General features: G+C 35.1%; 7 protein-coding genes across 7 annotated transcripts; 1 reads left to right on the forward strand and 6 right to left on the reverse strand.

The window, feature by feature from the left end:
- Positions 1–1,079: 1,079 nt before the first annotated feature.
- On the reverse strand, positions 1,080–2,328 carry LOC131607724 (polygalacturonase inhibitor 2-like). The gene has a single exon (XM_058879693.1). It carries the CDS (start codon positions 2,293–2,295, stop codon positions 1,261–1,263), a length of 1,035 nt encoding a protein of 344 aa, XP_058735676.1. The 5' UTR covers positions 2,296–2,328; the 3' UTR covers positions 1,080–1,260.
- Positions 2,329–8,712: 6,384 nt separating this feature from the next.
- On the reverse strand, positions 8,713–9,949 carry LOC131607725 (polygalacturonase inhibitor 2-like). The gene has a single exon (XM_058879694.1). The coding sequence runs from the start codon at positions 9,920–9,922 to the stop codon at positions 8,888–8,890; it is 1,035 nt and encodes a 344-aa protein (XP_058735677.1). The 5' UTR covers positions 9,923–9,949; the 3' UTR covers positions 8,713–8,887.
- A 13,134-nt stretch (positions 9,950–23,083) lies between these two features.
- Positions 23,084–24,561, reverse strand: LOC131607726 (polygalacturonase inhibitor 2-like). The gene has a single exon (XM_058879695.1). It carries the CDS (start codon positions 24,534–24,536, stop codon positions 23,508–23,510), a length of 1,029 nt encoding a protein of 342 aa, XP_058735678.1. The 5' UTR covers positions 24,537–24,561; the 3' UTR covers positions 23,084–23,507.
- A 2,086-nt stretch (positions 24,562–26,647) lies between these two features.
- On the reverse strand, positions 26,648–27,811 carry LOC131607727 (polygalacturonase inhibitor 2-like). The gene has a single exon (XM_058879696.1). It carries the CDS (start codon positions 27,793–27,795, stop codon positions 26,788–26,790), a length of 1,008 nt encoding a protein of 335 aa, XP_058735679.1. The 5' UTR covers positions 27,796–27,811; the 3' UTR covers positions 26,648–26,787.
- A 3,913-nt stretch (positions 27,812–31,724) lies between these two features.
- Positions 31,725–33,057, reverse strand: LOC131607728 (polygalacturonase inhibitor 2-like). Its single transcript, XM_058879697.1, has one exon. The coding sequence runs from the start codon at positions 32,917–32,919 to the stop codon at positions 31,912–31,914; it is 1,008 nt and encodes a 335-aa protein (XP_058735680.1). The 5' UTR covers positions 32,920–33,057; the 3' UTR covers positions 31,725–31,911.
- An 11,512-nt stretch (positions 33,058–44,569) lies between these two features.
- LOC131603102 (cell division control protein 2 homolog 2) lies at positions 44,570–51,676 on the forward strand. The gene is made up of 9 exons (XM_058875358.1): positions 44,570–44,703; positions 44,803–44,848; positions 44,939–45,123; positions 45,861–45,981; positions 47,100–47,273; positions 49,437–49,600; positions 50,255–50,342; positions 50,423–50,476; positions 51,149–51,676. The coding sequence occupies exons 2-9, from the start codon at positions 44,840–44,842 to the stop codon at positions 51,236–51,238; spliced, it is 885 nt and encodes a 294-aa protein (XP_058731341.1). The 5' UTR covers positions 44,570–44,703; positions 44,803–44,839; the 3' UTR covers positions 51,239–51,676.
- A 954-nt stretch (positions 51,677–52,630) lies between these two features.
- Positions 52,631–54,012, reverse strand: LOC131603103 (protein LIGHT-DEPENDENT SHORT HYPOCOTYLS 4-like). Its single transcript, XM_058875359.1, has one exon. It carries the CDS (start codon positions 53,566–53,568, stop codon positions 52,876–52,878), a length of 693 nt encoding a protein of 230 aa, XP_058731342.1. The 5' UTR covers positions 53,569–54,012; the 3' UTR covers positions 52,631–52,875.
- Between the last annotated feature and the right edge of the window lie 18,077 nt (positions 54,013–72,089).

Below are 72,089 nucleotides of genomic sequence, written 5' to 3' on the forward strand. Positions count from 1 at the left end.
CAGTCCCATTAGGAGTACAATTTCCAGCATTATTTGGGATGTTGCAGCATAGCAGGTCTTTAATTTCGGATATGGGATGCTGGTTCAACGGTGTGTGGATTTGGAACATGAATCGTGAGAATAGGTTACTGTCGGTGCAGGCTGAATCGGATTTACAGGATTTGCAAAACTGTTTGCTGTCTTGTACACCCACTCCCCAGCGGCGGGATTCTTTTATATGGTGGAGAGACGCAGGCAGTTTTTCTGTGAAAGCAGCCGCGGATAGGCTTTATGTCCTTTCATCTGTTGGTTCGATTTCTTTTCCTCATGTGGAGTCTGTTTTTAGTTTGTTATGGAAGTGTCATGTCCCTAGTAAAATCAAAGTTTTTGCCTAGAGACTGTTTCACAATAGGTTGCAAACTCGGGATCAATTAGCGGAAAGAGGAATCATATTGGGTTTGCAAAATTTGGCGTGCCCTTTTTGCGTAGGTTCGGAAGAAAATCTCGTTCATCTTTTTTTTTCAATTGCTCGGTAGCGGTTCAGGTGTGGCAGCTGGTTTCGAGGTGGATTGGGCTTGGTTTTGTTGCGCCCTTTGTGTCGGTTTCGAATCATTTTGAGGAAATGATGCATCTTCTCAGTACCAAGGTGAGCAAATTCTTCGGTGCTATCTTTTGGTTTGCCGTGGTGTGGGCGATTTGGCTTGTGCGAAATGATTCTCTCTTCGAGGGTGGTACCAAAGGGGTCCGGGAAATTGTGGAGATGACTAAATCATTAGCTTGGGATTGGTTTTGTGCTAGGATTGAGGGGGGTGCTGGTTGTAATAGTTTGCTTTGGTTCCTAGATCCGTTGGCTTGCATTCGTGCGGCTTCGTTGTAACTTTGCTTGACTCGCTTCTTGTTGACGGGTTGAGTACCCCTTGTACTCCATATATTCATATTTGCTTATCAAAAAAAAAAAAAAGTAACTTCAAATTAAATGAGATGTCTAATAATAATTAATGCAAAAGGATTAAATTGTAAATATAGAAATTATATGACTAATATTAAAAATTATAATTTTTAATAACAATAATTAATGAAGTACAGTTGGACCAATCAACTTTTAAGAATTCACCCATTTTTATTTATTGTAGATAGCTTACGAAGCTGACATATTCTAGAAGAGGTGCAATTTCAAACATCCAAGTTGCACGACTCAATACATTTATTCTTAAGAATTGAAATTTAAACTTACAACCATCTTTATTTAGGTATATAATTCTGTGGGATCCATTATTTAATTCAAGTCTTGCATGCGGGAAGAGGAGAACCACACAAACACTTGTTATGAGCATAACAATATTCATCAAACCTTCTCAAGTTATCACCTTGTGGAATTTGACCACACAAATTGTTGTAGCTCACGTTGAAATTATGCAGAAACTTCAGTCCCGTCAGTGCCTCCGGCAGTGTACCGTAGATTTTATTGTTCCTCAAATCCAGAGAATTCAAGTTCGCTGACAACCCAACTTTCCCAATATCAAAAGCCAGCGAGTTCCTTGCCAGCACTATCTTCTGAGTGTTTTTGTTTGAACCAAACAACACCGAAGCATCACCCGCCAATGAGTTCCGTGACAAGTCCACAAATGAAAGGTTCAGTTTCGCAAGGGATGCTGGAATGTTGCCGGAGAGACTGTTTCTCGAAAGAGTTAGGACTGTAAATGTATCTGGAAACAAGCCGTAGGATTCTGGTATAGAGCCGGAGAGTTGGTTTCCGTCGAAGGTGATTCCGCCGAGGTTAGGGAGAGAGGAGAGAGTGTCAGGGAGGGGACCGCTGAGTTTGTTGTAAGAGAAGTCCAGAGTTAAGAGGCTTTTGATTTGTGAGAGGGTGTTGGGTATCACGCCGGTGAGGTTGTTGTGGCTGAGGTAGAGGTACCGGAGTTTGGTGAGGCTGGAGATTGACGACGGGATAGTACCGACGAGGTTTGGTATGCGGGAGAGAGATAGATAGAAGAGGAAAGGGAGGTTTGTGATCGAGGGTGGAATGGAGACGGGTTGAGGTAGGTCGAGGTCGGAGAGATCGAGGTCGTTCACTCGGTAGGTTTGTGTGTCGGTGTCGCATGAAACACCGGACCATGTGCCGTTACAGCAGTCGGTGGTTGGATCCCATGAAGAGAGTTTGGTTGGGTTGCCAAATTCTTTCTTGATTTGGAGAAGGGCTTTTTTGTCATCTGGGTTGCATCTTTCTGAGAGTGATGGAAGGAAGAGATTTGCGGTTAAGGTTAGAAGGAGAAGTAGTATGCATGAGGGAAAGTTGTGCATGGTTGAAGATATCATCTTGTTATGTTTCTTCCTTTCTGTTGCTTGTTGATGGGGTATATATATATAGGTTTATATGTGTCATATGAATATAAGATGTTGCATTATTAAATTAAATATAATAGTTTTTGTAATTTTAAGAGGCATGAATATTGTCTTTGTGACTGCTCGTTTGAAAAGCATTTCATTTTATGGTCAAATATTGTTGGCTAGCTTGCATTTAACTTTATTGTCAAAAATTGTTGCTCTCAAAAATTGTTGCTCGGCTAGCTTGCAATCAACTCAATATGAGAAATCTATGAAATTGAAACACTTTTGTGCGGTATGATATTCGTTTGGAAACATGGACAAGGATAGCTTCAGGGAGATACGGGATATTGATATCCTCGGCGGCCAAAACATTAGCAGTCATGTATGCAGCCAAATACCCTTGGACTGATTAATTAAAATGAATTGAAAATTATATTTTTAAAAAAGAAATCTATTACAATAATTATTTTTACATTCAAATATCATATTTTCAACAATTTATTTCACATTGTCTATTTAATTTACTCTTTAATAATTAATTATGTTGTAACTTTTATTTGCGTTCCTAAATTATTTTTGATATTTTAATTTTATATTTTGGATTATATGTGTTTTTTTTCTTTTAAATAGACTAATTATGATTTTAATGTATCAAAAATTTATTAAAAATTTGGCCTCTCTAAATCTTTACTAATAATTTTAATTTTTATCTTTTTACCAAGTTTTATATTATATGTTTCAAATGTTAATATTAAAGATTAAATTGTAACATATAATATAAAATTTATGTTAATTATTTAATTTTAATTTCGTAAACAATTTATTTATTTAGTTATATTATTTATCCAATTTTTTAATTTATAATTTATAATTTTATATACAGTATTATAAATAATCTTATAATTTTAATTCTTGAATTTTATGTTATATGTTCCAATTAAAATAATCTTTTAAACATTATATATTCCATTTTATAGTTTAATTATACATAAATTTAAAATTTTATATGTTCCAATGTAATTATTTTAATTTTATAATTGGAACATATATAATTAAAATTAAAATTATATAATTAAAATACATGTTATATTACATCTTTCAATTTAATTTAACAATTTAATCTCTAATTTTTAGAACATATAATATAAAATTTTGCTAAACGATAAAAACTAAAATTAGTAACAAAAATTTAGAGAGGTCGAATTTTTTATATAAAGATACATACTAAAAATAAAAATCAATCTATTTAAAAGAACAATCAATATTTAATCCAAAATATAAATTAATAGCAAAAATTTCAAAAGGATGAAATTTTTAAATAAATTAGATGTACTAAAAATAAAAATTAGTCTATTTAAAAGAACAAAGTAATATTTAATTCAAAATATAAAATTAAAATATAAAAAATGTCTATAAATTGTGACTTGTAAGTAAAAGTTACGACATAATTAATTACTAAAGGGTAAAATAAAAACAATAGACAATGTAAAATAAATTATTGAGAATACAAAATTTGGATTTAAGAATATTATTGTAATTATTTTCTTTTTAAAAATAGAATTTTAAATTCATTTCATTTAATCAATCAAGGGTCACTATTTTGGCTGCATACATGGCTGCTATTGTATTTTCTACTGAGGGTCTGTATTCATATTTGATCTTAACCCTTTCAAACATTTTTTTCAGTCAAATATGATCGGACCTTGCATCGCATGCCAAATGAGACATACTTGGATGTTGATGTGTTAATCTTGTAGTTTCATTCCGCTCTATCGCATCAGAAGCTCTCACCGTCGCATTAGAGAACTCATTCCCTCTTCACACATATTTATGTTCGAACTCAAATCATGGTGTTATATGTGGGTATCGAACTCATGATTTTCACAAAATTCTACATCAGATTCATCTCGTTTGAATGTCGCATTTCACCGGCAACGATCTCACACACTTTGCGATATCATAGTCACCTCCTGAGCACCTACTTTGATGTCACAAAAAAAACTCTTTGTTTACCCCGTTAGTGGAGGATTGTTTTGTAAGGAAGAGTCGAACAAGAAACATTCAGTAGAGAGTTCCTCGAATCCTTGGACACTAGAAGGAAAATTGAAGAAAGAGAAGTTTATCCTAGGGTTTTGAGACAATGTGAAGTTTGAAGGGATCTCTAACACGAAGGTTCCGTTAGTGGTGACCGCTGGCATGGACCACTACACATTATCAAGTATCGTTACAGATAACAAAAGTTTTTGCAACATCATGTATGCTTGCTTATTTGTAAGATTGGGGTTGGGCACAAAAGTCCTCTTACCATATGGAGGAAGGAGTCTTGAGGCGTTCAATGACTTCGTTACTCATACTTGTAGTACTAAAGAGTTGCCAGTTTCCATTGGAGAAGGAAGAAACAATAGAACAATGAAGGTGTGTTTCTTAGTGGTACGTTGTGAAAGTGTTTACAATTGTATCTTGGAAGAATTTTCCTTGTAGTGTTGGACACGGTAGCCTCCAACGTCTGAAAAGGGGCAGGGCGGGACCTTTATATTAGAGGGTGTAGGCCTAAACCATTCGCCCGCTCCACACTAAAGTGCAGGAAAAACTGGCATGCCAAATGGGTTGAGCCCGTTTTACCACCCTTATTGGTGATGACACATGTGTCTTCTTTATCAAGACACTGATATGCTTCTTTCGGGTTCGACGTATTACTCTTTCCTAGACCCACATCTTTTTCCGATGCGGAAGCACCTCCGGTCAAATCAGAGGGATGAGTAGGCTTAATCTTGGCTAATGCCTTCTTCATTTTGATTATATCTTGGATGACACCCACGATATTAGTAAAACATAATGAAAAAACAATTAAGCCATATAATAAGACGACAACTGGATACAATAATAAATTAACTCCAACTCCTTACCAAAAATCTCTCTTCTTTCTTGACTACTGACCGCCTCTACTAGCAATTGCACTTCAATATATCGTCTCTTTTGTCAGGACACCGATACATCTGAAGGTTTAACCACCTCTCTCCCATAAAGCAACAAGGTCGACCTTCAAGCCTTCTTCTTTCAACGTCAACTCCTGTGGTGGAATCACATAGTTTTTTGGAGTCTCTAAGAATGATTATAATTCAAATACTTGGGAAATTTGTCCTCACATATGGGAAACTTGATCCAGAGGGCATGAAAGTAGCATTTAAGGAGAACAAACAAACTTGAGTATGCATCACGACTCTAAGGAATGACTAAAATATATCGGTATTTGAAATTCTCCAAGCTATAAAAAAAGTCAAAATTTGTCTTTGCTTGACAAAATGAAAGCACTACTTTCCCTCGCTCTTCTTGGGAAAAATGTGTTGCACGTGGAAGAAGTGAAATAATAACTTTAGAGTCAGAAGTCATCCCATGTCCTCGTAGTAGTATTGAAATACCATTATATATGGCCAAGTTACCAGATGCAGTTGAGATGGGGAAACTTGAGATGATTCAGAACCCCCACTTTAAAGTTGTTAAAGGGAAGTCTGAACCCCATCCAGGAAGCACTCGAGAAGAGGCAATGAACATCCATCAAAGGAGCTGCATAACCTCTTATTAGGATTCATATGAGAAATGGATCAGTCATAAGATAGACCCACATCTCGTTAAGCATTTTCCAACCTACGCGCCTCCTTAAAAATGGTGGTCGTGCTCAATACCTCTCCTCCTACACAGGGATATTGATCAACATCGACGAGAAGTTAGAGATTTTGTTTGCTTCTCCATACCATCTCCTAATCATTGACAACACAAAAAATCACGACCATGAGTTCTAGAGTAGGCACGATATTCAAGATACCTCTTGATCTCGTCGTCACTGGGATCTTGATATGTGCCGAAATATCGTTATTTTGAGTATATAATTGTGGCACTTATCGATTCTATTCTTATAGTTTTTGTAATAAAATCCCAACTTTTGTGTAATATTCGTATACTTGAGTTTTCATTTGTTGTAGGATAAAATAATAGTGTATTTGGCTAATGATGTTCTCAATTCAGGGAATTCCATATAATATTGAACATGGGTTGGTTGACTGGAAAGAGTTGTGAGATGGCTCTCTTAGGATTGAGCAACACTCTGTTACTGACAAATTAAGCCAGTGCACTTGGTGATAGGAGCTGAGTTGCTAGACAAGGAATTTGCAAATATTTTGCACGCGCTTCAGGTAGTTTAAGGAATTCTAAGTTACATTTTCTGTAATATTTAGAGATCAAGTGTTTCGTATTCAATATGTACATCAAAAGCTTATGAGAAGTGACCGTGACTTTTTTCTTCTTTCTCGCCATCTACAAAAATAGGCCTAGGAATGCAACTGGCTGGGATTGTAGTTTTCCCAATGCAGACAATCCCTTTCTCATCGTAAGCTTAATTTTTTTCCAGGATTGATAGAAGAGTAAATTCATTAAGATCAATGCAAAAAGTAGTAGATTTAATTACTAAAAGGCATAGATGCGTAGAACAATCTGGTCATCCCTCCATATATTTGAGAATTCTTTAAATTTAATGTATGGACTATGGAACATGCTTTACATTGGGGATATTCATAATTCAATCACATTCAAACCATAAATTGAACAAACAGAAAAAACTTAATCTTTTCACTGGATTGGATTAGTTTTTGGCTCAAATGTTCAAAGATCTCTGCTATTTCTCTGATTTCTATTTTCCGGTTGCAGGTTGTCCAATTTTTCCGTTGGAAAGGATATGCCTTGCAGACCAACATGTCAGATATAGATTACAAGGTCGTAAAACTGTCATATACGCAAAGAGAGAAAATCAATGGTCTTAATTATGTACTTCTGAATGATGTTGATCTCGCATCCAGAATTTTCTGTTGAAGGCTTTCCAATTTGGAAGAAAATGGATCCATTTACTCTAATTAGACAGGAATTATGGCTGCTATTGCTGCTTGGGAAGATTATGTGTTGAAGTTAAACAAGAAAGTTCATTTTCAGCTGTCTTACTGGAGAACACAAGAATCATTATATAATATACAATTGGATGTGTAGTATTTTTATCAACAAGCAACTTCATTTTTGAAGGTTTGCTCCGATAAACATTATTCAAGTCAAGGCCCATTTGGGTGAGTTTTAGGATCATGCTGCTTCACGGGGAAAATGGGGAGTGCAACTCAAGGTTTTTCCAAGATTTATCATAAATTTAGGGGTTATGCATTAAAGATGATATAACAAATACTATAAAATACCACATGCCTTTGTTTCACTTCCACTGGACCGATATAGTAAAGAAACTGGTTAGAAATTGTAAATTTTCATGTATAAACTTCAACAATAATAAGAATGTTAGTGTATTTTAAATTTATGATTTTAATTCTCTCACTCAATTTTAGTTATATTTTCTTCCATAGATTAATCATCACAAAATAATATTAAGTGGTATGTTAGAATCATCTTCCTCTTTAAACTTATAGTTTTTCTTTTTCTTTCAATCTTTAGTTTTGTTTTTTAAATTTTTGGCTATATTTTTGTGTTTCTAATTTTATTGTTTTCTAATTCTTAAGTATGTTTTTTTAGGTGTATACTTTATAACCATTACAGATTAATATTGAAGAATTTGAGTTGTAGAAGAGGATGGTTTAAAAGAAATATTTTCATTTTTAAATATATAAATTTTAATTACTTTTTTTGGGTTAAAAAAATGTTGAAGAACTTGAATAGTATAAGATAGGAGTTTAAAAGATGAATTAAAGTATTTGTCCCCTCCACTCTCTAATTTATATAGTTTGATAATTAAATTTATTTATCTTCTACCATTTATAAAATTTATGATTTATCTATTTTAATTTCACATTTATACTTATTTTTTACTTTAATTATTAATGATGTTATAAATAAATAAATAATATTTTGGTATTTATTATTTTTATTTAAATTTATTTTAAACAGTTAAATAATATTATAAAAGATCAAAATAATTAACTTATATTTTAAATTACAAATGCAACTTATATCAAAATCATTTATATCAATATATTTTTAATTATTTTTTTAAAATTATAATATGATTTACCGTGTGTAATTTTTATATGAATAAATTATTAATAAATTAAATAATTTTATATGTTTTTGTGGTATTTTTTATTTAATAATGACATTTTATATCTATTCAATAGTAATCTTACTATAAGTAAAATTTTTAAATTATAAGTGTTTATAAAATATTTTTTTACTTAAAAAATATTTAATCCGTGCCTCGCACGGGTCTAAGTACTAGTATAACAATGTTATCATTTAAGTCATCTAAATTAATAATTACTTTAAAAGTGAACAAATTTCAAAAATTAAATATTAAATGTGACAGAAAATACTAGTTATGAAATTTTGTTCAAACACGCTATCTAAAACATAATACAACATATCTTTTCAATACATTTTTATTTTATTGTAGATAGCTTACAGAAGCTTACATTCTAGAAGTGGTGCAATTTCAAACATCTAAGTTGCACGTCTCAATACATTTATTCTTAAGAATTGAAATTTAAACTTTCAACCATCTTTATTTATGTATATAGTTATGTGAGATCCATTATTCAATTCAAGTCTTGCAAGCTGGAAGAGGAGAACCACACAAACACTTGTTATGAGCATAACAATACTCATCAAACCTTCTCAAGTTATCACCTTGTGGAATTTGACCACACAAATTATTGTAGCTCACGTTGAAATTATGCAGAAACTTCAGTCCCGTCAGTGCCTCCGGCAGTGTACCATAGATTTTATTGTTCCTCAAATCCAGAGAATTCAAGTTCGCTGACAACCCAACTTTCCCAATATCAAAAGCCAGCGAGTTCCTTGCCAGCACTATCTTCTGAGTGTTTTTGTTTGAACCAAACAACACCGAAGCATCACCCGCCAATGAGTTCCGTGACAAGTCCACAAATGAAAGGTTCAGTTTCGCAAGGGATGCTGGAATGTTGCCGGAGAGACTGTTTCTCGAAAGAGTTAGGACTGTAAATGTATCTGGAAACGAGCCGTAGGATTCCGGTATAGAGCCGGAGAGTTGGTTTCCGTCGAAGGTGATTCCGACGAGGTTAGGGAGAGAGGAGAGAGTGTCAGGGAGGGGACCGCTGAGTTTGTTGTAAGAGAAGTCCAGAGTTAAGAGGCTTTTGATTTGTGAGAGGGTGTTGGGTATCACGCCGGTGAGGTTGTTGTGGCTGAGGTAGAGGTACCGGAGTTTGGTAAGGCTGGAGATTGACGACGGGATAGTACCGACGAGGTTTGGTATGCGGGAGAGAGATAGTAAGAAGAGGAAAGGGAGATTTGTGATGGAGGGTGGAATGGAGACGGGTTGAGGGAGGTCGAGGTCGGAGAGATCGAGGTCGTTAACGCGGTAGGTTTGTGTGTCGGTGTCGCATGAAACACCGGACCATGTGCCGTTACAGCAGTCGGTGGTTGGATCCCATGAAGAGAGTTTGGTTGGGTTGCCGAATTCTTTCTTGATTTGGAGAAGGGCTTTTTTGTCATCTGGATTGCATCTTTCTGAGAGTGATGGAAGGAAGAGATTTGCGGTTAGGGTTAGAAGTAGAAGTAGTATGCATGAGGGGAAGTTCTGCATGGTTGAAGATATCATCTTGTTATGTTTCTTCCTTTCTGTTGCTTGTTGATGGGGTATATATATAGGTTTATATGTGTCATATGAAGATAAGATGTTGCATTATTAAATTAAATATAATAGTTTTTATATTTTTAAGAGGCATGAATATTGTCTTTGTGACTGCTCGTTTGAAAGCATTTCATTTTATGGTCAAATACTGTTGGCTAGCTTGCATTTAACTTTATTGTCAAATATTGTTGCTCGGCTAGCTTGCAATCAACTCAAGATGAGAAATCTATGAAATTGAAACACTTTTGTGCGGTATGATATTCGTTTGGAAACATGGACAAGGATAGCTTCAGGGAGATACGGGATATTGATACCCTCGGCGGCCAAAACATTAGCAGTCATGTGTGCAGCCAAAAAGTGGCCCTTGGACTGATTAATTAAAATGAATTGAAAATTCTATTTAAAAAAAAATCTATTACAATAATTATATTTTCATTCAAATATGATATTTTCAACAATTTATTTCACATTGTCTATTTAATTTACTCTTTAATAATTAATTATGTTGTAACTTTTATTTGCATTCGTAAATTATTTTTGATATTTTAATTTTATATTTTGGATTATATGTGTTTTTTTCTTTTAAATAAACTAATTATGATTTTAGTGTATCAAAATTTTATTAAAAATTTGGCCTCTCTAAATCTTTACTAATAATTTTAATTTTTATCTTTTTACCAAGTTTTATATTATATGTTTCAAATGTTAATATTTAAGATTAAATTGTAACATATAATATAAAATTTATGTTAATTATTTAATTTTAATCACGTAAACAATTTATTTATTTAATTTTATTTATCCATTTTTTTAATTTTAAATTTATAATTTTATATACACTATTATAAATAATCTCATAATTTTAATTATTAAATTTTATGTTATATGTTCCAATTATAATAATATTTTAAACATTATATATTCCAAATTATAATTTAATTATACATAAATTTAAAATTTTATATGTTCCATTGTAATTATTTTAATTTTATAATTGGAACATATATAATTAAAATTAAAATTATATAATTAAAATACATGTTATATTACATCTTTCAATTTAATCTCTAATTTTTCGAACATATAATATAAAATTTTGCTAAATGATAAAAACTAAAATTAGTAACAAAAATTTAGAGAGGTCAAATTTTTTAAATTAAGATACATACTAAAAATAAAAATCAATCTATTTAAAAGAACAATCAATATTTAATCCAAAATATAAATTAATAGCAAAAATTTCGAAAGGCTAAAATTTTTAAATAAATTAGATGTACTAAAAATAAAAATTAGTCTATTTAAAAGAACAAAGTAATATTTAATTCAAAATATAAAATTAAAATATCAAAAATATAATGTCTATAAATTGTGACTTGTAAGTAAAAGTTACGACATAATCAATTACTAAAGGCTAAAATAAATAGAATAGACAATGTACAATAAATTATTGAGAATAGGATTTAAGAATAATTATCGTAATTATTTCCTTTTTAAAAATAGAATTTTAAATTCATTTCAATTAATCAATCAAGGGTCACTCTGCATACATGGCTGCTATTGTATTTTCTGCTGAGGGTCTATATTCATATTTGATCTTAACCCTTTTAAATATTTTTTCAGTCAAATATGATCAGACCGTGCATCGCATGCCGAATGAGACATACTTGGATGTTGATGTGTTAATCTTGTAGTTTCATTCCGCTCTATCGCATCAGAAGCTCTCACTGTCGCATTAGAGAACTCAATCCCTCGTCACACATATTTATTTTCTACCTCAGATCATGGTGTTATATGTGGGTATCGAACTCATGATTTTCACAAAATTCTACATCAGATTCATCTCGTTTGAATGTCGCATTTCACCAGCAACGATCTCACACACTTTGCGATATCATAGTCACCTCCTGAGCACCTACCTTGATGTCATCAAAAAACCTCTTTGTTTCCCCCGTTAGTGGAGGATTGTTTGGTAAGGAAGAGTCGAACAAGAAACATTTAGTAGAGAGTTCCTCGAATCCTCGGACACTAGAAGTAAAATTGAAGAAAGAAAAGTTTATCCTAGGGTTTTGAGATAATGTGAAGTTTGAAGGGATCTCTAAACGAAGGTTCCGTTAGTGGTGACCGCTGGCATGGACCATTACACATTATCAAGTATCGTTACAAATAACAGAAGTTTTTGCAACATCATGTATGCCAGCTTATTTTTAAGATTAGGGTTGGGCACAAAAGTCCTCTTACCATATGGAGGAAGGAGTCTTGAGGCGTTCAATGACTTCATTACTCATACTTGTAGTACTAAAGAGTTGTCTGTTTCCATTAGAGAAGGAAGAAACAATAGGACAGTGAAGGTTTGTTTCTTAGTGGTACGTTGTGAAAGTGTTTACAATTGCATCTTGGAAGAATTTTCCTTGTAGTGTTGGACACGGTAGCCTCCAGCGTCTGAAAAGGGGCAGGGTGGGACATATATATTAGAGGGTGTGGGCCTAAACCCTTGGCCCGCTCCACACTAAAATGCAGGAAAAACTGGCATGCCAAATGGGTTGGACCCGTTTTACCACCCTTATTGGTGATGACACTTGTGCCTTCTTTATCAAGACACGGATATGCTTCTTTCGGGTTCGACGTATTACTCTTTCCTAGACCCACATCTTTTTCCGGTGCGGAAGCACCTTCGGTCAAATCAGAGGGATGAGTAGGCTTAATCTTGGCTAATGCCTTCTTCATTTTGATTATATCTTGGATGACACCCATGATATCAGTAAAACATAATGTAAAAACAATTAATCCATATACTAAGACGACAACGGAATACAATAATAAATTAACTCCAACTCCTTACCAAAAATCTCTCTTCTTTCTTGACTACTGACCGCCTCTACTAGCAATTGCACTTCCACATATCGTCTCTTTTGTCAGGACACAGATACATCTAAAGGTTTGACCACTTCTCTCCCATAAAGCAACAAGGTCGACCTTCAAGCCTTCTTCTTTCGACTTCAACTCCTATGGTGGAATCACATAATTGTTTGGAGTCTCTAAGAATGATTATAATTTAAATACTTGAGAAATTTGTCCTCACATATGGGAAACTTGATCCAGAGGGCAGGAAAGTAGCATTTAAGGAGAACAAACAAACTTGAGTATGCATCACGACTCTAAGGGATGACTAAAATATACCGGTATTTGAAGTTCTCCAAGCTATAAAAAAGTCAAAATTTGTCTTTGCTTGACAAAATGAAAGCACTACTTTCCCTCGCTCTTCCTGGGAAAAAGTGTGTTGCACGTGGAACAAGTGAAATAATAACTTCAGAGTCAGAAGTCATCCCATGTCCTCGTAGTAGTATTGAAATACCATTATATATGGCCAAGTTACCAGATTTAGTTGAGATGGGGAAATTTGAGATGATTCAGAACCCCCACTTTAAAGTTGTTAAAGGGAAGTTTGAAACCCATCCAGGAAGCACTCGAGAAGAGGCAATGAACATCCATCAAAGGAGCTGCATAACCTCTTATTGGGATTCATATGAGAAACGGACCAGTCATAAGATAGACCCACATCTCGTTAAGCATTTTCCAACCTACACGCCTCATTAAAGATGGTGGTCGTGCTCAATACCTCTCCTCCCATACAGGGATATTGATCAACATCGACGAGAAGTTAGAGATTTTGTTTCCTTCTCCGAATCATTGACAACACAAAAAATCACGACCATGAGTTCTAGACTGGCCACGATATTCAAGATACTTCTTGATCTCGTCGTCACTGGGATCTTGATATATACCGAAATATCGTTATTTTGAGTATATAATTGTGACACTTATCGATTCTATTCTTATAGTTTTTGTAATAAAATCCCAACTTTTGTGTAAATATTCGTATACTTGAGTTTTCATTCGTTTTATGTATTGTTTAGTAGTTTTTCCTTTGTTTTATAGGTATTTATGCATATCGGAGTCTCGAGGAATAAAGTTTCGAAGGCACGACTTTGATTATGCAATTTTGGAGCAATAAAATGGAAATTCTGGAGAAACTCGCTAAGCAGACTCCCAACGCGCTTCCACGGGCAAGAATCAGAGATGCAGAGTTTTCCTGAGCTTGCTTAGCGAAGTCAGCTCGCTAAGCGAGATTACTGTTACTGTACTAGATATTTAGGAGTAAAGTGTAGCTCGCTTAGCCAACTGAGCTTGCTAAGTGAACCTGCGCATAATTTTGTTTATATTCTTTCATTTGAGACATTTCTAGGTTATGGTTTTTGGGTTTTTTTGTCCTAAACTCCATCAACTTCATTCTTTGGTAGATTTAGGTTAGAAAATAAATATGGAGCTTGCATTTGGATGATTAGAGGTGGATTGAGCGTCGAACGGAGCTGATAAATCGGGAGATTTTCGGTTCATTTCTCTTCCTCTTTGTGTTTTCTCTTATAGTTGGGTTTTATGTATGTATTTACTTTAAACTCATGTATATTTGTCGCCCATGGCGTTATATAAAACTTGCTTTACAAATCTGTGTTGATTGTTGTCCTGGATTTTTTCTCTGTGCTCGGGATTTGGGTTACTTTAGAGATAAACTTCTTGAATCCTTATCTAAGATGATTATCTGTTAGTTTCTGAACTCTGAAGATAGATTTAGAGCTAACATTCACTGTGGGTATCTATCCTTAATGCTTTCGTGTTTGAGTGGGACGCGAGAGATCACTGATGCGAGAATACAGATGTTCTCGCAACTTTGCGTTAAAGATAACCTTGGTTGTGAGTTGATCTCGTAGGTGCTCTAGAGATGGACAGTGATGTGAGAGATACGTGATGACATAGACGAGTATCGTAGGTTGAGTATAACTGTTCGATAAGTTTAAGTTTGTGAGAAGTAGATCATATGCAATGCTTGATAAATCTTATCTTTCCGAAGAATGAATTATTTGTATGTTCATATTTAATTTTCTATTTTTATACTTTTATTCATTCAAACCCAAGCTCGAAACTATATAAACTGTTGAATGGCATTCCACCATCTCTGTGGACACGATAAATCCCAGAGTAATATTTCCAAATATTTTATTGCTTGTGGCTATGCCTGCTTCAACAGATCTCAGTAGTTAACTTCTCTAAAAGACTTAAAATAACGCAAACCCTTAAGTCACTTTGGTAATCCTATGAGTTCACCACAGGCACTTCGGGGAAAGATAAATCGTGTCCAACCTCCCTAATGTAAAGTCTAAATAGGTTATCCTACCTGGGATCCTCTAGATCTTTGTCTCCCTGAGGACCAAAGGATTCATCATTACCATAATAACTCCTTCTAGAATCTTAACCATCATTATTCAGTATAATGTTGGCAGATGGTGTAATCGTCAGAGGAACTGTGTCTAGTACCATTGGGTGAATCACTACGGTTCCCGAAGAGACATCACTTATTTCATCCTTGTTAGACAAGTCCACAGAATTCATGTTTAGGATTCTTGGGTTGGACATGACTAAAGAGATAATAAGAGCAACAAGAGTGAGATAAATAGAGAATGAAATATTACCTTAGACAGGCTTTGAGGGAAGAAGCAAATAAGATGATAAGAAACCACTTAGAGACTCAAGAATGGTGAAGGAAACTGAAAGAGAGAGAGAGAGAGAGAGAGAGAGAGAGAGAGAGAGATGAACCGATCAAACAAGTATAACTTGAATCCAAAGAAGAAAAAATTGAAATTTCCTAGATTTGAGCAAGAAGGTGAAAAAATCATTCGCAATAATGGGCTACCTTATATAAGAAGGAGAGAGAGAGAGAGAGAGAGAGAGAGAGAGAGAGAGAGAGAGAGAGAGAGAGAGAGAGAGAGAGAGAGAGAGAGAGAGAGAGAGAGAGAGAGAGAGAGAGAGAGAGAGAGAGAGAGGGAGGGGGGAGACAAATCTACGACCCATAATGAAAAAATTCTTAGAAGATATGGAAAACCAACCTTGAGATCACAACGACACTCAAAGGCACTCTAATGCACTCTAAGCATTATCACCACTCCCTAGCCTAGTGACCTGAAGCCACAAGTAAGAATTACGGTACAAAACGTTTTAATGATGAGTCTGTCATTTTTTCAAGACTACCTAATCTCACTCACCATACATGTAGACTACCTAATCTAACTCACCGAACTTTTTCACTTCCACCGTTGTAGTGCAAGGATTCTCCTGTGGAGCACAAGGTGAAATAGAGAGTGGCCCGAGAACCTCAATTCCAGTGTTTCCAAACAACTGCAAGAACTTGGGGACAATTGTATTGGGTCGGACAGAGGCCCGGAGCAACAAATTCAATCACAAATGCTAAGTCCAAAACTTTTCCAAGAAACACAAAGGGACGGAGAGAGCTTCATTGAGACGAAGCCAATTAGTTACAATCAAATGACTTAGATAAACCTTTCCACGCGTTGAATACAAGTATTATCTCATTTTCACCCTAAAATTATATCTACGAAATTTCACAGACTTGAATGTTAGAGTGCTAAATTTGCAGGTCCTCCTTACTCTATCGTATTAGAAGCTCTCACTCTTGCACCATTCATTCTCTCATTATGCACATTTCTTGTTCCAGTTAGAAGATTTCTCTAGAGAATTCACGTTATTTTACACATTAATAAATATGAGAATTTTATGATCTCTTAAATTTTGTTTAGTATAAAAAACATTACATCAATTAATTAATAGTCGTTGTTTCGCTAAATAATGGTCTTTGTTCACCTAAATATTAATGTTAATGTCATTGCTTTCATCATAACAGATAGAGATAGTATTTAATGGTTAGTGAAGTCATATTATAAAACTCTATCTTCTTTTTTGAAACTTCTCTCCGCACCATGTTTTCAAGATTTAAGATCGAAGCACCGTGATCCTTTTTATGCATAACCTTTTCCATTTTCTCAGTAATTAAGAGGCATGAATAATAGTCTTAGTGACAACTCATTTGAAAAATATTTCATTTCATTGTCAAATATGTCTAATATTGCATGCTAGCTTACCGTCAACTCACCTCAAAAAAAAAAAAAATATATATATATATATATATATATATATATATATATATATATATATATATATATATATATATATATATATATATATATATATATAGATGAGGGATCAAATTACACCCAAGAGTTACACCACGAGTTACACTCGTTCAATAACTACATCTCGAATTACTATTTTTTAAATTTAACCGTTAGATTGAAACATAATATCATATAGATCATACCTATAAAGTTTGAGTTTAATCTATAACGATTTACTATGTCATTGAATTACATCAAAATTAACGTTATATGAAAGTTCATTTTGACGTTAATCTTTGGATATCTTGATGATATAGTAAATCATTATAGATTAAGCTCAAACTTTATAGGTATGATCTATATGATATTATGTTTCAATCGAACGGTTGAATTTAAAAAATATTAATTCGAGATGTGGTTATTGAACGAGTGTAACTCGTGGTGTAACTCTTCGGGTGTAATTTGATCCCTCCTCATATATATATATATATATATATATATATATATATATATATATATATATATATATATATATATATATATATATATATATATATATATATATATATATATATATATATATATATATATATATATATATATATAGAGGAGGGTTATATTGACTCCAAGAGTAAGTGTTGAACACTTACTCCAAATCTTAACCATTGATTTTCATTAATCTAACGGTTTTAATTGATCATTTAATTTAATTATATTTGGAAATATTTTTCAACATAAAAAATTAATTAAAGCTGTTAGATTAATGAAAATCAATGGTTAAGATTTGGAGTAAGTGTTCAGCACTTACTCTTGAAGTCAATGTAACCCTCCTTTTATATATATATATATATATATATATATATATATATGGGGACGACTCAAGTGAGAACACTTGGTTATTATGAGAAATGAGAACAATGAATCACGACCATTAAATTTGATTTTAATGGACTGGATTGGTTTCTCTTTCTAAGATCCAGTCCATTAAATATTAAGGATCTTAGAAAGAGAAACCAATCCAGTCCATTAAAATCAAATTTAATGGTCGTGATTCATTGTTTTCATTTCTCATAATAACTAAGTGTTCTCACTTGAGTCGTCCCCTATATATATATATATATATATATATATATATATATATATATATATATATATATATATATATATATATATATATATATATATATATATATATATATATATATATATATATATATATATATAGAGAGAGAGAGAGAGGTACTGATACGTTAATAAATAAATAAAGTATTTTTATAAAATGTAAACGTTAGGTTCACAATAAAATATCACTATTATAAGTTTAAAAAATAACAAATAATGTTAAGATACATTAAGGAAGAAACTAAATACATGAATATACTATATTTATATTTGAGAAAATCATAAATTTCACTCGAAAACGAATAATGTTAAAAAAATAAAGTATCACGAGTACGATACGTGTACTCAGTACGGGGGTGAGAAAACACACACACACTCTAAAATACATTTTCAAATTGTTTTTATCAAAGAAAATATTTTCAAAAACATCATGAAATTGTGCCAGATGAATTGGAAACTGTCAATATAGCGACGGATAAAATTTTGACATATCTAATCGATTAGCAAGTTTTTCTAATCGATTAGCTAAGATCAAAATTGAGTCTCAAGCGATTAGGACAACGCCTTAATGATGTGCAACGACTAGATATCTTTTCCTTCTTTTTTGAACTTACAATCGATTATATTTAAAACTTCTAATCGACTGTAAACATGTGTCAATCGATTAGATTGTCATAAAATGCATTTATTTGAAATTCCTTTTTGAGCCAACCTCTAGCCTATAAATAAAGCTTCATTTTCCCCATTTCATTTTATCTAGAATCATATTTTGACATAACTCCCTCCCTCTCTCTCTCTCCCTCTCTCTCTCTCTCTCCTTATCTCTCTCTAAACTATTTTTTTACTTTCTCTCACTAAATACTTTAGTCTTACTGCCTTTGTGAGAAAAGTCATTTTGTGAGTGAGAATAAAGTGTAATTCTAGAAGGGTAGAATTGTAAAATTCATCAAGAGTTTGTTTTATACCTTGGTTGAATATTGTCCAATTAAAAATTATTCGTTTGGGAAAGAAGCTAAACACGTAAAATCATTGATTTCGGGATTGTGCAATCAAGCCCGTGTTTAGGTTCAAGATTAACCTATGGTAAAATCTCTTTAGGTTATTGGTCAGCTCGTGGTAAAACCAAGATTAGGTTAAAGCTTAGCCCGTGGTAAAAGTTTGGATAAGGTCGTGGATTAGCTCGGTATTAAAATCTCACAGGCTATTGGTTAGCCCGTGTAAAACAAAGGTTTGAAGTTCATGAGATCAACACGTGATAAAAGCTTGCAACATTTAAGAATTTGAAGACTAACAACTCCAAGATTCTTGTTTGTGGAGAAAAGATTAACCACTTCAATCTACCGTATGAAAAAGAGACTAACCGCTTCGATATGCTATTTGGAATAGAAGACTAATATGACCATATTCTGAAGTCTTTTGTTGTTTGGTGGGAGGTCAATCATATTTCCTTGAATAAGGGGGTTAGTGAGTACAACCTATTAAAAGCTCTCAAGTTTAGTGGAAACTCTCAAGACCAGTTCTTGCGGAGAGGAGTAAGTCATTTTATCTTTGACTGAACCTCTATAACTCTCGGTGTCTTCTCTTTTTCTTAACACATTAATTTTCCACCATTTATTTTCTACAAAGTTATTTTTCGCTGCTAATTATTTAAAATATTTTAAACATTGATTTTACTTCGCAAAGTTTTTCAAAACCACTTTTTCTGGACCACACAATTCACTCCCTCTTGTGTGTGAAGTCTCAAGTCTAACTCTTATTTAAGGGCTAATCGTCTCAGGAGGAAGATGACTTTGGACAAATCTTTTCTAAATACACCACCTCTTTTTAATGATAGTAGATTTGATATTTGGCAAGCTAGATTTATAATTTTTCTTTAAAGCATAAATCATGAATTGTGGAAAATAATAGTCAGTGATCCGTTTATCCCTACTCGTCAAGTAAATGATGAAGTAATAGATAAACCCGATTCCCTTTGGGTCGAAGAGGAAAAGAGAAAATTTGAGATAAATTTTAAAACTAAGAGCGATATAACAACGTCTCTAGATGATAGCAAATTTTACCATGTTATCATTGCAATACCGCCATAGAAATATGAGATACTCTTGAAATAATATATGGAGTTTCTCCAAGTATCGAACAAGAGAATATGAACATGCAAGGCAAAGATGATGAAGATCCAATCATGGATGTTTTTTCTAAATTTATAAATATTGGAAATTTTGTTAGAAATTGTATTACCAACAAATATCTAAGAATTAATAATTGAAAATTTAATCCAATTCTTAAATCAAAAGATAGGAGCCTTCGTGAATTTCAGGAAAAATCAAGAAAGAAGGAAATTGTAGAAAAGTTGAAAAATCTAGTTCAATTACTTAAAGATGAAGGAATCTAATATGAAGAATCATCATCCTCAGCGCACTCTTATCATACAACTCATATGCAATCCTTCGAAAGAACATACTCAGTAGTTAAACGATCCTCAAAAGATTCATCATCCAATGAAGGACCATCTTATTCAAGGAATAACAAAGAAGATGAAGAAGTTTCTTTAACACTCAAACAAAGAAGAGGAGAAGAGAATTTAATCTCGGGGAGAAATATGAAGGAATCCTCTTCCAACGAAGAAGGTGAAATTTGCTTAAAAGAATCCTACGATGGAGATATTATTCCAGGTATCAAACCATCTTATGCTCAACTATTTTGAATGAGTGGTCAATTAGAGGAAGAAAATGCTAAACTGGGAGAGTGTACCCTTTGTCTTAAGGAATCCTTAAGATATCTTAAGGAAATCAATAGTTCTTTCAAGATAGAGATAATTAAGCTTAGAACTTCGAAAGAAGAATGTAAGCACTGTGAGTCTCTTATAAAAGAAGTAATTGATTTACTTGAAACCCTAGGAAAATTTACCCAAGGAAAAAAGAAGCTTGACCAAATTTTATCTAGTCAAATATCCTCCATAAATGAAAACGGTCAAAAATAACATGTTAAGAATTGTTGAGTAAAATCAAGAAAAATCGAGCACCTTAATTCACCCTCTCTTAGGTTGCATCTCATAGTTACATATATTGCTTTAGCAAGCAACTGACACAAAATTTTAAGCAACTAGATCTCCAAGTGTATATGTTTCAGTGCTAAAGAAAGTTAAGCAACAAAACTAATACATTTAGGTAGGAACTAAGCAACATGCATTGGAGATGCTTTAAGACATGCACTATTGGTGTATTAAGAGAAGAAAAGGTTGTTGAAAGGCAAAGTCACTCTTTTGTAGATAAATTCATTAACGAGAGGAAGTCACCTCCTGTTCTTACAAAATCATTACCTTTAAATTCGGGTCCACCATCTAGCTCATCTTTATAACACTGATATCGAAAAGAGTGGGAGTGACATAATTGGTCTCATTTACTAATAGTTATGCTACTCTGCAGGATACGAGTTCAAGACGGACAATTGGCCTCAAATGTGAGTCTCAAGGCCTTTACTACGTCTTTGTGTCTTCTAAGATGATATGTCGCATATTCTCCACTCACTACCCATGCTCAGTTAAGTCATTTAAATTTTCACAAACTACAAAAGTTAGTGCAAAGTTTATTAAAATTATCTAATTTATATTGTGAGTCGTGTCAGTTAAGGAAACACATTTAAAAGAGAAAATTTAAACAGGATACCAACAAAAGAAAACTTATTTAAACAAAGGATCTTAGAGAAAATTCAACACTTGTTTTTTGAGTATCCAATGATATCAGATATTTGGTAAATGATTATGTCATGGTTGAAAACAATTACTCTTATGCATGATTATGCTTTGACACATTTTCAACAATTTGCAGGTATGTTCGGCAGTAAAAGAGTAAAGATGAAAAGATTTATCGTCACTTGATTTGCTTGCATCTGGACCATAAGAAAAAGGCGCAATGAAAAGATTTATCGTCATTTGATCTTGTTAAAATGCAGATTAACATGTTTCATTTACGCCATCAATCAATGGATTGTAAATCCTCGAGAAATAGATTTCCTGCAGTCAAATAGTAACTACAGGGTAATCTCAACCAGTTTATGCAAACTCGCGAGTTGACTCGTAGAATCAAACGAGTCAACGTCTCAAACTCCCATTGCCGTCCTGCGATTCAGGTGGAATCAAATGTGTCTATCGCGGTAAACTCGAACGAGTTATGCAACAAACTCGTTGGGGGAAAAACACTAGGCGGCGCTTTTCTTGGCAACTTGTTAATAAAAAGTCTAAATTTTCAAAATTAACTGGATTTGGGTCGGGTTCACTTAATATCCATAATCAATATTTATTACTCCCTCCGTCTCATAATAAGTGTCTCATTTGCATTTTTTTTCTTGTCTCAAATTAATTGTCTATTTACAATTCCAATGCATCAATCATTATTATTTTTCCACTATTATACCTCTATTTATTAACTTTCAAGTTATTCAACTACTATTAATAAACCAATACATCCAATCATTTTCTTAAAAACCGCGCATTGCTCAAATAAGACATTTATTATGAGACGGATGGCGTAATAATAATGAAAAGTTTACTAAAATACTAATTCACATTCACCCCTTCTTAAAATAGAGCCTAACGTTAGCCTAGATACCTGTTACTGCTTATTACTCCATTAATTTTTTCTCTACTGCAAATTTTTTAAAATTTCATTCTTTATACATGATGATTTTTGGGATGTGTATATAATTGTACACAAATAAATATATTTTTTTCTATCAGTAGTAGGATCGTTGATCCGTGCTAAGATCGCTGAGTTACAATTTTTCAATCTTCTACTGATAAACTCTAGAATTTTTAAACATTATCTCAACCATTTGATTGTTATGATTGTTTATATATGTTTATATATGTTTATTAAACTTTACAGTTAGACCGTTCAATTTTAATCCTAAGGCCCACAAAATACCGCCTGTGTTACAGTGTGCTTTCGAAGACATTGGTACTTGATTTGGTGTTTCAGTTTTTTATTCAAAGTTATTTTGATTGTGGTTGGTTCTAATTAAGGCGAGGTGACAGGAAGTTTAATTGACAGATGTGGAGAATTGCATCAGTGAGTTTGGAAGTAACTGCTATACTATGCATTTTAATTTTTTCTGTCTGAGTCGATTTCAGTGGAAATCTTGTTCTGTAATTTTGAAGTCTTTTATTTTTGCTCTGGTTCTGTTATCTGTATAACAAATTTCTATTATGAGTTTTACTTTTTGGATAACCTCATTATTAGCTTAATACTTGTGGTACTGCATTACTTTACATTTAGTTGTATTGTATTATAATGATCAATCATGACTTATGACTTAAACTTCAGACTGATATTTAAATATTTCTTTTGGCCTTTAAAAAAAAATAGCATAAGAAAAACATGAAGAGCACATAACATTTTTGCTGGATTGATTCAATTCTTGCAAGCGGGAAGAGGTGGACCACACAAGCACTTATTATGAGCATAACAATACTCATCAAACCTGTTGTATGGAATAGGACCACACAAGTTATTATAGCTCACATTCAACTTATGCAACCGCTGAAGCTTCGTCAGCTCCTCCGGCAGCCTACCGTATATTTTATTGTTCCTCAGATCCAACGCCTGCAAATTCTTCGACAACCCAACTTTCCCAATATCAAAAGCCAACTTGTTCCAACCAAGCAATATCTTAGCCTGAATCTCTTTCTCCGATCCAAATAACATCGAAGCGTCACCTTCCAACGCGTTCCGTGACAAGTCCACATACGCAAGGTTCAGTTTCCCCAGAGACGTAGGTATCTTCCCGGAGAGACGGTTTTGCGACATAGTCAACACGGTAAAAGACTTTGTAAACGATCCGTATGATTCCGGTATTGTTCCGGTGAGTTTGTTCCCGTCGAATGCTATTCCAACGAAGTTAGGGAGAGACGAGAGGATGTCAGGGAGAGGACCTGAGAGATTGTTGTAGGAGAAGTCGATGGTTATGAGGGTTTTGATCTGTGAGAAGGTGTTGGGTATCTCACCGGAAATATTGCACTGGGTGATATAGAGGTATTGAAGTTTGGAGAGGTTGGAGATTGATGGTGGGATAGGACCGACGAGATTGGGGATGCGGGAGATATAGAGGAAGGAGAGGAAAGGGAGGTTGATGATGGAGGGTGGAAAAGAGACAGGTTGAGGTAGGTCGAGGTTGGAGAGATCGAGGTAGTTGACGCGGTAGGTTAGTGTGTCGGTGTCGCATGAGACGCCTTCCCACCAAGTGCGGTTGCAGCAGTCGATGGTTGGATCCCATGAAGAGAGTTTAGTTGGGTTGCCAAGTTGTTTCTTGATTTGGAGGAGGGCATTTTTGTCATCTGGGTGACATTTTTCTGAGAGTGAAGATATGAAGTGGTTTGTGGTTAGAACTAAAAAGAGAAGTGATATGTATGAAAGAAATTGATGCAGGCTTGAAGATATCATCTTGTTCTACTTCTTTTTTTGAGCGGCTTGTTGCAGGCATATATTTATAGGCTTGTATGTGTGGATGTAGTAGCTACTAGCATAGTAGAATAGGATAAGATCTTGCATTATTCAATAACTGGTTTTTGTGACAGCTCATTTGAAAAATATTTTCCATTGTCAAATATTGCGTGCTTGAAGTCAACTCACTAATGTTTTTGTCATCTAGAAATTCATCACTAGAGCAAAACTATCAAATCTCAAAATTTCCGGTCAATTTTTCTTACCAGTACTTACAGCATGGAGAACTAGTTTTTATTATTTGAGAAATTTTGTGTGGGATCAATTGATCTAAGTAAAATCAATTTTATTTTAAGGGTGATTTCAATAAATTTATATTTGGTCCATCAATTATTAAGATTAATATTATTTAATGAAAAACAATATATTTTTGCACATTTTCGTGAAGCAATTTATACAAAAATTTAAATAACGAGAACACCTGGTATATCTACTCAGGTAATAAAAATATTAAGCTTCGGAACTTAAAATTTGCATGTGTATTAAGCAACCTCCATTGAAAATCTCTTACTTATCTAAAGAAATGTCCTAAACATGCAAGAATTACTTTTCAGACAAATATACTACATAGTGGCATATATTGCATACTACAACAAGATTGTTGAAGTGTAATTGCATTTTATTATGTAATCTAATTTATTGATCATGTGGAGTTGTTTGTGAGAAATGTTATTACTCCATCCGTGTTAAATTATAAGTTGTTTTGTGAGTTAGGCAATACTAAGCAAGATAAGTTGAGTTATGAGGAAGTTCATGTTGAGGAGAAAGATGCAAAGGTGAGATCTAACGTCAGGCAATGCCTTCGTAAGGTTGCAGATGGTCACTTCATAGTTGCTGTGAAAGTGTTGGGTCATCCGGTGCAGTCCACTATAATGCACAAACTATAAAAACTTTGGAGGCTAAAAACCCGTATAAACCACCTCCATCCATGCAAACCGCCTTGTTCTATGAAGCTCCTCTAGTAGCTGAAGTTGATAATATTTTCTGGTACATTAAATTATTTCTCAAAGGGACTTCATGTGGTAGACATGGTTTGTGAACACAATATTTATTGGATGTACACTACAAGAAAATGTTGATTTTGCAATGAATTTCTGCCAGGGGTAAAACCCCTCGCAAAATAAATGATGTAGCCATGGGTTAAACCGCTTGCAATGCAAGAAACGTAATAAAAAAAATGTTACGAGGGGCTACCCCTCGCAAAAGTTAAGGCAGGAAAACATTGAATTCCAGTTGTGCGTTTGAAAGGGTAACCCCGCGTAGTTCGGAAATTTGAATTTTGATATAAGGCGTTACAAGGGGTTGCCCCAGGAAGAAATAATGGCAAATAATGGCACGTAGAATTTTGCTTGGGAAGAGAAATGGTCGGACTGAGAAAGTGAAAGGCTCATAGTTGCAGTGTGGAGAAGGATTTTTTTTGGCATAGTGAAGGGTTTAACCCTTTGAAAACTCATGTTTTTCTTGTAGTGGTACTGTGTGGAGAAAGTTTTGTTGTGTCTAGAAATCTCTCATTTGCAATCACTCTAGTTGTTAAGCTACAACAATTGATTTATCCTACCATTAGGCTTTAATAATAGCGTTAAGGGTGCGGAGACAACAAACAGTTCCTCAGAGTGAGCTTCTTCATTCTTTGTGTGTGTATACATAACATGGCTAATTATTGTCGGATTATAGCTATTTAACGGTCATGTCTCCCTTATCAGAGCGAAATCTTTATGACCATAATAACTTTGTCTTGTTTGGAAAAGACATAATTGCTTTCATTGTCATTAATCTCCATGTATGTTTGTTTGCTAGTGTATAATATTGTTGAAATTGATGCATATTTTTAGAACATTTTAGCAAAAATAAATGACAATGTGTTGCATGTATATAGTCAAATACTAATAGATACGAGTTATTCCTGAGTCGGCAAAGTCGGTCTAATCTCCTGAACTCGTTTATGCTCAGCCAGAGCTCGCTACAACTTTAAGTATTCTTCAGCTTCATGTGGGGTGCGCATACAGAGATAGATAGTGTATATACATACCAATATAAAATGATAACAGATTGTGCTTAATGTAAATTTTTATTACGTCTTAAAATTAGTCTATACTTTAATACACTTCTTTATTTAAACGAGGGTAATTTAAATGAAGACCACGTCTTCTTTATTCAAAACTCATATATAATTACGTGGGATCCATTTGATTCAAGTCTTGCAAGCGGGAAGAGGAGAACCACACAAACACTTATTATGAGCATAACAATACTCATCAAACCGTGAGTTTGTTGGAATCTGACCACACAGGTTATTATAGCTCACATTCAACTTGTGCAAAAATCGAAGCTTTGAGAGTCCCTCAGGTAGCACACCATAGATTTTATTGTTCCTCAAATCCAAAGCATTTAAATCCTTGGACAATCCAACTTTCCCAATATCAAAAGCAAACGAGTTCATCGCCAAAGATATCGTGAGTGTACTTATATTCGACTTAAAAAACATTGAAGCATCACCCTTGAAAGCGTTCCGTGACAAGCCCACATCCGAAAGGTTAAGATTACCCAGCGACGCTGGAATCTTGCCAGAGAGCCGGTTTCGCGAGAGAATCAACCCCGTAAAGAGTTTCGGAAACGACCCGTACGATTCAGGTATTGTACCGGTGAGTTGGTTGCCGTCGAATGCGATCCCTCCGAGGCTGGGGATAGTGGAGAGTGAGGCGGGGAGGGGACCGGTGTGTTTATTGTTACTGAGAGTGATGGTAACAAGGGTTTTGATCTTTGAGAGTATGTTAGGTATCTCGCCGGAGATGTTGGTTTGGGTGATAGAGAGGAACCGGAGGTTGGTGAGGTCGGAGATGGACTGCGGTATAGGGCCGACGAGGTTGGGGATGCGAGTGAGAAAGAGCAAATTGAGGGAAGGTAGGTTAGTGATGGAGGGTGGAAAAGATACAGGTTTTGGGAGGTCGAGGTCGGAGAGATCGAGATCGGTAACGCGGTAGGTTGGGGTGAAATTATCGCAATCTACACCTAGCCATGTACTGTTACAACAATCGGTGGTTGGATCCCATGAAGAGAGCTTGGTTGGGTTGCCAAATTGTTTTTTGATTTGGAGAAGTGTTTTTTTGTCATCTGGATTGCAGTTTTCGGTGCGTGAAGGTATAAAGTGATGTGTGGTTAGGACAAGTAAGAGAACTAATGTGCATGAGGGGAAGTACATGTTTGATGATAATTGTTCTTCTTTTTCTTTTCAGTTGCTAGAACTGGAATATATATAGGATTGTATGTGAAGTAGTTATAGATGTGGCGATGGGGATAGCAGCTTGCGTTACTAATAGCTTTTGTGACAACTCGTTTGAAAGAGTATATTTTATTGTCAAATATTGCATGCAGCATGCTTCAAGTCAACTCACACGTTAATATGATACTAAAAACACTACCCTAATGCCATTGTCGACATAATAATGGGAGGAGGTAACAATGCTTGTTGGACTCACTCGCACCACAAAGATATTAGATATATACGGTAAAAACTGGTACTATTTGTGTATTTGTACAGGTAACCTACAAGATAAGTAAATACTATCTTTGACCTTACCTTTTGCCTTTCTCTGAACTACTTATAATCGTTATAATTTCAAGGTGAATTCTTATTTACCCACCTCAAAAAGGTGGGTATGATTATCTTTAGTGTAAAATGCATTGAAAATATCAAACACTTGTTCTATATGATAAATAATTAAATACATAAAAATTAAATGGTGTCATCTGATTGACGGAATGTACACTACCCATCTTTTTGTGATGGGTAGAGAAGTTGTCTCCTAATTTTAATTCAGTTGTCAAGACTTGCACCGTTATGAACATTATGTTGTTACTGGTCTTCATTGTCCTGTTCCTCTCTTGTCTAAGACTTGAATGCACAACCAATTTTCATGGTTGTTTTACTTGTCGATACACCATTACAGTCATTCATGTATATTCTTCTGTGGGAGGCAAGCAATTGGTTTTGGGGGCTGCACGAGTATAACATACAACAGGACCAAGAGGCAGAGGGGGAGTTGCAGGAACTATGTTGTATTCTAACAGAAGTTGGACCGCTTAGAAACGACGAGGATCTATGAAACACCGACACCTCTAAAATCAGGCGTGTCTGTGTCCGTGTCCGTGTCGATGACGGACACCTGCACCGACACTTGCAATTACGTTTAATTTATTTATTTTTTAAAATTATTAACGGTGTCGCCGTGTCGGTGTCGGGGTCGTTTTAAGGGTGTCCGTGCTTCATAGGCGAGGATAAGTTTGTTTGGCCTGGTGGGAATTCGAGTGTGTATGTGGTGGGAGAGTATTATAACAAACTTCTGAGGGAGGTTTCGGAGGAGGAGGGTCAGCCAGACGTAAAGGAAGCGCTGAATGTGTTATGGAGGTCATGGATGCCGTCGAAAGTCAAAATCTTCGGTTGGAGAATGTTGAAAGATAGACTAGCAACGAAACAACAGCTGATCAAAAGAGGCATAATAGAGCCTAATGATGAAAGTTGGTGTGCTTTTGGGTGTGGACAAATAAAAGACTCTACGCATTTGTTCCTAAACTACCCAATTGTAAGAAAAGTGTGGGAGAAAATTCCGGTGTGGCTTGGTATGAATGTTGTAACAGGCACAGGTACTGTCCTGGTCATTTTATGCAGATGATGGAAAACATGAGGAGCTCATGTTCAATTCAGAGAGCAGCAGTCTTTTGGATGGCTTTATGATGGAGTGTTTGGAAACAGAGGAGTAATATTATTTTCAATAGTGTTGTTGGAGATATTGAGGAAATTGTGCATGGTGTGAAGATGCACTCTTGGTGGTGGCTAGCTTTGGGAACAAAACATAAAGTGTACTCTGTAATTTTTATGAATGGAATCATAGTCCTATAGATTTCATCTAGGATTATATTTTGTCTTATATAGGGCTGGTGCTGTTTGGAGACAAACTCCTTTTTCTGTAATTTTGAGTACTGTTGGTACCCTCTTCTATATATATATATATATATATATATATATATATATATATATATATATATATATATATATATATATATATATATATATATATATATATATATATATATATATATATATATATCATTGTTTATAAAAAAAAAGTATATTCTTCTGTCTAGAATTTTACTGTGTCAGTCTTTTTTTTAAAATTTGTTGCATGACTCAAAGTTGTGTCAACTTTTAGTTTGATGATTTCGCCCATAAATATATTTGTGGCGAGTTAATCAATGTGACTTGGGATCGGCTTCACCTCACCTATATCACTTTAAGTATTTTTTGAAGGATGGTGTGTCCTAGAGCAAATGGACTATAGTCTATTGATGATAAATATAGATATGTCCATCCAAAGTCCCTCAAGGACAAGGTTGTAAGGAAGACGTGATTAAATTGTTAGTCAAGTGACTCTAAATACGAGAGAGTGGTAAATTGTGTTGATTAAAAATCAAAACTAATTAATTGAAACTTTTTTATATTTAAAGGAATTACTTAAACCCTAATAAACACATAGAGGTAAGGCAGCAAAAATAGAAAAAAGAATTTGGAGATGAAGAGAGATGTGCAAAACAAATAACATAAACAGAAATAAAAGAGAGAAGAGGTTGGGAAAGTGCACCCGAAATTTCTACAAGTTTGGCATTACCACTTGACATTACTATAACAAGTTGTACATTTTGTATCAGACTCTTACCTCAACCATTTATTTCACTGAGATAATATTTATTCATTAGAGGCATGCTTCAAATTTCAACAATTTTTCCCTCAGTCAAAACTAACAATTGTGATGAAAAATGCATGAGGGACACGCTTCGAATCTCATCACTAGCAATTTTGTGTCTTATTCATTACAAAATGGGCATGATCTCTTTATTTTTATTTTTAAATTTAACTTAATTAACAACTTTTTACTTTGGTTGAATTTAACAACCGTGGGAAAATATCTCTTAAGAACACAATTTCTCTACTGTTGTTAAATTCAACTGAGGTGAAAATTTTCTCATTCTTTTTTTTTTATATTAAAACAATTCATCTTTTTTTATATATATAATTCATCTTATATATAACCAAGTTGACTTATAAATTTAATGAGTCGAATTATGTGTAGTTAAAATTCACCTCATTTAATTAATGAACTTAATTTGGTTCGTGAATCTAATTCAGAAATTTAATTGTTGAACCGAGTTCCACATTATTTTCGAGTTGGTTCGATTCATTGTGATCCTGTTGGCTAGGATTTTCGACAGAAACTAAAATCCAGCCAAAGAGAGATAGAATCTGGAAAAAAATCCTTTAGATGGAAAAACACCTGGGTCGAACAGCACCTGGCCGACCAAGAAACAAGAGGAGCAATAGTCCATTGGGCCCAGAAGCGCCAAAGACCCAAAGATTAAATGAAGGCCCAAAACAATCAAACAAACTGTTCGTAGCACGCAAATGTTGAGTTTTTGGAGGGAAATAGAGTATGAATGAAGAACGTGGGGTTCTGCTAGAGGAAGTTAGAATGAAGAACGTGGAGTGCTAATGAGTCGAAAACCTCCACGAAGTAGTTATTTTTCTGCATTATAAATAAAGAACTTTGTACATAGTTTTAGGGGTTCACAACTTACAAACGCTTACACGGTAACACTCAGAGTACCCAAACGACGAGCGAAATGAGTCAAACAAGGGCTATGTATGTTTGAATCACCTAATTTTCTGCAAATTTTTAATATTATGTCATTTACATTCAAACTTTGTTGTTTTCTTTACTTGTTCATTGTTTAAACTCTGCCCAATTAGTCACAGAAACGGCAATTTCAACATCAAGAGTGTTTGGCACCGTGTTGAACGCCCTTTATTTCAAACGACAATACTCAAAACTCTTATTAAAATACTTTAGAAACAAAAGCATTGTCTTGAGATTCCCTGATCGACCTCGCGAGTAACATTTAAAAAGAGACTAACGTAGTTTACAAAATCCAGAGGTAAACACAACCCTAATTCTCTTTTGCTTTCGAAAAAATAATATAAACATATATACTCTCTTGAATCCATATAAAATATCTAATTTATATTTGTTGTGTAAAAGTGTTTTACACAGTCATAATCATTCAATTATTGAAAATGTTTGACACTACTTCTAATGTCACTCATATAAGTAGGAGTAATTGTCCTTAATGCAAACTTATTACAATATATCAAAATTAATTTATTTCTTAATAAACTTATTCGTATAGATCATAATGTAAATGAAGACCACCATCTTCTTTATTCAAAACTCATATAGTATAATTTTATGGTATCCATTAATTCATTTCAAGACTTGCAAGCGGGAAGAGGAGAACCACACAAACACTTATTATGAGCGTAACAAGTTTGATCAAACCGCAGTTGTGGAATCTGACCACACAGGTTATTATAACTCACATTCAATTTATGCAAAAACCGAAGCTCTGCAAGTCCCTGAGGTAGCACACCATAGATTTTATTGTTCCTCAAATCCAAAGTATTCAAATCTTTGGACAATCCAACTTTCCCAATATCAAAAGAAAACGAGTTCATCGCCAAAGATATCGTGAGTGTACTTATATTCGACTTAAAAAACATTGAAGCATCACCCTCGAAAGCGTTCCGTGACAAGCCCACATCCGAAAGGTCAAGATTTCCCAGCGACGCCGGAATCTTCCCAGAGAGCCGGTTTCGCGAGAGAAGCAACCCTGTAAAGAGTTTAGGGAAGAAGCCGTACGATTCAGGTATTGTTCCGGTGAGTTGGTTGCCTTCGAATCCAATTCCTACGAGGCTGGGGATAGAGGAGAGTGAGGCGGGGAGGGGACCGGTGAGTTTGTTGTTAGTGAGGGTGATGGTTACAAGGGTTTTGATCTGTGAGAGTATCTCAGGTATCTCGCCGGTGATGTTGGTTTGGATGATAGAGAGGTACCGGAGTTTGGTGAGGTTGACGATTGACTGCGGAATAGGGCCGACGAGGTTGGGGACGCGGGTGACAGAGAGTGAGACGAGGGAAGGGAGGTTAGTGATAGAGGGTGGAATTGGGACGGGTTTGGGGAGGTCGAGGTCGGAGAAATCGAGGTCTGTGACGCGGTAGGTTGGAGTGAAGTTATCGCAATCTACACCTAGCCATGTACTGTTACAGCAGTCGGTGGTTGGATCCCATGAAGAGAGTTCGGTTGGGTTGCCAAACTGTTTTTTGATTTGGAGAAGTTCTTTTTTGTCCTCTGGGTTGCAATTTTCTGAGTGTGAAGGTACTGTAAAGTGATGTGTGGTTAGGATAAGGAAGAGAAGTAACGTGCATGAGGAGAAGTACATGGTTAATGACAGTGTTGCTCTTCTTCTTTGTTTCAGTTGCTGGTTGCTACTGCTATAACTGGAATATATATAGGCTTGTATATGAAGTAGTTATGGATATGGCGATGAGGATAACAGCTTTGGTTACTAAATAGCTTTTGTGACAGCTCGTTTGAAAGAGTATATTTTATTGTCAAATATTGCATGCTTCAAGTCAACTCACACGTTAATATGGTAGTACTAAACACTACCTTAATGCCATTGTCAACATAATAATGGGTGGAGATAAGTGATAACAGTGCTTGTTGGACTCACTGGCACCACAAAAAATATATAAACGATGCATAAGGTAAAAACTGATACTATTGGGGTTATTTACATGGTAACCAGCAAATTAGTTTGGATATGACACTTTTCTTTAGGGGTGTTCAAAAAAACCGCAAATTTTACCGAACTGTCAAACCGAACTGTACTGAACCAAAAATAACTGAACTTATTATAACAGTTCGCAAACCGAACCGTGACTTTAACTATAGTTATCAAATTGAAACTGAACCGTTAATAACCAAACTGAACCATTTAAAACCAAATCACATAGTATATGGAGTTAGCGTGTTGCTACATACCGTTAATTTACACTTCCTAGTAGGGGTGTGCATGGATCAAAAACCAAACCAAATTGAACCATATATATGGTTTGGTTTGGATTTTAAAACCATTTTCATAAAACCAGTTTATTTTTTTAAAACCGGTTTACATGTGGATCGGTTCGGTTTAAAACCGGTTTCTCAAAAAAAAAAACAATTTTCAAAAAAGTTAGTTTTAAACCGGTTTCTCTCAAAACCAATTCAATATTTAAAATTAATTTTATTTACTTTGAATTAATACCAATTTTTTAAATCAATTTTTCACTTAAACTATTTTATTCATTTTAAACTAATACCAACTTTTTTAAAATCAATTCAATACTAACACGTAACATAACTTAAGCTAGTTTAAGTGGTAGTTGGATAAAATAAATTATTTGAAGATATTATTTTTATGTAGCAGTACGTAGTTATCAATTACTTTATGATTAATTGTTTAAAATTAAATTGCTAATAGCGCAGGACTAGTAACTAAGAGATGTGAATATCATAAAAAAAACATAATTACGAGACGTGAATAGTTTGCACAGTGTATTTTCATTTTCAACTTAGGACTATATATTAAATAGGTGAGAGTTAGAATATTTGTCTTCCGTAAATTTTATTTTCAACTTAGCATCTAATTTGGATTGACAATAAATTAATTTTTAATTGAGTCTCATCATCATATATTATATTAAAAATAACAATTTTTTTCTAAAAATATTGCAAGCATGGGCTATTAGCAATTGATAACTACTACCACACGATAGTATATTAAAAATGAACATAATATTATAAATAATTTTATTTTAATTTAATAAAATAATTGTTTAAAATTAAATTTTTTATTCAGAATTTATTAATGTGTTATTAGAGAAATTTAACTTTTATCATCATATATGTATGTGGTTAACCATGAAAAGAGACAAAAATATAAATTTAATACATAATAAAATTTGGGTACCCAATAACTAAACCACATTATTATTGTGGGTTCCGGTTTATAATTGGACAACAAAATGGATACCCAATTTTATATTTTAACATTTGGATTGGGTTTTAAAAAGTGGAACAATTTGGATACTAATTTGGTTATGAAAAACCGGTTTTTTTGCACACCCCTACTTCCTAGTATTGCTATTAACTGTTAATTTAAATTCCTACTTACTGATTCTTATAATTTGAAATTTATGTTGGCTAATTTTATTGAAATGAAAAATTTATTATCAAAAAAAAAATTATATGTTTTTTATAAATACAAATGCTAATTAAAATTTATAATATGTCCTGTATTGTTTTAAAATCAATTTTAATATAAATATAATTTTATAACTAGTTTGAAATACAATTAGTTTTAATATAAATTCAATTCTATAATTAATTTGAAAATATAATTAGTTTAATACATAACTAATTCTATAATTAATTTGAAATCCAATTCTATAGTTAATTTGAAAATATAATATTTCTTTACTGTATTTTTATTAATTTTTTAAAAAAAATACAAATTAGAAATGTCGATTTTTTTCGAAAATAAAAAATTCATATTTTCCTTAAACTAGAAAAGTTAATTTTTTTTCGAAAATAAAAAAATTTCAGTTTTTTCAAAAAAATAAAAAAAAGTCATTTTTTTCGTAAATTTGAAAATTCAATTTTTTCCCAAAAAAAATAAATTTTTGCAAAAATAAAAAAGCCAATTTTTTTCAAAAAAAAAAAACGATTTTTTTTTAAAATAACAAAATCAGGTTTTTTTTAATACAAAAATTGATAGAAAATTTAATATATATTTTTTAAAAAATAATTCAAAACTAGATATAACGGTTTGGTTCTTTAACAAATGGTTTAGTTTATAAAATTTTGTTTTCTAATAGTTTGGTACGGTTCGGAATTAAGAACCGTTATACCATACCAAAATTTTTGGTTCAGTTCGGTTCTAAAAAAATTGAAACGGTTCGGTTCAGTTTGAATAACCTTATGAAATGGTTTGGTATAGTTCGGTTCAGTTTTCTTAGAGAACCATACCATTAACAGCCCTACTTTTCTTTATTGTATTAGTAATCCATTTACCATTTATTTCATATACAAACAGAAGAAAATTTTCATCTGTTACTAAAACTGATTGTTAATTAATATTTTAAAAATACTTTTTTAATTTTAATAGTATTTTTTGAATTTTTATTAGTAGAAATGTTAGTTTTAAGTAACTTATACGTTGACGTAAGAGTTTTTTAAAGGGAAGAGTTCAAGAACCTCACATCTTTGTTTAAGAACATGTAATGTTTAAGGATACAATATGGTAAAGGTATTTTTTGATGGAATTTTGTCGTAACATCAGATCAATGACATCAAATAATGAAAAATCACTCTCATAACTATTATCCGAAAGAACATTCTAAAACTTCGGGAACAAACATGGATATGTTCAAAAAAAGTTTATAATCCAGACAAATGATATATCAATATTTGTTTGTTTGGATTGTGATGATCATACAAAAAATTATAGGTCTCTTAAAACTAATAAAACTCTATCTATATGACTACAAATATCAAATCAAAGTTCACGCAAAATTTATCTAGGTTTTGCTTGCGAGTTTAGAAAGGAAGAGAATGAAGAGCTTCGAAAAATGTTTTTTTTAAATATAGAGAAATTTTTAACGTTTGAAAAAAATATTTTGTTTAGAATGATAAAATAATATTGATCATTAATTGTTCATGCAGAACATTTTTGGAGAGCCTTTCCGAAGTGAACCAGGCAATGTAGCAATTGTTCTATGTTTAGGGGGCTTTTAGGAGAAGGATGGGGGTCACCATTGTTGGCAGCCTCCAGGTTCTCACTCCTTTTTGTGTTATTCATGCGCTCTGTCACCCTCATTCCTTGGTCTCAAGAACCTTTTTATAGTGTCAACACTGTCCTTCAATGGGGCTTCAAGGGGTATGGCTTTAGTGAGTGGTTAGTGACCATTAACCTTTCATAATAGGCCTCGTCAAACACTTGTAACTGATTTATGATCATTGGCCTTTTGTAACCGATTTGGTCATTATGGCTCCGGTGACATTTTTATCTCTGATACATAAGCATCAACTCGGCTCCTGTTGCTCGACATATCTTGACTTACATTCTCGGCTTTAATAACTAGGCTCTGAGAATTATAGGGTGTACATAAGCCCCCCAATCATGATACTTGATAGGTTGAAGTGTTCGAACAAAGAATCCTGAAATTCTCTGCTCTCCTACCTGGCTAAGATTCATCTAGGTGTCTTTTCATGACTTGATGGCGAGTGATAGCGGGTTATTTAAGAATAATGATCATGGATATCTTTATGATATTTTCTTTCTCTCCTTGTCATATTCAGAGAAAAGTGCCTAACTTTCAATAGAGAAGTCAAAGAATATTGGTGGTTGTGACGAAAATCAGAGAATCCTAGTTGGTTCTTGACCTATGGTTGTTGTAGAACTCGGTAAGATCTAAGCCTAGGGAAGTCGGAGAGCCCTGGTGGGATCTCGGCCCGTTGAAGTTTTGCAAGCTGACGAGCTTTTAGTGATATAGAGGTCAGAGAACCCCGACGATGTCTTGACCCTTTTATTGATTTGTTGAACCCGATAGGTTCTAGATGCGTAGGGGTCAGAGAGCCCCAGTGATTTCTCGACCAGTTGATAATAGCCAAATTAAGGAAGGCCTTAGAGGTTTTCACTAGCTGGAAACTTCTGCGTAGATCTTGCTTTATTTTTCACATGACCCCGAAGGACATTTGATATGATTAAAGTCATAGTTTTTTTTATTGATTCACAATTGTTTTGTCATTTTCAGTCTTGGAGGATGCATTTCATAATGTTCGGAAAACTTCTTTCTTTTGAATGCAATATTTTATGCTCACGTGAGGCTTTTTATTGTTTTGAATGCTTTTTGTTTCCTCATAGCTATTCACTTATAGCCCCATGCATATACTTAGATGGACTTAGTATATTGTAGGTATCTATTATGCCCATATCGAAGACATATCCCATCTGAACTCAATATAAGTCAGAGGTTCAATTAACACAAATCAGAAATATATTTACTTTCATCTTATTCACTGAACTGCAAATAAGAGTTTTAAATGACAACCCTTAGTTAAACTTTAGTTTTGTAGAAACGTACTCCTAGTGTTCCACGTTTCTTGATGAACCTTGTTACTTTGTCAATTTTGTTTGTAAAAACTGATTATTAAGCCCCAAGCAAATATAGTTAGCTAGGGCATAAACCATGGTGGTTTTTTAGCATTATGATCACTAAGGCTGCTTTATTGCTAGCATCTCTCATAGTATCCTGATTTAAAAAAACATTTAATCAGCTCTAAGCCATTGAGGTCGGGTTCATATACACTGGTTGTAACACCCCAATTTACCCCGCATAATATTAATAAAGATCAGAGTATAAAATTCTTCATTCGAAAACAATTAATCACAATCAGGATGTCACATTTACTTCATAACAAAAACAGTTGCTCATAATCATAATAGATACATAACAGGTATAAACGCAATCAAAACGATATAGTCTTCAAAAGAAACAACTTTCAATTACGCAGCGGAATTCAACATATTCAGTCTTAGAAATGTCATGGCATCTTAATTCAACAAAATCAACTTCAAGTTGTAAACATACTTCAATAAACAATTAAGATCAACAAATAGCAAATAATAACGTTCACCTCCCCCCCCCCCCGAGTGTTACGTATCAGGGACAATCCAAACTCAATCTACTTGAAGGTAACTAGCCTTCATTACTGATTACCTGCATGTTACCTATATAGGGGTAACATTCAAACAGAAGGGGTGAGATATCTTACAATATAGAGGAATGCATGATAAATAATATAGGAGATATAGATCATACATAATTTCACCACTTCAAACAACATTAGCATCGTTCATCATTCAATAACAACTAATTCATCAACATTTTATTACAACAAAATCATCCACTTAATAACATAACAAAATCATCAATATGATATAACCACTTATTTATCATCGTAACGACTCAAAAGATGCAACTCGAAACGCGACTCATTACAATGCACATGCACATGCATATGGTACCAATGGAGCATAACTCCCAACTTAATAACGGAGCAGAACTCCCAATTTAATAACTGTCAATTAATATAGGCATCAACAAGGCATAAGCCTTAAACTTTAAACTTTTGCCAATCCAGGCTAACTTACAGAGCGTGAGCTCCCAACTTTTATACTATGAATACGACCACGTATGAATGCAACAACTACACAACAACAAGTCGACTTTAGCATAAGCCTACGACTTGAATTTTCCAATTAATAGGGGCAAAACAACAACAACAATTTTTCAATAACCACAACATAACAACGACGACAATCACAACCACAAGGCATAAGCCTTCAACAAACGCTAATATAGGCCATCACTTCATCGTCATAACAACATCAATCCATCGTGTTATTCATACCTCATCACAGACTTCATATTACACACATAATCATAACATCATCAATTCATCTTTTTCATCATAATAATAACAAACATCATAGTACACAAGTTAAGTAACGACATGACATGGTTAATTCAACTTCTTAATAAAAGCATATTTATCGTTAATTCATCACAAGGCATCATTATCAGCTCATACGGATCGAATACGTACAACCAATTGCATCAAGCATACCACATCATTATCAACTTATACAGATCGAATATGTACAACGAGTATAAATTATATTAAATAATTATCTACTGGTTCCCAATTCATTTTTATAAGATAGGAATTTATTTTAGCTTTCCAACGGGCCAAACGGCACGTCAAACGGACATCCGAGTCAAAAGTTATGGCTTTTTGAAGTTTTAAAACATTTCAGTACCGTGGAACCCGGTTCCCCTATTTGGGAGCCCGGTTCCCCTAACTCTCTGTTTATAGGAACCCGGTTCCCCTATTTGAGAACCCGGTTTCCCTCGTTAAAATTCACATTTTTACGTTCCAGAGACATTGGGAACTCGGTTCCCTTATTTGGGGACCCGGTTTCTACTGTAGCAGACCTAAAAATTTATTGTTTTGCTGCTACGAACCTCAACCCTTCAATACCAACAAAACCCATACTTTCCCCATACGAAAAATCACCAATAATCATAGTTTTTCAATGCAAATACCAATATCATACCATTATTGACATACAAACATCAATTCCATGATTTGCATAAACATTACAAAGCATTCACAACAATTATAAACACATCAAGACTCAAATTCTTCACACATTCATGGATATACAATTATGAAGCCTAATCTCTACCATACTCATCATCATGCCAACCCTTAGAGAGTAAGAACCTCACCCTTACCTTAGCAATTTTCTTCAAAAGTCGCTATACCAATGAAGGTTCTCCCTTTGTCCTAACTCAGCTTTTCTATATTTCACGTTCTCTTCCAAAATTCTGTAACTTCCCTAATTTCTTCTAATTCTCTTATTTTATTAATTCCTTACTAATTTCCATCTCTTTAATGGGCTTAACATCACACATCCCCTCAATACTCATACTAACACATTTTATGGCCCAATTACTATTTAATCAATTATTCTATTGTTATTATTAAATCTCAATAATAATTCTTATTTCAATCATATTAAATCATCTAATCTTCTAATAAATCCAATCAAATAAGTAATTACAACTAATTATATTTATTCGATTCTACAACTTCTAAATCAAAGGAACTATCCTCTATTCTAAAGATACGTACCCTCCAATACCACAATCATCATATAACATCAAGGCAAATTATCCAATAAATCAACAAAACATCAAAATAACACTAAATTATTGAATAACGAAAATCGGGTGTTACACTGGCGATTGAAATTGTTATTTCTCGTAATTGGTATTTCCCATAGTCTATGTGGCTTGGTACGGGATAGACTTTAATCAATTTGCTCCGAGATTGTTATGATCTAACTGGTATGCCCATATGCCTCCCAAGCACGAGGCCTGGAGGGGTGAAATGCTTAAGTAAGACTCATCCCGACCACTTCTGCGAATTTCTACCATGCTGCAAGTGAATGATGTTGGAAACCAACTAGATTTATGGCCTGGGGAGTGGTTATCCATTCGGTTGGGGGTTACCCATTTTGGCCTGGAGTAATTTTCCACGGGGCCAGGTAGTTACCCAGTTTTCCTGGGGACTGGTTGCCCGTTCTCCGGGGAGTTATCACTATGGACGTAAGTGAAAACTCATCTGACAGGGGAATTACCCATATTATCCTATTCGGTGGGGAATTGCCACTATGGCCGAGAGTGAAATTTCATCTGACCGAGGAGTTAACTATTTTTGCCTATTCAGCGGGGAGTTACCACTATGGCCAAGAGTGAAAACTCATCCAACTAGGGAGATACTTGTATTTGCCTATTTGACGGGAAGTTACCATTATGGCCAAGAGTGAACACTAATCTGATCGGGGAGTTACCCGTATTTTCCTGTTCGGATGGGAGTTACCACTATGGCCGATAGTGAAACACATCTACCCGAGAGTTATCCATTGGCCGGAGTTTGATGATTCCAGATTGGTTTGCTTTGTCGTGGGGCGCATTCGTGTTTCTTCCCTGCAAAATTTATATACAAACTAAGAGAGTTCAATTAGTTAGTAGTAATTTTAAGATATTGTCCAGTTTTTGTGTCAGATTCTTTCTCATATGAGATAAATTGATTTTTTCGTATCAATTGACTTGTCTTCTTTCAATTTTGGTTTGTGAAATCCTTGGTTTCTTTTGATCATAGTGCTCATTGGTCGTTCTCTTTGGAAATGCATGGGTCCTTCCGATATCCTACAAATATATTTCTTACGAGTCAGGGAAAGTGGAGGTGCCTCCCGCACACGTAGGGGAAAGAGCGCCCTATCTAACAACACTTTTTGCTTAAGTTAAGTCCTAAAGAGTTTTTTAAGATACTTACAAATGGAAAAGATCATAGCTCGCCCTATCCAACAAAAATTAATTAAATATGTAATTCTATTTGTAGAGCACATTTCAAACTTAGTAGAAGACCCAATGTTAGCTTCTAAATTATAGTATTTATCTAAATGTACTATCCAACTCCGATGATAGCTCACTTAGCTAAGAAACAACATGTAACCAAAGATAGAAAGCCATTCCAGCTGCCAACAAATGCTGCATGAAATTCTGGCACTTTTAAAATATGTTTATACTAATGTCCCAATATCAGAACATAATGTGAAGACGGATGTTACAGCATCTGTTGACAAACAGAACCATATATCAAAAATGTAATTTATGCATAAATAAATTGCATAATGTTAAATAACATTGATAATTGTTAACCCATTTCAGTGTAACTTCACCTACTCGAGAGGATACCAAGCCAAGAAGGAAATTCATTATGATAGTATTAGTTCAAAGCCTAAATAATCTCAGTTTATAACTATTTTCCTAATCCCTACCTTGTGTAACTTCTACCTAGAACCCTCTAGATATGAGATCCCCTTTCACTTCATACAACCAATCACCTGAGTGATAAAACAATCCCAATCCCAATTACTTTAATCAAAAGAGAAATTACACTTCCAATATAAAAATAACTCAGATTTGCTTAAAAGCTTTCTATTGAGAACAATACTCACCTCTATGCTTAAAAGTTGTAAGAGTGAGAACAATAACTTGACACACAATCAAATAACAATCAGTCTACCTCACTGTATCAAAAGATACATGGGTGACTTACAAAAACACAAGATACTCTCAAAACCTAAGACTTCAAACTTCCCCTAATTTTACAATTGTGAAAAAGGACTTGGTTACATTAGGTTTAGGTTCCTCTTTAAATGCTACTCAGCAATCCATGGGCATGTTAGAACATCTTCCATAACATCTTGATGTGAACTATGTTTTAGCAAAATTGTTGCCAATCCTAAAACCATGTACTAAAAATCTCCCCCTTTGGCAAATTTTGGCTAAATAACCTTTTGCACAATAAACCTGGAGAGAGGAATAAAACCACAAACAAAAACACGAGCTACATGAGAACATGTAAATTTTGTAAATTCTGCAATCATATAAATATATCAGATATACAATACAGTTACAGATCAGACAGGTACAACTACTCCCATTCTCAATACCAATTATCCCCATTAAAGAGAAAACTCAAAGCACAAGAAAACCAACCATTTCTCCCCTCTAGGGGAAAACCCAATTTACAGAAAAGTTCAGCCTGAGATATCCAAAAACACACAACAGAGGCACATATAGCAGAAGCCTCACTCATAACTCAGAGCACAAAAACCAAGGTTCTCCATAAACCTCAACAGGCAGGATGTTAAAACATCTGGTAAGACATCATGCACATAACCACGTCAGTAGTAGTAGCAGCAACACAATACCAACAAGTTCCCCCTTTCTTGTGTTTTTCTCTACCTTCAAGGGTGAGGTGCTTTAAGTCGTTCTGACATCCCATAGGTATATAATCCCCCCCAAGCACGAGGCTTGTGAAGGGCGATGTGCTTTAAGTTATTCTGGCATCCCGGAGGTACAAGGAGTTTTTTGTGTTATGAAAAAAAACAAACCCTCCAAAACTCTTTTAACCGGTGTTTCTATTCTTTTCATCATCTTTCCTATTTTCAAACTCCAAAGTTCCAAACAAAGCCTAAAAATTGATACCTCTCATATCTAATTGTCACTAACTTGGGTGTTAAACTATTTATAGGTATCACCTTTTATCTATTCATAACTACCAGGTATGAGAGATCTTCAATGCTGATATTGATCATTTCTTGTCACATACACCATCAAGATACCCTTCCTTACATGAAGTAACATTTAGGTTGTTTGCACTGACGAAGATAACGTTTAAACCATTTACTCCAACATTAGAAATGGTAACTCCAAGAAGAAGAACAATTCATAACTCCAAAGACCCACAATCTGTGGCTAACATGATTGCGATTAAAAAAAACATCGGGAGAAGGGACTCACCACTTCATCATTTAATCCAAAAAATAAGTTGAAATATCCTCCGGTATTCGGGACACTTTACGCCCTTCCCCTGAACGAAGAATTTCAAGGGTTGCTAGAGTAAAATGTATATTTACTTCATGAAATGAGAAAACTGGCACTTCATGACTCGCTCCATCATTTAATCCAATCAAAATATATTAAAAAAATTAAGAATCATAAGAAGAAGAAAGATAGAGAAAAAAACAAAACATAAACAAAGTAGTCGGTAAAACCAAATCAAACATTAAACTTTAGAATTCTTATCAGTAATCACTATTATAAGGATCAACGAACAAATTTGCCACCGTTGTAACTTCACCCTCTCACACTGACTTTGCTATATTCTTCTTTGAAATTTGCAAACCCTTTTCATTCATGAAATAGAGAAGTTTTTGTCAATATTTCAAAAACCTATTTTTTGTTGAGTAAGATCAAATTTCAATATTTGTTAATTATAAAAAAATTGCTTTTAATGTAAATTTTATGAACAGTAAAAAATAATTTGAGGAGTTTAATAAATAAATACTTGATACCTCAATGAGTGATAAATAAATATAATACATTATTAATGAGTAAAATTGATATTAATGTTTTATCTCAAACACATTAATAAATTAATCAATTTAAATTGATTAATAATTTTCTTTAATTTAATATTATTAATTGTATCATTTAAAATGTATTTGCGCGAATTTCAATCTAATTTTCTACTAATAACTATAATGTTTATATGTATTCGCGCGATTTTTAACTAACTTTATCACTACTACTAATAAAATTATTGGTACATTCGCGCGGATTTTTACCTAATCTTAATTATCCGTATATTTGCGCGGATTTTTAAGTAGTTTTAACTAGTAACAATAAATTCATTGGTAGAAAGGAAAAAAAAATCAAATAATAGTAACAATAAATTCATTGGTAGAGCCATAAAAAAAAATTCATTGGTAGAAAGAAAAAAAATTAAAATTAAAATTCAATATTGATTTTTATTATTCAAAAGAGTAAAAGAGAAAAGAGTAAAAGAAATGAGGGTAAGAATAAGAGGAATAGAAAAAGACTGAACATTTAAGAGAGGCGGAGACTGAGACTGAGACTAGACTATGAGACTGGGAGGACTATACGGCGCGCTGTCTGTGTAACCGTTTCTCGCTCTGGTAACTGCTTAGATCTTCTTCATCGTCTTCATCTTCAATCGTTTACTATTCTCTCTAATTTCACTCCATTTTTTTTTCTCTTTCTTTGATGTTACGTAGAACAAGAACTTCGCTTTGAACTTTGAGAGTTTCTCCGATGGAGCAGGTTAGCGAAACGCGCTTCTAGTCTTAATTTCATTTTGCGAATATGAAAATATGCTCCGATTGTTTTTGCTGATTTTGTGAGTTCTTGCAGTATGAGAAGGTTGAGAAAATAGGAGAAGGTACATACGGTGTAGTGTACAAGGCTAGGGACCGTGTTACCAATGAGACGATTGCTTTGAAGAAGATTCGACTCGAACAGGAAGATGAGGGGGTTCCTAGCACTGCCATAAGAGAGATTTCGCTTTTGAAAGAAATGCAGCACCGGAACATTGTTAGGTATTCTGATTAGTAATGTGTTGGATGCTGATGTTGTAATTGATGCTCTGAGTAATGATATTATGTTTCAAATTTGGACGATTAGTGTTTAATGCGAGGTATAGAGTCTCGGTGTGTGTTTCTCTTGTGCTGTTTTTGGTACATTGGTGTTACAGTTATAGATCTGCACAGAACAACAGTGTTTGGTGTCTAATTTTCCTGGTCAATCCGATGCTGCGTATGGACAATTCTGTCTGTGTGATTATTCTGGCATGGCTAAACTAGTGTATGATGATGTTGCTGCTATAGTTTATGCCTTTATGAATTGAATATGTATTTGTGTTTTCCTGGTCAATCCGATGCTGCGTATGAGAAATGCTGTCTAGCTGTGTGATTATTCTGACATGGCTAAACTAGTGTATGATGATGTTGCTGATAGTTAATGCCTTTACGAATTGAATATGTATTATCCTGGTCAGCCCAATGCTGCATATGTGCTGCTGCAATGCTACCTACATTATCATGTGATCCGTGCTCTTCATGATTCTGCCCCTGTCTTGTGGCCAATGTGATAGTCTAGTTCCATTTTTACTGTTAAAATTAGGATTGGGTGGCACTGGAAAACCTGTTGTTGATTTAAGTCTTGTTGGATATGATGTTTCAATTAGTTCATAGTTCATACATGGGTGTCCTAATGTTATTCTACTTCTTTAACTATTTGCTTACTGAGTTATGGTTGATGGTTATGTGGATGGCAGGTTGCAGGATGTTGTGCACAGTGAGAAGCGATTGTATCTTGTTTTTGAGTACCTTGACTTAGATCTAAAGAAGCATATGGATTCATCTCCGGAATTTTCCAAAGATCAACGACAAGTAAAAGTGTGTGACTTTTCTACTTCTGTTTTCTTTAGAAATTTTGAGCTTTTTTGTGACTATGAAAGTAACGAAGTAGCAAGAAATACTAATCAGGCATTGATTAGTATTTTTGTTTTTGACAAAAAGTAAACTTGGTCTATGAACTAATCATAACCAACGAAGCACGAATGTCAAAATCTCAGTTGAATCGTTTTGATACGCCGATACACTGCGATACGACGCCGATACATATCGAAAGAGTATCTGAATTTATTTATTTTAAAAAATAAAAAAAAATTCCGATACGACGGCGAAACGGCTCCCATATGATGCGGATACATGACTCTTCATTTTTATCATAGTCATTCACTCACTTTTTAACGGTCGTTTTCTTTAATACCCTCCCTTTAATTTTTTCCTAATACTTGTCATTTTTTAAGATTGGTTTTATTCTCTATAATTTCTTGCTATCAATTACCGATATATGAAATTTAATTCAGATTAATAATTACTTTCTTTTTACGTTTTATTAATATTATTTATAAAGGAAAGTTTTAGATTTGTCTGCAAGTTCCTTTCTTCCTTCTTTAAATCTTTCACGTAACATGTTAAAAATTATGTTAGTGTTTGTATTTTGTTCGACTATGAATTAACTAGATGTCTAATTTTAGTTTTATAAATGTATTTTAAATGTATTGTATCCTATATTATTCAATTAGTGACGTATCGTCGTATTGAATACACGTCGTATCCGATACTCGCATCATGTCCGTGCTCTGTTGATCATTACGTATATATTTTCTACATTAGAAGGAACTTCAGTCTTCTTTGCTGGTGCAAAGCATCACATGACTGTAAAAATGATGTATTAGTTTGCATCTTTTGTCTTTCATTAGGTTTTTGCCCCCCTTTTCATTGCCTGCCTCAACTTTGAAATGAATTATCTGCACTGGAGCACATGTGTTTTCGTTTCCTTTCCCATTTAATTGTGCATTTTTTATCACGATTAAATACTTCTACCTTATCACTCATCACTAATATGAATGTATTTTATCACGTATTGGAAAAGAGACAATCTAATAATAGTGACAAAGTGGGCCAATTAATTTGGAATTTGAATTGTTTAATGATGATTTCTGCAGATGTTCCTCTATCAAATTCTCTGTGGCATTGCTTACTGTCATTCTCATAGAGTTCTTCACCGAGACTTGAAACCACAAAATCTGTTGATAGATCGCAGCTCTAATGCGCTAAAGCTTGCTGATTTTGGATTGGCTAGAGCATTTGGAATTCCTGTTAGGACATTTACACATGAGGTTTGTGTGCTTCTACCTTATGTTGGCTTTTGGAATTCGGTCATCTACGGAGATACTGAAAATTTGAAATTAATGGGCTGATGCACAAGATGACAATTAAGTACGCATGCTTAACTTTAATGTTTGAATAATTTTGAAATGCAAACTTTAGTCGGAAACCTTATTGGTCTATGTTGGAATTTCCACCTTCATTGTAGTCCGCCCCTAGTCTCCTAAATTGCGGCATTTGGCTTGGCTTCATTGCAGTCTCCAACACCTTCATTGTGTTGGGTTTGAAGGGGTGGATTTAGTCCCAAACTGCTTAGAAATATGGCCTATGTTGTGTTTGTAAGTGGGAGATAATCCTCACCTTACAAGCCGGTTTTGTAAGGTTGAGAGACCCAACTCAAATTCTAAGATGGTATTAGAGTGTGACAGTGTGTGTTGGAATTTCCACCTTCGTTGTGGCCCTCCCCTAGCTGCCTAAATTGCGGCATTTCGCTTGCCTTCATTGCAGCTTCCAGCACCTTTATTGTGTTGGGTCTGAAGGGATGAATTTAGTCCCACATTACTTAGAATTATGACATGTGTTGTGTTTATAAGTGGGGACAATTATCACCGGGTACGTGGGGATGATTTAGGCCCAAATCAAATTCTGAGATGGTATCAGAGTATATCCTAGATCACTTGTTGGGCTTCCCGCACCCCCCTAACCATCTAAATTTTGGCATTTGGCTTGCCTTCATTGCATCCTCCAACACCTTCATTGCTTAGATATATGACCTGAAAAGAGTTTATAAGTGGGGACAATCCTCACCTTACAAGTCTGTTTTATAAGGTTGAGTTAAGCTCAACACAAATTCTAAGATTTTATAATGCTAAAGCAATGCAATAAATCTTGTGAGTTTATCATTTCTTCTCCTTGACTATAATTTATTATCTGTTGGACCCTCCTCCTGGATATCTTATTATTATTATTATTAAATTGAGGAAACAATGATGAAAACTCATGCAGGATTGTTTGGTCAGTTGAGAAGATCATGGTTGTCGGGATCTCGCTCTAACTCCCAAAATCTTACGATCTTATGCTCCAGCAACCGGCCACCGATTTAAGTGGCACAAAGATCTTGAATTTGGCTGGAGCTTTGAACTCCTAGAGAAAGATCTTTAAATCGTGGGATCTTGAGATCCCAACAATCCATTATTTGTTTTTACCCGCTTTAGACCTATTTCGACCAGATCATTAAACAATTGGAATCAGCCCATAAACTGACCCATAATTAATCCTGACTGTTGTGCACACATATTTTAGGGTTTTGGGACTTGCAATGTTTTAAATGACCTTCTATTATGTTTTTTTTGTATAAAATATTTTCTACTGATGATTTAAATTAATGAGAATTTTATGTTAAAGTAATTTTTCCTAGTTATTTTTATAATTGTCTATTTGTTGGGATCTTACGATCCGTGTTACGATCCTACGATTTACGCTTTTTCTATACCCTAACGATCTTTATCAAGATCCCGATTTTAACAACCATTGTGGCTATAGTAGGCCACTGGCTAGTGAGAAAAGTCTATCATATGAGGGATAGTTTGATTAAAAGTGGTAAAGGGGGACTTCCATAGTTAGCAGAGAGTAATATACTTCCTCCCACCATTATTATAAGCAAAAATTCTCTTTTTAGGTTCTTTGAGTAATGAATGTATCTGGTCTTTTATGTAGACCAGATACATTCATTACTCAATGAACTTAAAAAGAGAATCTTTGCTTATAATAATGGCCAGAAGGAGTAATTATAAAGAGCTTCTCTAGATGATTTTGCTGAAATGGTTATTGACAAGGAAATCGTCTCATTAGAGCTATAAAATAATATGGTCTGTTTTATGTTATCCATCTAACTAATTTTGAGATTATTGCCATTCTTATAAATTTGAAAATTTAAATACATGAAATAATTAAGTTAGTGAGTTCTACAAGTAAACATGGGAAGCAAGGGCCAGGTAGTCTATGTTTCTTTCAAACACAGATGCTTGAAGTTATTAAATTAAAAGATTTATAGAAGTAGATTATTTAAGAACATAAAAATCTTTTGAACAGGTATAAATTATAATGGTGGACGGAATTTTATAACTTGATATTGATTCCTATTTTCATACTGTGGTTTTGGCGATTGTTTTTAGGTGGTGACACTATGGTACAGAGCTCCAGAAATATTGCTTGGGTCCCGTCATTATTCTACCCCAGTTGATGTTTGGTCAGTGGGATGCATCTTTGCAGAGATGATAAACCAGCGACCACTTTTTCCTGGGGATTCTGAGATTGATGAATTGTTTAAAATATTCAGGTATGTAGCTTTTTGCCATAAGTTTTACAGTTAATTAGATATCATAGAAAATTCTGTCAGATGCAAATTGGACAAAGAATGCCTCCTAAATCCATTAAAAGGCTCCAAACTTAAATTGGAATTATGGCTCAGATGTATACTGTGATTTTCCAACTTTCGATTAATCTTAATGATTGTTTAGAATAGTCTAGATAGGGATTCAGATGAAAGGACCTGAATACTGTATGTATTACTTTGATAGATGAATGCAAATAATAAGTGGTATGAACTCTCTGATGCCTGTATTTTACATTGACATTTGTCATAGATTTAAGACCATTTGGATTTGGTTGGTAGTTATGAGGATAAAATTGGAGTTTGGGCTATGTTTTGTAATCTAGTTTAGGGCTTTATGACAAAAAAATGGGCAAACCGAAAGGATCCTTTTAGAGATTTGTAACATATTTTACTAGAATCTTCTGTTAATGTTTTGTGATCAAAGTGTATAGTTTTGTTTCAAAATATAGCTCAGGGACTTTTATACCGCCAGTATTGCAAATATGCAATCTAATATAATTCGGCCAATATATTTTTCCTTTCAAACAAGCATGTAACTAACAAATTAACAGTACATAATGTCTGCTTATAATTTTGTACATTGTTCCTTATATGAAGAATCACGGGTACACCAAATGAAGATACATGGCCTGGAGTGACTTCATTGCCTGATTTTAAATCAGCCTTTCCGAAATGGCCATCTAAGGTAATACAATGTATCTTTAACTCACATTAAATAATGTTAGGATTCCATTGCCATGTTTAACCTTATTTTTTGTTTTGCAGGACCTAGCAACTCTAGTCCCAAATCTTGAGCCATCTGGTCTTGATCTGTTATCTGTAAGTGACAGCATCAAATATGATACTTTTTTAAATAATGAAGAAAGTAAATGTGTCTATTACGGTGATAAAATGTAACCAAATGTTTTACATATTTTGTTATCAACGAAGAGGAAGTACTAACTGTGACAGCATCAAATATGATATACTTTTTTTAAATAATGAAGAAAATCACGGTGATAAATTGAAACCAAATGTTATGCATATTTTGTTATCAATGAAGAGGAAGTACCAACTGTTATTTTAGAACTAGGATAAAACTAAAGATCCACATTCAAAGCAGTTAGAAAAGCTCAAGTATCAGATGGTAATGTTTCTCATAATGTTGTAGACCTTTAGTTGTTAAAACAATGACCGATTAGAGGTCATTTCTCACTATTCAAACTTGGGAAAAAAGGTTAACCATGCAAAATGGTGATATGAGGTCACAAACATTTCTGTTTGGCCATATATAACAAACTTCATCAGTCATGATTTTACCATTAGGAATGTTCAAATTGATTAAGTTTGGAACTGAAAGGATAGGGAGAAGGAAAGTGACTGTCCTCTGCTTTATGTTCTTCAATTAAAAAATATTAACATACATGTTTTATGCCCTCCCTAATGATTGTTTTCACTGATTTTAATTGGTTCTTACATTAGTATATGAATGTGTTGTGTGTTGTATTCCAGAGTATGCTTCGCTTGGATCCAAGCAGAAGAATTACTGCCAGGGGCGCTCTTGAGCATGAATACTTCAAAGACATTAAATTTGTCCCTTGAGTTCCTGGCTTCATGGAAGAGGTGTCTATATCATGTGTAGCAGTTTTGGGTTTTTGGCTCAGAAATGTGTGTTATCCTTGCTATATTATCTTCAATGCTTTGAACCGAGTAATATTTATTTATTGGTTCTTACAGATTTTTTTTTTTATATTCAGCTTGAGTGTGATTATATTCTCTATTAGTTTTTTGTTTGCCTTAGTCTCAATACAATGCAACCAGCAAATTCCTGTTTGCTTGATGTATAATATTAATAGATATTGCTGAATGGTGGTTGTAGAACAAATGGTTACTCCTACTGGCATGGAGCATGTAAATTTGACATACTTGATACATTCTTGTCTGTAAGTTGATTTTATCTGCTTATTCAAATGTACGAGTGAAGTATCCCAAAGTATTTTTTAATATAATAAAATACAATTGATGCATGGTTGCCAATAATTGCTGTAGTTTTAAAATGATCACCACCGTGGCGGTGATCACCACCACTATGCTTATATGCTTTGTGCACTAATTATTTGGAAATTACAAAAACCAAAGTTCTGAATGAATTTTTGCAAACCACTCTATTTTTTTTATAAGGAAAAAAAAACAGTAGAATGAGCAAGCTTGAAGCATAGCCTCCACTTCACCATCTTCTCCATGAAAAGCAGTGGGAGCTTTTCATTAATGCAGGTCATTCAAACTTTGATTCTGCAGAATGAATACCGTAAAAATATATTCCCCACCATTCAACAGATGGGATGGATTGATTCTTAACACCACAAACTAAGACCTCTCATTGTTAAATGTTATCCATTCAAAGTCTAATGCAAAGAAATTTTGGATATTTCTCTTGAGCTTTAATTATTGTTTTGAAAATATTCTCATGCGCTTACCTAATGTAACTAATATTTGCTAAATTTAATGAGATCTTTAAACGAGTTCAAGTTTTAGTTATCACTTTACAGTTCTAGTTTACAATTTTTTATTACTACTTTATAAATCTCTTGTTAACTTACAATCTACTTTCATCATACAAATAAATAACTAATTTTAACAACTATTTGTAAGTTTTTATTTAAAGAGTCCCACAAGATAAAATTTAAAAACAAGTTTATAAGTGATGACTGTCTTTAAAATCTAAGTAGAGGTTGAATTAGACTCAACACATATTCACGTAAACAAATAATCATCATTTGACAAAAAAAACTTTGCCTTGATTTTTTCCAACAAAAAAAACTTCATTAATTCTTAAAAAAAATACTACCAACTCCTTCCTTAAATATAAAAACTTCTCAATTAACAAGATATCAAATCTTTATGCCCTTTGTTTTCATGTATATCTTGTGTATTTAAAAATCAAGCCGAAAAGAATAAAGTCGAATAATAGATGAATCATATAATGCAAGCTGCTCCAAATGAATAGATTAATAAGTGAATATCATTAATCAAATTACAACTTTCCTTACCCTAAAAACCAAACCATAAGATAGAACGAAATTTCACTGTTAATTATTACACTACAGAACTCATATAATAGCCTTTAATAATGACCACACCCTTATGATTCTACAAATTCTACCAACACATGCATGAAAACTTATGCGTAACTTATGCGTAATATATATAATAATTCAAGTATATATATCTTAAATACACTAATTTGAGAAGTAAGAAACTGCAGCGGCATTCCTAGAAGCTATCCCATTTAAAACCGAGTACTGATCAACATAGCCACCACCATGACCATACCCTGAATGCACTATACCATGATCCTGATCCACCATCATTGACCCATTATTTTGTTGATTTTGAACATTCACCTTCTTCCTTTTCTTCTTCTCATAAGCTATCCCTCTAGCTTTAGCTTGAGCATCTCTAACTTCCCTAAGATACAATCTCACAGCACGTGCTCCAAAAGGGTTCATCTCCGATAAACCACCGTTCTCTTCAAAAGCAGCACGTAACCTACCAATAAGAGCATCAAGACTCCCCCAAGCTTGTTTCAAAGGACAAGGACATGGACCTGGTGGATGTGAGATTCCATAATAAGCACAGTTTTCAGAGTGAACTTTGGTTTTTCCAAACTGATCCAAGTAACGAAGAAACTCAAGAACATGTGCACCACTGCAACGTGAGAGTGTTAATGGTGGACGATGGTTTTTTAGGTATTGACCGAAAGTGTTCCAGTCACGTCGCTTTTGTGACTCGTATCTGCTTAATGGTGGAGCAACAGAAACTTGCATTCTTTGTGAAGTTATTAACTCTTCACTATGGTTGCTGCTGCTTGAGGAGGAGTTTTGATAGCCGGAGATAGCGGCGGAGGCGGCGGCAGCCACGGCAGCTGACATATCAAAGTTTTGAGCTAGGATATATATGTGTGTGTTATTGAGCTTGAGCACAAGATGTTTTTATTTTGTTTTTTGTATAAGTTGAGATACATGTATATATGTGTGTATATATAGGTTTTATAGTGGTTTGAGATATTTGATGTTGAAAAGGTAGTGTTATTCAGGTGGGTTTGGTTGGGATTTGTCTAAAGCTAGCTAGCTGGATGAGAGAAGGAAAAAATCGGTGGTTTGAAAAAAATGATTGATTTTAGAATTCATGGCATGTGGTCAAAAGGAAAGAGATAGGAGTTTGGTATGATTTTGGTAACATGGATCATGGGTGGATGCATGGATCTAGTAATGAAGATGATGATAATTGGTTGAAATTCTTGGTCTAGTTAACTAAGGCTATACTCAATCTTGTGGATGTGGAGAAGAAAAAAAGGTGAGTCTAATTTGGGAGAGGTGACGAGGAATTTATAAAAGTTAAGCAAGAAGAATATAAGATGATTTGAGTGTTAGGATGAGGTATAGGGTATATAGGGGGTAGCAAATTTCTTAGGTATAGGGAGACAAAAGAGGGGTCCATGCATTAGAGACCAAGTGATGGCAGTTTGAATATCACTTAAATTAATCCATCTCAATCATTGATCACACCCTAGTTAATTGACTTTTTAATTTGTTCTTAACCCTTTTTTTATTGAGTGAATTCTGATGACAAATAAAGGAAGAAAAGAAAGGTGGGGGAAGTTGTTTTGGCCTACCTCATTAAGTAAAGTAAGAAGAAATACAATTTATACCATTGGAATGGACAGAAAATTGTCAATTTGCACTTGATAGGTCTATTAACATAAGATTAAAGAGTTACGCGGGTGCTATGGCAACTGTTTTCTGTCTAGCATGATGGCATGAATTAAGTTCATTCACAGAATCACAAGTCATTTTTTCAATCTTAAGACTAAATAACTGTAGTGCACTTGGATTGTACTTTCCAAACTTCAATCATAGTGTGGGGTGCCTAATAAGTTATTAGTATCTTCTCATTTTTTCACTCCACTACTATAATTTTGAAGAGTTCTATGTGTATTAAAAATAAATGTGATCATTAAATATCATATTATTATATATTTATATTTTTAAAACTTACAATACTCTAATAATTATATATTCGACAATTTAACGCAGATTAATAATTATTCTAATCATCTTTCATGTATAATGATGGTTGGTTGTTTTATGATCATTAATGACTATTATCAATGGTTGGTTAGTTGGTTGTTTTATTATTTTTAATGATTTTTTTTCCGTGTTCAGTTATTATGGCCATTCACAATTTTGTCTCATTGTCAGTGACATCTTTGACAATTAACGATCGTTTCTTCTTGTCTTTGGGCTATTTAAGAAATAGCAGTAGGCAATTTCTTAAGCACGAGGTCTTATAAACATCATTCTCGCAATTTCCTTCAACTAGGCAAAAGGAAATGAGTTGAGAATCCATTTCATTTGGTCCTAGATTCTTAGCTTTTCGGACTTTTTTGCTTATCTTAGGCTCGAGTTGTGTTTCAACAATCCGTGAAAGACTTTCGGGTTGTATTTCAAAAATCCGTGGGGAATTTTTATCACAAGATTCTTCGTTCGTGGGAATCTCAGGTTCTATATTATTTGTGATAAGGTTTTCAAAGTATTCCACATCTCGGGACTCAGCAATTACATTAGACTCCATATTTAAAAGTACATTTTGTAGTTGGATGCATATCCTATGAAAGCACATCTGATCCCTCGAGGACCCAATTTAGTTCTTTTAAGATCCATGTTCTTGTAATATGCTATATACTCCCTCACTCTAAAATAATCGATATTTGGTGATCTACCTTTCTATATCTTCTATGGAGAAATACCCGTTATCTTCAAATGAATCATATTCATTATATGACATGCAAATAGTAATGCTTCACCCCACAAATTAAATGACAATTCAGAATGCATTAATAAAACATTTATCATTTCTTGACATGTTTGATTCTGTAACACCTCACACATATTTGTCTAGAATAATATGCATAAAGTATTATAAATGGTTCATAAGACGACAAATACATAATGTTTTGCAGCGGAAAGTAGAAGTGTACGAATACAAAGCCGAATGTATCATGGCCAAAATACAAGTACATCATAATAGTACATGTCCAAAATACATAAACTAGCAAGCACGATAAGAACTAAAAGAAACATCCAAGCATCGCCAAGAGATCTAATCCATCTTTCCCTTACCGCGATCTTGTCTCGAACCACCTGAAAAAAAATATAATTGGAATGGGATGAGATTACTAAATCTCAGTGAGTCCGCCTATCCTATTAGTCCGCTCGGATCTAAAGGGAACATACAATCAAACGGATCCGCCATGGATCCGTGGTTTTCCTCACGGCCAGGTACAAATACACAACAAGGACAGTATCACCAATGGAAGTCCCGTGGCTAACCAATGAGATATCATTATACACATAAACAACACACAAGTATGATGTTGCTAGTACAACCACGTCACCATGATTGTACCAGCCCACCGGTGAGGACCTAATGATATTGCCTATGTGGCATCACTAGGGGCGAATAAACCAGTGATCTTACCGACGTGGTATCACTATCTCACCGTACCAACATCCGATGTTTTCCTGCTAGAGGAAATGCCTTCTTCAGTACATGATGAGTATACACCAGATCATTCCCATCAAGCACTAGCATTTCCTTGGTAACACGATGAGTATACACCAGATCATTCCCATCGAGTACCCACATATCCCATACCGATCAATGAGTATACACCAGATCATTCCCATTGAGAGCGGTGAATATGCCCAGCTGTCCCTTCCCACCAATGAGTATACACCAGATCATTCCCACGTGGAGGGGGACATAAAGATGACGACATATGCAACGACATAACACAGCCATCAAGAATAAAGAAGAAAACTCGGTCTAAATACATATGCTTCACATGTTATCAGTGTCGCACTTAACAGAAGGTATGTCAGATATATCAAAAAATAATATTCAAGCACCTAGGCTAATTTTCCTAGATAGTACACTTAATTAGCTTTCCAACGATATAAAGTTTGTGCAATTTCGATACCCGAGCCGAAAGTTACGAATTTTTGAAGTTTGCTGATTTTTGCACTTTTGCCCAGGGTAACCGGTTACCCAGAAGCCAGTAACCGGTTACTGGCATGAAAAATGCCCAGAAACGCAAAATTACACAGAGTAATCGGTTACCCAAATGCCTGTAACCGATTACCCTGAAGCAGAATCAATTTTCTGCATTTTAGAAGCCCTAAACCAGTCCCAAACAACCTATAGATGATCCCCTACACTTGTATAACAGTCCAAACGAAATTGCATCACATAATTGCAAATAGAAACATTAGCATGCAAAGAATAGGGCAAAACAAACAGATTTAGCATCATTGATTAACACTTCACTCATAATCCCTAAACCCCAATTGAACCCTTACATGCAAAACCCCCAAGGTCACTAACTATGGACTCACCTTAGAGTTGGAGAAGATGATGATGACAGAGCTGAAAGCAAGATGATGATGACAAGAGCAAGATTGGGACAGAACTGGTTGCATGCAAGGATGAAGCTTGGACTGAGTTTTGGGACTCTTCTTCCTCTTCCTCTCTTTCCACACTTCTCTCCCTTTTCTTCTCTAACCAAAATTTTGGTTTTTTTTAGAAAGAAAGAAGATGAGCAACCAAACATGCCCCATTTCTATTTAAGGGTGAAATTACTAATATGCCCCTCTTATTGCTACTAATAGGTTAAGCTAGTCCCATGAACCAATTAGTAGAAATATATATACCATATTTATCCACCTTATTTCATACTAATCATATTAGCAAATATAATGATTGAATAAATATAATATCGGGTATTACATTCTCCCCCCCTTAAATAGAATTCGTCCTCGAATTCAAAGAAAACTTACCAAAACAAGTGAGGATAGGATTCCCGCATCTCTGATTCAAGCTCCCATGTAGCTTCCTCAGGACGCGTCTCATCCCACATCACCTTCACGATAGGTATCTCCTTACTCCGGAGGGACTTGCTAGCACGCTCCAAGATACAGCAAGGTTAAGGATCATAGGAAAGATCTGGTTCTACCTCAACAGAATTCGGAAGGATAGGATGGAAAGTGTCGGGCACGAACTTCCGGAGCTGAGATACGTGGAATACGTCATGCAGCCCGGATAGTGAAGGTGGTAATGCCAACTGATAAGCCACCTCACCTACCCGACTCATAATCTGATACGGTCCCACATATCTCGGACTGAGTTTACGCGTCTTGAACGGTCCTCCCAACCTCAATCTTGGAGTAACCTTCAAGAACACATGATCACCAACTTCAAATTCTAACGGTCTCCTCCGCTTGTCCGCATAGTTCTTTTGTCGGTCTTGGGCCTTCTTGAGATTATCCCGGATCATCTTAACTTTCTCGGTAGTTTCTTGTATAATCTCTGGTCCAAGAATACTCTTCTCCCCTACTTCAGCCCAACACAATGGTGATCGACATTTTCTCCCGTATAGAGCTTCGTAGGGAGCCATATCCAAACTAGCATGGTAACTGTTGTTATAAGCGAACTCTACCAACGGCAAATGATCTTTCCAACTCCCACCTTCTTCTAAAATGCAAGCTCTCAACATATCCTCTATTGTCTGGATTGTCCTCTCCGTTTGCCCATCGGATTGAGGATGGTTAGACGTACTCATATCCAATCTAGTTCCCAATTCCCTATGAAACATCTTCCAAAATCTCGAAGTGAATTTTGGATCACGATCAGACACTATACTGGACGGCACTCCATGCAACCGTACAATCTCTGCTATGAAAAGCCTTGCGAGATGAATCACTTTGTGAGTGGTCTTTACAGGTAAAAAGTGAGCAGACTTAGTTAACCTGTCCACTATTACCCATATAGAATCATGTCCGCCTCGGGCACGAGGTAGACCCACAATGAAATCCATAGAGATAGAATCCCATTTCCACGTTGGTACCTCCAGTGGCTGCAACATTCCTCCTGGCCTCTGGTGTTCAATCTTAACCTGTTAACAAATGGGACATTGTGCCACATATTCCGCAATCTCCTTCTTCATACCTGGCCACCAAAAGTCCTTCTTCAAATCTTGATACATCTTGGTCGATCCAGGATGAATAGAAAATTTACTCTTGTGTGCTTCATCAAGAATCAAACGCCTCAACTCAGAATCACTCGGTATGCACATTCTCTGCTTAAACAAGATTACTCCATCAGATGCTCTCACAAAATCAGGCATGCCTTCGCTCGCTTGCAATCGCTCATCATACCCTTGGGATATCCGAATTCTTTCCCGTAGCTCATTCTGGATGCTCAAGTTACTAATCAACACACCATTGGGCGTCCATTCAAACCGAAGGCTAAGATTTCGAAACCTTTCCAACAATCCATGTTCTAACATCATCAACTCAGCAACTCGAAATTCCTTTCTACTTAATGCATCTGCCACTTTGTTGGCCTTTCCTGGATGATACTTCAATTCAAAGTCATAATCCTTGAGGTACTCCATCCATCTCCTTTGTCGCATATTCAACTCCTTCTGGTCAAAGAGATATCTCAAGCTTTTGTGGTCACTAAACATTTCAAAGTGAACGCCATATAGGTAATGTCGCCACACTTTAAGTGCAAAAACTATTGCAGCAAGCTCAAGATCATGGGTCGGGTAATTCTCTTCATGAGATCTCAACTGCCGAGAGGCATAGGCTACCACCTGACCATCTTGCATCAATACTCCACCTAAACCTTTCTTAGAAGCGTCACAGAACACCTCATAGGGTCGGTTTGGATCCGGAATCACTAACACGGGTGCAGTAGTCAACTTCTTCTTAAGTTTCTGGAAGCTTTGTTCACACTCGGAATCCCATTCAAAAGCAACCTCCTTTCGCGTAAGCTTTGTCAATGGTAAGGCTAACTTAGCAAACCCCATGATAAATCTCCGGTAATAACCTGCCAAACCTAAGAAGCTTCTGACTTCAGTCACACTCTTTGGCCTATCCCAATTCACCACTGCTTCTACTTTAGAAGGATCCACTGCTACGCCTCCTCCTGAGATGACGTGACCAAGAAAACTTACTTCGGATAGCCAAAACTCACACTTACTGAATTTGGCATACAACTGTTTCTCTCGAAGAGTAGATAACACAATCCGCAAGTGTTCTTCATGATCTTCAGGAGTACGAGAATACACAAGAATATCATCAATGAAGATCACTACAAACTGGTCCAGATATGGCTGAAAGATTCGATTCATGTAATCCATGAAAACTGCTGGAGCATTAGTTACACCAAAAGGCATAACTAAAAACTCGTAGTGACCATATCGAGTACTGAATGCAGTCTTAGGTACATCTGAACTCTTCACTCGGATCTGATGGTATCCTGACTGTCATACCCCAAAATTTGCCCATGCTATTTTTCATACACAAAACCAAATCAAAAGACAAAGCTCCAAAACACAGTCTCCCACACAAAAGCTCTGAACTAGGGTTTGATTAACTCAATGGAAAATCATTAAATCAATGGCTCAAGATGGTTCCATAGGGTCACTAACATCCCAGAGTATCTCCATATAAAGTTTCAAGTCAAACAGAGCAAATTTAGTCCTTCAAATCCTGATTAGGTCAACAGTCGACTCTCAAGGGCAAAACAGTCATTTCAAGTCAATATGTAGTCAAAACTCAAAGTATTTGGTCAAACAACATCCTCATAACCCTAAAATCATCATTTGATCAAGGGTTGATCATGATCATGCAAGGAAAGATCAGAGAAGTCAAAAGTCAAGAGTTACTATTTTAGGCATGAACTGAAAAAGTCAACCAAACTTTGAAAATTCACCAAATATTCATACTTCATCAGAAAAATTCCCACCAAAGCTCATTTTGAAGAGAATTCATTCCTCTATCCAATGGTCTAAGAATCAAAGCTCACAGGTCAATGGTTTAAGAATTATGGCCTCATACATTACAGGTCCTTTTCAAAGGTCAACAAAAAGACACTTTTTCTTAAAGCTCATAAAATGAGAATGAAAAATGATTTTGATATGAGACCAAAGACATTGGTTAGAGGACTCTCTAAGGTTTCCAAAAAGTCCAAGAACACTTCCATACCTCAAGAATTGAGGGAGATACACCTTGTCAAAGTTGGGTTATTTTGTGAGGGAAATGTGAAGAGAAAAGTCCCAAAATCTAAAATCTTCCAAATGGGCTTATGTTCTACTAATCCAATCTTCACTTTGAGTCCATGCACGCCCCAAAACAAGTTACCTTTTATTTTTATTTGTTTTTATGATTTTATCAATAAAATTAAGTATATAAAACAATAAAATTAAAAGGAGATTATATTTGTTTTTATTTCCAATCAAATATAATCTCATAAATGGTAAATAAACAAATGCAAAATCAGTGACAAAGAATGGAGCTGAGAAAGTTTGAAATTGGCCCATAATAGAAAGATTTAAATCAAATTTTCCAAACAACAATTATCAAGATTTGATTGGATTTTATTCAGTATGATCAACCCTAATCCATCTCCTATAAAGTGCAAAACGCATTCAGAGTGTAGGGGTTCACGTTTTTGCAGCCAAAAGCTTCAAACCGGAGTGCAAAAAGTTCAAGAAATTCCAAATTCAATTCTGGAGTTTGGAGCGGATTCAAAGAGTTTCAGAGGTTCAAACACGTTCCAAGGGTTTCATTGAAGGATTCCAGATCGTTCTCGTACCTTGAAGCATCAAGAACATCCCACTGTAAGTCGTATTCTGAGTCTTTTAAACTTTGAATCGGAATCAATCATACACGCATATTTAATGTATTCTTGGTGCATATTCATGTTTATCTTGATGCTCTGAGTGGTTCTGGAGATTTAATTGCATTTATATGTCGTTTTGATCGTAACGCCATAGTTAGGGTTTGAGAGCTCCGATTGGGGTTTCTCTTGTTAGGCCAAATCATACATTATTACAGGTACCATCAGATTCAGGAGGCCAGGACGATCATGTCCATCAGGTCGCGAAAAATTTTCGCTCTGTTTTTGCCCTATTCGTAAATGCAGGTGCTGTAGCAACGGACATTGTCCGTAGGTAAAAGTCGCTCCAGGTCTAAAACGACGGCCAGAGGAAGGGGATGACTGCGTGGCAGCTTCCCGTTGGAGGCCCTGGGCGCGCGTTTTTGAATGGGAACGGGGGGATCACGTGTATCATGATGCACGCACTACCATGGTCTTGCATCATCTCAGCCGTCCATCCAATCTCCAGACCCATCCAACGCTTCCAGATGCGAGTGCACACCATAAGCCTCACGCGCCAGCCACATCTGATCAAAAATTAAGTATTTTCTAATTTTTTTTATTTTTTGTTACACAGCCACTTTATTCTTTTTAATATATATATATATACTTTGCTTTTTAGTTACATTATTTTTATATATAAAAACTATATAAAAAATTATAGAAAAATTTTATAAAAAAACCTTTTATATGTTTATTTTGTTATTTAATTTATTTATTTATTATTTAAATTAATAAATGCATATACACATGTTTAATAACTTTATTTATTTATTTTAATTTACCTTTAAATCTTTAAAAAATCATAATTACTTTATTTAAATTCCAAAAGTTTCATAAAAATTATTTTTATCCTCGATTTAATTTTCTGATCCCGATCAAATTAATTAGGTCGCAAGACCAATAATTAATCTAAATCATTTAATTCGTACCCTAATTAGGGTTTACGAGATCATGCCATACACTGATTTATTTTTCTTTTCTGTGCATTGTCAGGGTTAGCAACATGGTTCGTCCCGAGCGCGCGCCTTCAACAAACCTCGAAACCTCGAAGTTAAGTAATTTAATTCTAATTCAATTTAAAATATATTTAGATTATTTTACTTTTAGGGTTTGCTTTGCATTCATCCCTTTTCTGCCTTGCCTTTCAGGGTTAACCTTAAAGGCGCCCTATTAACCATATCAGATCAAATTCGAATCGAAGCTAAGTATTCCCTATTTATTCATTATTAATTTATTTTTATTTTATTTTATTTACGTTAACCCTGATTATCTTCGAATTAGCCATACCCTCACTACTTCTTTTTTCTTTGTCAATTCTTTAATGGTCAGGGTCAATGCTTCTTAAAACTTCAAGGCAAACCTCTGCCCATCAACCTTCATCAATCGAAGCTAAAGGTTTGTCGAGTCGCCAAAGCTACGAGTCTGGTAACTCTAAACCTTACTTTTTATTTTTATTACTTGTGTCAAACCCTATTAAAGGATCCGCTGGTTTCATTGTCCCCTCCCCCTATTATTATGTAACTGTTTACTGGTTGTATTGATTGGCCTTGAAGGCACTTAAAACTGTGATGTTATATTATTATATTACTGCGTGGTTAGTAAAATAGGGAGTGCAACTCTGAATCAATTAGAATCACTAATTATAAGATAAAATATCTGAACATAACCACGTGAATGTTGCACACACGCACCCTTTTGGGGTAACCTCTCTGTTGCCTGGTTGCCTTGTTGCCTGTTGCCTGTTGCCTTTGTGTTTTTTTTTTGCAGAATAAGTCACGTCCCTCGAATACGAGGATACCTCAGCCATGTTGCCTCGATAAAAAGGTCACGACCCTAAATGATGCTGCCTTCGATACACAAAAATGACCTCGACCCTCGGATGTTGCCTACGGAAAAAGGCTGAGGTATCTTCTGGCTGCCTACGAAAAATGGCTTATTCTGATCCTTGCCTTAGACTACCTGCCCTTCTATGGCATGGGACAGTCTTATGGCAAAGGATGCTTCGATGACCCTTCAACCTCCAAACGAAAGGCTTCCTGCCCTCTTATGGCAAGGATAGACCCTTTCATTCTGAAAGGCTAAAAGAGACCTATCATCTGAGTTTAAGGTAATTGCCCCTAATTGCCTTGCAATGCTCAAACCTTTTTATTATATTCTTTCTCATAATTTTTCAAAAGGGCAACGCTTATTCACAAGCTAAAGTCCCTATCTCTTTCATCTACATTTTCTAAACAAACGAGCAAGCAAAGCAATTAAGAGCCCATGGAAAACCATGGATGCAAAGGGTGCCTTACACCTTCCCTTTGCATAAATTACCCCCCGAATTCAGATTTTCTTTAAAAAGGATTTTTTTTCTGTTTCTTTTTGCCTTTCCGAATATTGTTTGGATAAAATAAAAGTCGGTGGCGACTCTTGCTTACCGCGACATTCCGATTAATAAAAAGTCAGTTCACCGTGTTACAGAACTGGCGACTCTGCTGGGGATAAATTTCGATAAAAGAGGGGTTACCTTAAAAGTTTAGGATTCATTTAAATGTTTTATATTGTTTGCTTTGATTGATTTAATTTTGCAGGGTTGTTTTGGGTATTCTGTTGTGTGAAAGATCCTAACCCGGATCTGAGTACCTTAGGTATATGGCATGAGATCAAGGAGACTGCACAGCGTATACTGATGTGGTTGATCTGATGGCCATCGTTAGTGTGGCACATTGGTTTGTCCTGGTGTTCCTTGGGATCCGACCTGAGGAAATGCTTGGCTGCCGCGTGGTGTCATTAAGCACTAATTCGCCCTTAGAACCTTAGTCGAACTTGACTTTGGCCTTTTAGAAAGTAGCGAGATGGCTGGCTTTGGTTCCGACTGAAGTTGGTTGATACTCGAAGCTACACTCATATGGACTGGACTTTCAGGACCTTTTCGGTTGGCGATTCGATTGCCGAACTGAGATAAGCGCCTTCGAGAAAGGTCAATGATATGAGCTCCTTAGAACCCGATCTGTATATAGGACAGGTTTGAACCGACTAAACTTCAGTGGGGAGGGTACGCACCCCCAGACCACATGCAAGCCTAACCTTAAGGCAAAATTGTGTGACTTGTTTGTGTTTGTTATCTACTTGGCATTCATGACATCATAAACATCATGAGCATCATGACATCATGACTAACCATTCGAGGACCAAGGAATTCATCTTTGTTCTGTTTTGTAGGTTATGGAGACTAGAAACACCATTCGAGTTAACTTTGTGAAGATACCTTCCGAATTGAAAGAATTGGTATTAGAGATTCCTGGAGGTTCCCGATTCTCTGAAAGACATGGTCTCTTGCCCAGTTTAGTTACTTCAGGTTTTGACGAAGAAATGATGAGTGTACTATTTCAATTCTTCGATCCCGAGCATCATTGCTTTACTTTCCCAGATTATCAGTTGGTGCCTACCATGGAGGAGTTTGCTGACATACTTGGACTCACTATCCGAGATCAGATTCCGTTCACTGGTTTGGAAGAAACTCCAAAATTGGAAGTCATCGCTCCTGCTCTACATCTTAAAAAGTCTGATATTGATGGTCATTGGGAAACCAGAAGTGGAGTCAAGGGATTCCTCGCTAAGTTCTTACTTGGGAAAGCTCGCATGTTTCTGAAGTCCATGAGTTATCAAGCCTTCGAAGACATATTAGCATTACTCATCTATGGTTTGGTGTTGTTCCCTAATCCTGATCAGTTCATTGATGTGCACGCCATAAAGATATTTCTGACACGCAATCCAGTTCCTACCTTGCTTGGAGATATCCTACACTCTCTTCACACTCGTACTATGAAGAAGCGAGGGACTCTTATGTGTTGCATACCTTTGTTATCTAAGTGGTTTATTTCGCACTTGCCTCGATCAGTAATGAGGAACGACCAAAGGCTGAAATGGCACAAGAGAATAATGTCACTTTCACATTCTGATATCCGTTGGCTGTCTTTATCCAAGGAAAGTTTCACCATGATCGACCGTTGTGGACAATATCCTAATGTGCCTTTACTTGGCATACGAGGGGGTATCACTTATAATCCTTGCTTGGCTTTACGACAATTTGGTTACGCTCGAAGAGATGGTCCTCACCATATGCTTATACAAGGGATTGTGTTTGATTATGAAGATGACACTCAGAATCACCGCCGGAAGTTCATACGAGCTTGGGATATGGTAAATAGAATTGATAACAAAAGCTTGGGACAAAGAAACTCCATTCCTTTGGGGCCTTACCTTAGATGGGTACGCACTCGTGCTCAACGTCTCATCATGCCTTATCCGTATGTCTTACCTGTGATAGTGGAGCCTGATTGCGAGGAAAGAGTTCCTCAAGTTATTACTCATCCAGATATGCCAACTGACATCGAAGAATTAAAGAGATCCTGGATTCAACTAAAGGAAGAAAGAGACACTTTCGAAGCTCAGTTTCATGACAAAGAAAAGAAAGTGTTAGAACTCACAAGATTACTTCAAGCAGAGCAAGGCATCAACAACTTCATTGGTTCAAAAAGGAAGCGTCCATGGGAGACTTGAAGAATTTATCTTTTCTAAGTTTTATTTTATTTTCTAGTTTTATACTTTCCTTATTGTAAAAGACAACAATAAAACAATTTACAATTACTTTCTCTTAATTATTATTAATAAAGTTTCTTTTTGTTTTGTTTTAAACAAATTTGAATTCTAAGGTCCTCGAAACATTGCATATGCATAATCATATCATTCATAAACATCGCATCACAGGTTTCATAAAACCAAATGCCTCATCTTTGTGCTGTTTATTTCAGTAACAAAGATGAATCTTGAACAATCTATGAAGAATCTCCAAACTCAGAACAACCAATTCCAAGAAATGATCCTTAACTTGGCCAAGGGGCAAGAAGAATTGAAGGCACTTCTAATCGAGAAGGAGAAGAATCAACATAAGCACCAAGGCGGTCAAGATAATCAGAGATCCAAGCCTAAGCGGTCATTTACTCCGTTACATATGCCGCTGTCTCAAGCTCTGCAACAACTGCTCAATCAGAACTTGATAACTCTATTGCCTCCATATTCACTTCCTACTAACCCCGCTCCTGGGTATAAGTATCATGCGAGATGTGCTTACCATTCAAATAGTCCTGGTCATGATACAGAGGATTGTGGACCGTTGAAACACAAGATCCAAGACCTCATTGATGACAAGACCATTAACTTCCACTCACCTGAGGAACCTCACATGGCTAATGCTGGGTACAATCGGAAAGGTCGCAATGATCCCAACCAATCTGTGGGGACAGTTCTGATCACTACACCAGTTCCACAACAAAGACGCAAGGTAGTTGCACCTAAGCGTCAATTCACAAAGATCAACATGACTCTGGCCGAAGCATTGCAACAATTGCTGAAGAAAGGGCTAATTACTTTAAGGGATCCTCCTGTGAAGCCCAACACTTCCGCTCCTAGCTATAAACCCAATGCGAGGTGCGCGTATCACTCCAATAGCCCTGGGCATGATACGAATGATTGTTGGCCATTAAAGAACAAGATCCAAGATATGATCGATGCTGGTGAAATTGAATTCCCTCATCCCAAGACTCCTATAGCGATCACTGCTCCCATGCACAATCACGACAAGACTGATTAATGTCAGAGTGGATGAACTTTAAATCATTAGCTTTACTTTCATTTGCAATTTCTATCTGTTTGTTTAAACATCCGGCTTATGATAGACATTATTTGTCTTAATAATAATCATCAGTGCATTGCATATATTTGTCTTGAATAAATTATTTCGTTATCACTCATTTTAAATTATGTCTTTATTCTGCATATGTTTTTGTGATACTCAACTCCTGCTAAAGTTGTATACCTTTTTGAGGGAGGATGACGAAAATGATACCGCAACCTCATACAATATGCTTTTGAACGGACTATGCTGACGATGTACAGGCATTGTTTCAACTCCTAAACAGTGGAGATATAAGGATGGTAATCCCTCGTCAACCCCTTTGAGCCTAAGGAGTAGAAGTTTCTTTTTGTACGAAACACCCGCATTTTTAACCTGGGGCAGGGTAGTTCTCAGTTATTGTGGCTGTGCATTCTATTTTAAGAGAATCACCCTGTACACCTTTCAACAAAGGTTTCAATCACAAGCGTTCATCCGTACACATCAAAGAAGTGTTGGAGATGTCAATCAAAAGCCAATGATGGTTCATCAATCATTAAGCAAGGCAGTCAATATCTTTCAAAAAAAAAATGAATAAACATATGTACAAAGAAAAGCCTGCTAAGTCAAAAAACAAAAAGATGACTTAGGCAAAAATCGAGGCATCCCGCTGACTGTAAGCTTAAAATAGACAGTTCAGGCAAAAGTTAGGGATATCAAAAGATGAAAAAAGAGAAGTCAATAAATTCCTGAACGACACAATGTTGTGACTACCAAAAGGAAGAAGTGACTGCCATCTCAAAAGTTCTCTTTGTTTGCGAACCATCAACATTATCAAAGGTACAAATCTAAAAGTCTCTTGGAACCTGAATGCATAAGCTGAATTAATTGAGCTTAGGATTGAAGATCATCACGAAGAGGGGGTGGGTACAATCAAATTTTGAGCCTTTATCCTTTGTTTCTTAAACCGTGAACCAAGCCACATTACAACCCTTGAAAGTCCTAACTGAAGCATGGTTAGTTCAAAAGCATACTGTCACCAAAAGGGTATCCCGACTCCTTAAAGCTTACTACAAATGTTAAGTTGGTATCCTGTTTTTCACAAACATCACATTATTACAAATAGCATGTTTTTACGAATATCACGCTTTTACATCTCTTGTTTTAAAACTCAAGACAAATGTATGCATTGCATCTCATGAATTCATTATTAAACATATTCTGCTACATAATTTCAAATGCTAGCATCAGAAAGAACTTGCACATGGTACAACTAATGACTAAAAGTTATCCCAACAGACAAGATTACTCCGAGAAGCAATGTCTCGTACGTATACAAGGGGCATGGCATGCTTTGCCCAATCAATCTGGGGCAATCCAGTCAAGATTATAAGAATCTCTCAAAAGCCAAACAATCTGGGGCAATCAAGTCAAGTTTCCGAGAATCTCTCAAGGATGCCAAAATAATCAGGGGCACGCATCCAAGAAGATCTGAAGCTACTTCTCAACCAACATAGGACATCATATTGGGCATATGATTACTAGGGGCATGTCTCCTAAAGTGCACATCTTATAAAGTCCTCGCAAGGTGAATCTTTCCAAAAGTTCCTGCTAACTGGGGCAAATCTATACAAGTCCCGTTTGACATTCTAAGTGACATGTCCTAAATCAAGTAGTAGTTACTATAATACTGGGGGCAACTTTCACCCATGTCTCCCCACAAAGCCGGGTTCACAAGATCATATCCCCACAGAGTAATCATTAAGAAGATATCTTCAAACGCTCCCGATAAAGACATGGCTGTCCAACAGAGTTTACATCTTCAACACTATCGCTCTCCTCCAACATGATTTATCAATATCTTTATCACCAATCAGGGAACATCAAGTCACTGATCATCTCCAAGCAGAAATCATAAATTCCCAGCTGAGCATCTTCAAGACAAGATCAGACAGTACAATTACAAGGACATAAAGATCTACTTTCTTAATCAAAGACAACATAAATCATATTCACATATCACATGTCATAAACATGTTCATACACTGCATACATTACCTCATAATGAACTCATACATAACATGCAAAAGCTCTCATTTATTTTGAGGGATTCATTACATAACCCATGCATCATGACATTGCATAAAGATTAACCTTACCTTTTCCCACTAATACAGGTACCGACAAATGAACGAAATCTCCAACTTTCCAGGATCTAATTCAGCTACTACGAATGGTACTGACACGATCAACGCTCGAAGATCTAATTCATTTACCACGAACGGTAATGACACGATCACTTTCAAAGTCTAATTCAGCTACTACGAACAGTACTGACACGACAAAGGATCTAATTCAGCTACTACGAATGGTACTGACACGATCAACGCTCGAAGATCTAATTCATTTACCACGAACGGTAATGACACGATCACTTTCAAAGTCTAATTCAGCTACTACGAACAGTACTGACACGACAAAAGATCTAATTCGGTTACTACGAACGGTACTGACACGGTCAACTCTCAGAGATCTAATTCTATCATCACGAACGGTGTAGACACGATCACTGACGTCCACGGTCTAATTCAGTTACTACGAACGGTGCTGACACGACAAGATAGTCTAATTCTATCATCACGAACGATGTAGACACGATTATCTCTCCAAAAGATCTAATTCATTTACTACGAACGGTAATGACACGATCAACGCGCAAACAACATCGTCTCAAACTTCAGCTACCAGATGGCATCCACAAGCCCATCCCCGACAAAAGTCCCTACTTCAAATAGGGCAAATTTCTTGGTATTCTAGTGTTCAATCACCTTCCACCTTCAGATACCGACTGGCGTACAAACCACTCTACATCTTCAGGTTTAAGATAATTGAACAGGGGCAGCTGTCATACCCCAAAATTTGCCCATGCTATTTTTCATACACAAAACCAAATCAAAAGACAAAGCTCCAAAACACAGTCTCCCACACAAAAGCTCTGAACTAGGGTTTGATTAACTCAATGGAAAATCATTAAATCAATGGCTCAAGATGGTTCCATAGGGTCACTAACATCCCAGAGTATCTCCATATAAAGTTTCAAGTCAAACAGAGCAAATTTAGTCCTTCAAATCCTGATTAGGTCAACAGTCGACTCTCAAGGGCAAAACAGTCATTTCAAGTCAATATGTAGTCAAAACTCAAAGTATTTGGTCAAACAACATCCTCATAACCCTAAAATCATCATTTGATCAAGGGTTGATCATGATCATGCAAGGAAAGATCAGAGAAGTCAAAAGTCAAGAGTTACTATTTTAGGCATGAACTGAAAAAGTCAACCAAACTTTGAAAATTCACCAAATATTCATACTTCATCAGAAAAATTCCCACCAAAGCTCATTTTGAAGAGAATTCATTCCTCTATCCAATGGTCCAAGAATCAAAGCTCACAGGTCAATGGTTTAAGAATTATGGCCTCATACATTACAGGTCCTTTTCAAAGGTCAACAAAAAGACACTTTTTCTTAAAGCTCATAAAATGAGAATGAAAAATGATTTTGATATGAGACCAAAGACATTGGTTAGAGGACTCTCTAAGGTTTCCAAAAAGTTCAAGAACACTTCCATACCTCAAGAATTGAGGGAGATACACCTTGTCAAAGTTGGGTTATTTTGTGAGGGAAATGTGAAGAGAAAAGTCCCAAAATCTAAAATCTTCCAAATGGGCTTATGTTCTACTAATCCAATCTTCACTTTGAGTCCATGCACGCCCCAAAACAAGTTACCTTTTATTTTTATTTGTTTTTATGATTTTATCAATAAAATTAAGTATATAAAACAATAAAATTAAAAGGAGATTATATTTGTTTTTATTTCCAATCAAATATAATCTCATAAATGGTAAATAAACAAATGCAAAATCAGTGACAAAGAATGGAGCTGAGAAAGTTTGAAATTGGCCCATAATAGAAAGATTTAAATCAAATTTTCCAAACAACAATTATCAAGATTTGATTGGATTTTATTCAGTATGATCAACCCTAATCCATCTCCTATAAAGTGCAAAACGCATTCAGAGTGTAGGGGTTCACGTTTTTGCAGCCAAAAGCTTCAAACCGGAGTGCAAAAAGTTCAAGAAATTCCAAATTCAATTCTGGAGTTTGGAGCGGATTCAAAGAGTTTCAGAGGTTCAAACACGTTCCAAGGGTTTCATTGAAGGATTCCAGATCGTTCTCGTACCTTGAAGCATCAAGAACATCCCACTGTAAGTCGTATTCTGAGTCTTTTAAACTTTGAATCGGAATCAATCATACACGCATATTTAATGTATTCTTGGTGCATATTCATGTTTATCTTGATGCTCTGAGTGGTTCTGGAGATTTAATTGCATTTATATGTCGTTTTGATCGTAACGCCATAGTTAGGGTTTGAGAGCTCCGATTGGGGTTTCTCTTGTTAGGCCAAATCATACATTATTACAGGTACCATCAGATTCAGGAGGCCAGGACGATCATGTCCATCAGGTCGCGAAAAATTTTCGCTCTGTTTTTGCCCTATTCGTAAATGCAGGTGCTGTAGCAACGGACATTGTCCGTAGGTAAAAGTCGCTCCAGGTCTAAAACGACGGCCAGAGGAAGGGGATGACTGCGTGACAGCTTCCCGTTGGAGGCCCTGGGCGCGCGTTTTTGAATGGGAACGGGGGGATCACGTGTATCATGATGCACGCACTACCATGGTCTTGCATCATCTCAGCCGTCCATCCAATCTCCAGACCCATCCAACGCTTCCAGATGCGAGTGCACACCATAAGCCTCACGCGCCAGCCACATCTGATCAAAAATTAAGTATTTTCTAATTTTTTTTATTTTTTGTTACACAGCCACTTTATTCTTTTTAATATATATATATATACTTTGCTTTTTAGTTACATTATTTTTATATATAAAAACTATATAAAAAATTATAGAAAAATTTTATAAAAAAACCTTTTATATGTTTATTTTGTTATTTAAT

The sequence above is a fragment of the Vicia villosa genome, linkage group LG5, assembly GCF_029867415.1.
Source record: "Vicia villosa cultivar HV-30 ecotype Madison, WI linkage group LG5, Vvil1.0, whole genome shotgun sequence".
Taxonomy (NCBI): Eukaryota; Viridiplantae; Streptophyta; class Magnoliopsida; order Fabales; family Fabaceae; genus Vicia; species Vicia villosa.

What these genes read in the sequence shown, in the direction of transcription:
- LOC131607724 (XM_058879693.1), bottom strand. Translation starts at nt 2,295, where the DNA reads ATGATATCTTCAACCATGCACAACTTTCCCTCATGCATACTACTTCTC.
- LOC131607725 (XM_058879694.1), bottom strand. Translation starts at nt 9,922, where the DNA reads ATGATATCTTCAACCATGCAGAACTTCCCCTCATGCATACTACTTCTA.
- LOC131607726 (XM_058879695.1), bottom strand. Translation starts at nt 24,536, where the DNA reads ATGATATCTTCAAGCCTGCATCAATTTCTTTCATACATATCACTTCTC.
- LOC131607727 (XM_058879696.1), bottom strand. Translation starts at nt 27,795, where the DNA reads ATGTACTTCCCCTCATGCACATTAGTTCTCTTACTTGTCCTAACCACA.
- LOC131607728 (XM_058879697.1), bottom strand. Translation starts at nt 32,919, where the DNA reads ATGTACTTCTCCTCATGCACGTTACTTCTCTTCCTTATCCTAACCACA.
- LOC131603102 (XM_058875358.1), top strand. An exon ending in CAGCACCGGAACATTGTTAG is followed by an intron (nt 45,124 to 45,860) that starts GTATTCTGATTA and finishes TGTGGATGGCAG; the next exon opens with GTTGCAGGATGTTGTGCACA. An exon ending in GAATTGTTTAAAATATTCAG is followed by an intron (nt 49,601 to 50,254) that starts GTATGTAGCTTT and finishes CCTTATATGAAG; the next exon opens with AATCACGGGTACACCAAATG.
- LOC131603103 (XM_058875359.1), bottom strand. Translation starts at nt 53,568, where the DNA reads ATGTCAGCTGCCGTGGCTGCCGCCGCCTCCGCCGCTATCTCCGGCTAT.